This window comes from Manihot esculenta, chromosome 13, assembly GCF_001659605.2.
Source record: "Manihot esculenta cultivar AM560-2 chromosome 13, M.esculenta_v8, whole genome shotgun sequence".
Taxonomy (NCBI): domain Eukaryota; kingdom Viridiplantae; phylum Streptophyta; class Magnoliopsida; order Malpighiales; family Euphorbiaceae; genus Manihot; species Manihot esculenta.
The window spans coordinates 3,748,550-3,809,174 of NC_035173.2; the positions used below are offsets into that span (position 1 = coordinate 3,748,550).

At 38.0% G+C, this 60,625-nt stretch overlaps 5 protein-coding genes and 1 long non-coding RNA gene across 11 annotated transcripts; 5 read left to right on the plus strand and 1 right to left on the minus strand.

Moving 5' to 3' along the window:
• Nucleotides 1-2,073: 2,073 nt before the first annotated feature.
• Nucleotides 2,074-8,657, plus strand: LOC110629326 (BOI-related E3 ubiquitin-protein ligase 1). 2 transcript variants are annotated; one of them, XM_021776235.2, is made up of 5 exons: nucleotides 2,074-2,318; nucleotides 2,411-2,466; nucleotides 5,169-5,335; nucleotides 7,173-7,534; nucleotides 7,977-8,657. In XM_021776235.2, exons 3-5 carry the CDS (start codon nucleotides 5,230-5,232, stop codon nucleotides 8,526-8,528), a joined length of 1,020 nt encoding a protein of 339 aa, XP_021631927.1. In that variant the 5' UTR covers nucleotides 2,074-2,318; nucleotides 2,411-2,466; nucleotides 5,169-5,229; the 3' UTR covers nucleotides 8,529-8,657. The 2 variants fall into 2 exon arrangements, with proteins under 2 accessions (XP_021631927.1, XP_021631925.1); XM_021776233.2 differs by having other exon boundaries at nucleotides 2,411-2,441.
• A 3,024-nt stretch (nucleotides 8,658-11,681) lies between these two features.
• LOC110630403 (pyrrolidone-carboxylate peptidase) lies at nucleotides 11,682-14,157 on the plus strand. 2 transcript variants are annotated; one of them, XM_021777888.2, is made up of 6 exons: nucleotides 11,740-11,821; nucleotides 11,939-12,014; nucleotides 12,378-12,694; nucleotides 13,291-13,395; nucleotides 13,574-13,621; nucleotides 13,707-14,157. In XM_021777888.2, exons 3-6 carry the CDS (start codon nucleotides 12,434-12,436, stop codon nucleotides 13,947-13,949), a joined length of 657 nt encoding a protein of 218 aa, XP_021633580.1. In that variant the 5' UTR covers nucleotides 11,740-11,821; nucleotides 11,939-12,014; nucleotides 12,378-12,433; the 3' UTR covers nucleotides 13,950-14,157. The 2 variants fall into 2 exon arrangements, with proteins under 2 accessions (XP_021633579.1, XP_021633580.1); XM_021777887.2 differs by lacking the exon at nucleotides 11,939-12,014 and having other exon boundaries at nucleotides 11,682-11,821.
• Nucleotides 14,158-14,297: 140 nt separating this feature from the next.
• Nucleotides 14,298-19,809, plus strand: LOC110630402 (probable polygalacturonase At1g80170). 2 transcript variants are annotated; one of them, XM_043949880.1, is made up of 11 exons: nucleotides 14,298-14,509; nucleotides 14,654-16,486; nucleotides 16,918-17,114; nucleotides 17,406-17,534; nucleotides 17,694-17,864; nucleotides 17,954-17,974; nucleotides 18,087-18,294; nucleotides 18,584-18,665; nucleotides 18,817-18,925; nucleotides 19,036-19,152; nucleotides 19,263-19,809. In XM_043949880.1, exons 3-11 carry the CDS (start codon nucleotides 16,941-16,943, stop codon nucleotides 19,608-19,610), a joined length of 1,359 nt encoding a protein of 452 aa, XP_043805815.1. In that variant the 5' UTR covers nucleotides 14,298-14,509; nucleotides 14,654-16,486; nucleotides 16,918-16,940; the 3' UTR covers nucleotides 19,611-19,809. The 2 variants fall into 2 exon arrangements, with proteins under 2 accessions (XP_043805815.1, XP_021633578.1); XM_021777886.2 differs by lacking the exon at nucleotides 14,654-16,486.
• Nucleotides 19,810-23,106: 3,297 nt separating this feature from the next.
• On the plus strand, nucleotides 23,107-27,563 carry LOC110629701 (polygalacturonase At1g48100). The gene is made up of 7 exons (XM_021776791.2): nucleotides 23,107-23,748; nucleotides 24,621-24,752; nucleotides 24,961-25,188; nucleotides 25,272-25,316; nucleotides 25,406-25,613; nucleotides 26,445-26,635; nucleotides 27,154-27,563. Exons 1-7 carry the CDS (start codon nucleotides 23,398-23,400, stop codon nucleotides 27,544-27,546), a joined length of 1,548 nt encoding a protein of 515 aa, XP_021632483.1. The 5' UTR covers nucleotides 23,107-23,397; the 3' UTR covers nucleotides 27,547-27,563.
• Nucleotides 25,428-27,460, minus strand: LOC122721466. Of its 2 annotated transcripts, XR_006348192.1 has the most exons (4): nucleotides 27,322-27,460; nucleotides 26,188-26,283; nucleotides 25,730-25,957; nucleotides 25,428-25,564 (listed from the first exon to the last, which is right to left on the minus strand). It is a non-coding gene; the product is annotated as an uncharacterized LOC122721466 (long non-coding RNA). The 2 variants fall into 2 exon arrangements; XR_006348191.1 differs by having other exon boundaries at nucleotides 25,730-26,283.
• Nucleotides 27,564-29,132: 1,569 nt separating the features above from the next.
• On the plus strand, nucleotides 29,133-32,248 carry LOC110629336 (1,4-dihydroxy-2-naphthoyl-CoA synthase, peroxisomal). 2 transcript variants are annotated; one of them, XM_021776253.2, is made up of 9 exons: nucleotides 29,133-29,604; nucleotides 29,716-29,838; nucleotides 29,946-30,047; nucleotides 30,524-30,562; nucleotides 30,808-30,906; nucleotides 31,195-31,242; nucleotides 31,447-31,542; nucleotides 31,718-31,840; nucleotides 31,937-32,248. In XM_021776253.2, exons 1-9 carry the CDS (start codon nucleotides 29,350-29,352, stop codon nucleotides 31,982-31,984), a joined length of 933 nt encoding a protein of 310 aa, XP_021631945.1. In that variant the 5' UTR covers nucleotides 29,133-29,349; the 3' UTR covers nucleotides 31,985-32,248. The 2 variants fall into 2 exon arrangements, with proteins under 2 accessions (XP_021631945.1, XP_021631944.1); XM_021776252.2 differs by having other exon boundaries at nucleotides 29,142-29,604; nucleotides 32,000-32,248.
• Nucleotides 32,249-60,625: the final 28,377 nt, after the last annotated feature.

Below are 60,625 nucleotides of genomic sequence, written 5' to 3' on the forward strand. Positions count from 1 at the left end.
ACGCTCGTATAATCAATCTATCCAAACTCTTCAATTAGCCAACTGAGGTCCTAATGCCTATACTATTGTCTTGCCTGCCCTTCCTTTTATTTGTCGAGTACAACTAGCTCGGATTTCATTCTGTCAATCTGTCAAGTATAATTAGTCTTGACAATTAGTCGGAGTCTTCTCTTTGATTTACTGAGGATGACCAGCTTGGACCTCATTCAACCGACCTATTAAGCAGTAATCAATCGAAATCTTTCCTTTGATTTGCAAAAGATGAAGCATAATCCGTCGGAGTTTTCCTTTTGATTCGCCGAGGATCACTCGCTCAGACTTCCTCTGATTTGCTGAGGATGACCAGTCTCGACTTCATTCTGCCGACCTATCCTTTGATTCGCCGAGGATGACCAGCTCGAACTTCCTCTGATTTCTGAGGGAGACCAGCTCAAACTTTTTTCCACCGACATTTCTCTTTTAGGAATACCTCGTGCTTGTCTTAGCATTGCATTCCGACATCCTTTTACCGACCAACCTGTTGTTATCATGTTCAAATGGCTCTACGTCCAATTATGGTTGTAGTGTTTGGCTGGAGTGTCCATTTCTTCATTTTGACCTACCCCATCTGACTCTCCAAGAAACTCATCTTCCAAGCTTAAGACTCCAGGGAGCTCATCTTTTGAGTTTAAAGCTTTGCCAAAGGAGGGGGGGGTTAGAATGTCCAAGACAACAATCTTTAATTTTGCTGACTTGCTGCAATTCAAATTCCATGCCCGAGGTCGTCTTTCCCATATCAAACCTGATTGGCAGTCTTGCTCGTGTCTAAGATATTATTTTCTCTTATTGCCCGTTTAATTTGGAATTTAACAAACATACTTGATTTTCCATATACATATACAATTGGCGGACATCACGATTCAATAAATATATATTTTTTTATTATTACTATTATATTTAATTTTTATTATTTTTTAACTAAAGGGCTAAAATTTTATATATACAGATAAATATTTCGATTTAAAATTTTACTTTACTGGATTCGAATATTAGTAAAATATTCTTGAGCAAAATAATTTTTTTTTAATTGGGTTATTGTAAATCTTCGGTTTTTTTTTAAACTTTCAGGTTTTTATATGGATTTCAAATGGATGAATTTGGAAATTCTATTCCCAGTAAAAAATCTTTCAACGTTAGAAATTAGATTTATGAATTAGAATAATAATAATAAATAAAAAATATAAAAAATAAAAAATAAAAAAGTAGAAAAAAAAATGCTCCCGTATAAAAAGTCCCGTTTCCTTTTATCTTCCTCTTTCTTTTTCACAAGGACAGAGAGAATATATTTTAACATATTTTTAAATGAATTTACTTTTTAATTAAAATAAATTTATAATTTTTTTATGTCATCAAAGTGGAGTTCTTTATTTTTTTTTTAAATCTTATATTATCATTCTTTAATATCAATTTTAAAAATAATATTTAATATTTCCACTCAATTAAAATAATATTATTTAATAATTAAAATAATATACTATAAAAAATTATTTTTATAACCTTTTACTAACTATTATTAAAATAATTAACCGATAATTTAACAATTACTAAAATTAATGTTTGGAAAGGTAGTTTTATCCTATTTGAATATTTTTAAAATATTCAATTTATCAATTTATTATTTTTCATTCATTTTAATTAATTTAGATACTGATTAAAGATTAAAAATAATCAACCACTTTTAAAAAATAATCAATAAAACTTAAAAGTAAAATTCGAAAGAAAAACAATAATTTATTCAACAAATCTTAAGATATATTATTAACAATAACAAGGTAAAAATATAAAACATATCTTGTAGTTTCGCAATTAAATGATAAAATTTAAATTAAAAAATTAATAAAATTATAAAAATTTTATTTTTTGTGTTTTCCGCTCGTAACAAATTAGAAAATTGTTTCACATTGTAAAGAGAAAAAAAAAATTATTTGTTTAATTATTAAAATTTTACTGATTCCTAGAAATAATTTTTATTTTTATTTTTTTATTAGTTTGCGTAGCCACGAGAAGATGAGCAGAACAGCCAGCCAGCCAGCCAGCAGTACCATCAAACACTGCACTTGCGTTTCATTTTTCTTTTTCTTTCATTTATTATTCCTTTCAATTATTTCTTCTTCTTCTCTCTCTATAACCCTTCATTGTTATTAGCTTCTCTCTCTGCTGCCGTTTCCATCTATTCTCCCATATCGTTTCTAGAGGCCTCTTGCTTTTCAGATCCCTCATGATCGCTTCTTATATCTCTGACTCTATCTCCTCTCCTAAAAAAATTTCTGATTTTTCAGGTTTTTTTTTTTGGCTTCTTGATCTTTTTATCTTGCATTGCTTGTTTTATTGTCTTCAAATTTGATTTTTTAAGTTTTTGTTTGTTTTGTAGGATCTGCAGGCTCTTTTGTGTTCTTCAGGAGGTATCTACCAGTTTTGCTTATTAAGGTTATATTGATTCATTCAGAATACTTGTTTTATCAGAGATTTTTATTTTTGTGTTTGGGATTGTTTTAGAGATTCATGTGAATCGTGATTGAGATCTAAATATGCGCTTGCATTTCCTATCTGGTGATCATCATTAGGGGTGAGCATTCGGTCGGTTCGGTTCAAAACCGAACCGAACCGAAATAACCGAAAACCGAATTTTAGAATTTTACACAAACCGAACCGAACCGAATAAGAGGAATAACCGAATCGAACCGAACCGATTTAGTTCGGTTCGGTTCGGTCGGTTCGATCGGTTCGATTCGATTTTTAAACTTTTTTTTTCACATTCATTCTAAAATCCAATTAAAATATTTTAATTTTAATTTCCAAAACCATCAAATACATCAAACGAATACAAAAATTACACGGAAATTTCAGCGCAATATAAAAAATGACAATCCCAAAGCAAAATCAGCTAGCTAAAACCCAATTTGACCAAAAATGATCAAAAAAATATTGGATTTTATCTCAACAAACCAAATCCAACCCATGAAAGTTAAGCACCAAGAACAATCGAAAGAAGAGCTGATTACTCAAATTTAAGACACAGCTAATCAAACAATAAAAATTGCAAAACCCACTCGACAAAGAGCATCAACAAAGTATGAAGAGGACAGAATCATAAGAATGACAAGAAATAGAGCAAAGGATCTGAATTAGAAAGCCTACCTGTCTTTACAAATAAAAAATCAATACTGAAGACTGGGGACGGGGACGGGGACGGGGACGGAGGAGGACGGAGGAGGAGCGAGGAGCCAGAAGCGAGGAGGGAGGAGGGAGGAGGGAGGAGCGAGGAGGACCGAGGAGGACCGAGGAAGACCGAGGAAGATCGAGGGCAACCAAGTTGTTGACGGTGCGGAGAGCCGATAGACTGGAGAGCGATGGCCGACGATTCCGTGCAGAGTGATGACCGACGCCGACGATTCCGTGCAGAGTGACGACCGACGCCGACGATTCCGTGGAGAGTGACGACCGACGCCGACGATTCCGTGGAGAGTGACGACCGACGCCGACAGTGAGGTGAGGAGTCGTCAACGTTGCTAATTCGCGCATCCGCAACGTAGTGAAGATCGATGACCCAAGTTAGCCGCGACAGTTAATCGGTCGATGTCGGGAGGAGAGTGGAGGTCGGACGGTGGACTGTGGAACTGCTGGAAGTGGTGGAGCTCAATGCTCAGAGAAAGGCACAGGCATGTTTGATCTGTGATGTGAGGCGGCGTGGAATGGAGATGGGTAGCGTGACTCAGGCTTTTAGATTTAGGGCAAATATAAGGGTACATTTCAAAACGACGTAGTTTAGTGATTTCGGTTCGGTTCGGTCTAATCGAAATTTTTGAATCTAAAACCGAACCGAACCGAAATCACCGATTTTTCAGAAAATTAAAACCGAACCGAACCGAATTAAAAATAAAACCGAACCAAATTTTTAGTTCGGTTCGGTTCGGTCGGTTATTTCGGTTTAAACCGAAATCTGCTCAGCCCTAATCATCATCGGAAATTGCACAAATAACCTTGAAATATTACCTGTCCTGGAATTTCTGTTAGGATTAATTGCCAAGTGATATTCTTTCTTTTTTCTTTCAATCGCATGCCATATATCTAATCTCTTTGTTTTCCCATATTGCATATGTTGAGAAGAGTTTTTTTTTTTTTTTTCTTTTTTATTTGAGAGCACAAAATAGTTTTCATTCATATTTGGCAATCCGGCATCTATAATATATTTCTTTAAATATAAAATAGCAAAATAAAAATATTTTCCTATGCCCACTAGTAACTGCTACTTGGCGTAGTTTACCTTGCTGTTTTTTGGTATGACATTGTGATATTATGCAGTCCTGTGCCTGTAAATTGACCACAAACTTTGTATGGTTTTACACTGCATTTTCTCTTATCTCTTATTCATGAAACTGTACTTATTAATAGACGATTCTGCTTCATATCCACGGTCTTACCGTATTTTTTATCTCTGCAATCTTATTCTTAATTTTTTTACAAAAAAGAGAGCTTGTTCTTTTTATCTGGTAGCTTATGTGTCACATAGCTAGGACTGGTATCTGGTTGACTTTAAACTGGTATGCCTTGGAGATTTCACTTGTGTGTGTGTGTGTGTGTGTGTGCGCGTGTAAGAGAGAGAGAGAGAGAGAGAGAGAGCCAGTGCCCATATGTTCTGTTTAGTTTTTCTATTTAATTTTTTAAAAAAGTATTTCACTTGGTAAAGTTCCTATTTTTTAGAATTTTTGCTGAAATGCTACATAGGACATTCATATGTTGTAATAGAACTTGTTTTGCTTCCTACTTTCCTTATTAGAAAAGTTTCCTATTTCTCATTTACTTCATGCCAGTATAAATGCATCCATTTGTGCTTTGTAATTTAGTGATAGTGATGAGTGAAAATACATATACTCCTTACAAATCTGATCCATGATTCATAATATTCAGCTCTTTTTTCTCCCCTATTATATTTCCTTCTTTAGTCTTCTGCTTTTACATTGTGCTTGCTTTAACAAGTCTTACAATTTTAAAATTTGATAACAATTCAATTTATTTATGATGTAGCAACATAAGAATCTGGCTTTTCAATCTCGTTGCTGATAAATAATTTTACCTCAGCTTTTTCAGGCGAACTATCACTGTATTGTAATATTATTTGGCTTTTGCAGGTGAACTATCACTGTGTTGTAACATTCTTGGGACGCTATATATTTTATGTTAAATTAGAAAATGTTGGGAGGCAACAGTGGTAATCCCCTACTTCCTGTTTTTGTGGATGAGAATCGTATACCCTATCAGTCTAATGCTTCAAATCCACTGCAGTTATTCAGTAATTGTAAGTTCTCAACTAAAAATATCTTTTGCCTATTCTTACTACGTGAATCGTCAGTCAATTTGGTGTATAAATGCCTATGCTGTTTGTTAAACAGCTCTTCACTGTTTGATGGTTTTGTTAGTTGGTTATCTTCTGGAAAGTTAGTAGTGGACTGTCTATTAAGTGCTAGCCAGGAGCAATTTTTTCTTTCTTGTCATGCCTTACAGGATAAAACTTCTTGTAAGTGGATAAAACACCTTTTATAAAAGGGTATGCAACAAAACTGTGAGAATTAGAAGTTGAATTTTATAATATTTTTAGCTTTCTGAATTATTCTTTTTCCCAATTCTGATAGCATTATGATTGCATTTTACCTTTCTATTCTCCCGAAGGAAAATAGTTTTCCAACACTCGTTGTTGATTCCTATTAATTTTGTCTTCACAATGAGTGTTCCTGTCGTTATTTGTATAAGTTTGGTCATGAATGATTGAGAATTGGGTTAATTTTATGATTAGCAACTAAAGAATCAATTTGAGGATTTCAATTATAACCCATCTTATTAATTTTTTCATCTATACAAACAACTTGTCATATTGGTGTGTCAAGTATGGTGAACTTTGAAAGGGCATAATGCTAAAAATTCTCAATTTTCTGAAGTATTATATGCATTTTTCTAGTAAATCTGTATGAACATCTAATATGCTATATTTAAGGCTTTGTTTGTTTGTATAAAATGACTTGTATTTGTGGAAAATATTTTTCAACATGATAAAGTAAAATATATTAATAAATTTATATATAGAGATCTTAATAATATCCTCAAAGTGTGGAAAATGACCTCCCCTTTTGAAAAAACAAAGTCATTTTCCTTAAAATGGCTTAGTTTTTCCTTTGACTAGGGAAATATTTTCTGTTGGCTGAATAAAATGTGGAAAATATTTTCTGTGAAAACAAACGGAGCCTAAGTGTAAGGCCAGCAGAAATTAGCATTATTATTTACATTTCTTTTAAAGTTGTATTCTATTGATATCTCTCCCTTTAAGTGTGCTCCATGAAATTTTTATCCATATGTGCCATTTGCAAGTTTTCGCAAATGCTTTTTCAAGTTGTTTTAAGTTTTGATAATTGATAAAAGGATCAGCTATAATTGCAAATTCTATAATTGGCTCACACTTTTTTTATCAGTGCTTATTTGATTGTATATTTTACTTTTTTTTTTCCAATTTTTCTAGATATGTGATACTTGAATAAAAATAAAACTGGAGTGAGTCATTAAATTTTTGCATGAAACAGCGGAACCTAAGAAAAGTTTTCATTCCAATCATCCAATGCATGGGAAGTTTTTTTATATTACATTCATCTCTAGTAGTTGAAGCACCCTTGGTATATTTTAACTCGCATGTTTTTGGTCATTTGTTATTTGTTTCTATATTTTACTTTTTTGACCAATTTTGCTGGATATGTGGTACCTGAATAAAAATAAAACATGAGCTGCGGCATATTTTTGCACAAAAAAGATAATCTGGCCAAAGTTTTCGTTCCAATCATTCAATGCATGACATGTTTTCTTCCAAAAAATTCATCTCTAGTAGTTGAAGTACAATTGGTATCCTTGGACAAAAAGAAGTCAACAGGTTAAACATGAGTCAAGATTGGAAGACTATTAATCACCTCAGATGTCAGAACTACAGATATCTCTTTTGTTTTAGTTTAAATTATATATATTACCCCTCACCTCTTTTGCTCTCTCTTTCTCTCTCTCTCTCTCTCTCTCTATATATATATATATATATATATATATAGAAAGAGATATGCATAGTGTAGTTTGATTGTAATCTAATATAATTTTCTTTTCAGTCCCAGCTGGATGTACTGTTGATCCGGTGAATTACTTTGGGAATGAGCATGTGACACCTATGCTTCGGCCCAATAAGAGAGTGAGGGAAACAGAAGAGTTCAGCAGACAGCAAAAATTACAGATTGCCTTAAATTATAATGTACGTCAGGATGATGCTGACTTTTCAGCTGGCATTCCAAATCCTAACCCCGTATCAACTGGGTTACGATTATCATATGATGATGATGAACGGAACTCATCCGTAACTTCTCCAAGTGGAAGTATGACAGCAGCACCATCAATCATCCTGTCCCTTGGTGACAATTTTAGGACTGAGCTTGATCAGCAGAAAGAAGAACTTGATCAGTATATTAAGATTCAGGTACCACTAATCTCAAGTAATATAACATATAGATAGTTTTGTGGTGATTGCTTTTGCATCATTATTGTTTCTGCATTAACAGTTGGTGAATTCTTGTGTACACTGCTCACTTTTGTTCTGCCACATTCTTTAATCTTTCTTTTCCTGAATGATCCTTGAATTTCAATCTCTTTTTTCTCACTATTTCAGATGACTTTCAATTGGAATTACTTCTCTTCTACAAAATTCTCCGGTACTGGGAACTAGTTGTGATTTTCTCAATTTTCATCATGATGATATTTTTCAGTGTGTTTCATGGATGCTTGTATAGACATTGGGCACTAGGTGCTATTGTTAGACATAGAGTCCCCTGTTTATACACATCATTCTGTAATACCTAAATTATCATTTACATAATGTGATATTTTTAAACACTCTTTAATTAGTTGCTGTCATTGAACAGGAACAACATCTGGCCAAGGGGTTGAGGGACATGAAGCAAAGACATGTTTCTTCTTTCCTTGCTGCCATTGAGAAGGGTGTAAGCAAGAAGCTGCAGGAGAAAGACCTAGAGATAGACAACATGAATCGTAAAAACAAGGAGTTGATTGAGAGGATAAAGCAGGTGGCCATGGAAGCCCAGAATTGGCACTACAGAGCAAAATACAATGAGTCAGTCGTGAATGTTCTGAAGAGCAACCTCCAGCAGGCAATTTCACAGGGCCCTGACCAAGGGAAGGAAGGATTTGGAGACAGTGAGGTTGATGATGCTGCCTCTTACATTGACCCTAACAACTACCTGAAGGTTCCAGGTGGGCACGCAAGGCCTGTCGCCAGGAATTACCAGGGCTTGAAGGAACATGTAACCTGCAGGGCATGCAAATCAAAGGAGGTGTGTATGTTGTTAATGCCTTGCAGGCATTTATGTTTATGTAAAGACTGTGATATGCTAATCAATGTTTGTCCTGTTTGCCAGTTGATCAAAACATCTAGTGTTCAAGTGTATCTGTCGTAAATTATGAAGCAAATCACTCAAAATTACTATAATCTGTGTGCTATGACATATATGTTAACAGTTTCCTTCCCTGACATACATGTTGTATGTGGAGTAATTATATTTCATAAAATGAAGTTTGGGTGATTATCTTTTGGTGCTGCCACTACCTCCATCCTCTGTCTATGCATGTCTGGCTGATGATTTGATTTTTTACAAGTAGTGTTTAGCAGTGATTTTTAACACTTGTTGTTAGATGTGCAAATGCAAATCCAAAAATGAGGAAAAGATAAATAGGACTTGTTTGACACCTTGTGCAAGAGGTGTTTTCTTCAATGCAGGCTCAGCTTGTAGGTGCTAAGTTCTTGATTGAATCTTAAAGATGTATGAATAAACTATCAAGAGGACATAATGGAGATTAATCACGTTGTTGAGCTTTTCCCTGACCAGCCTAACAGTCTGATTCATAGAGTGGGAAGGATAATATTCAGGGCAAATTACATTTTTAGTCGTTGAATTTTAGCATTAATGGACCGAATTGTCTATTTTTTAAATAGTTTGGATTTCAGCTATTTTTTCTCATATTAAAATGTTTTGATCTTTTATTTTTCATATAAAAAAAAACACTTAATTTCTAGTAATTTTTGTGCAAATTATTATATTCTATTATTTTTTAAATACTTTTATTCTTCAATTTCCATTCATTAAATGTATCAAACAACTTTAAAACTTTCGGAAGATGGCTTTTTAGTTAGATTTACTGCTTCAACTATTTTTAAATAATATCTAGTGATTTTATTTAAATAATATCTAGTAATTTTAAATAGATTATAGACATTTATAAAGAGTATTTTAAAAAAAAATTATATATATTTATAAATTTAATCACTCATTAACTTGAAGCTAATGTGTATAATGTTGAAAAGACTATTTTTTAGATAAATTAAATGTATAAGAATTTAAGAATTGAGTTTCGATCTCTATTTTCTTAATTCTCGATTTCTATTTTAAAAAAATATATAAATTATGATAAAATTTAAAAAATAAAATATAATTTATCTAACATAAAATATTTTTCGTAATGATATTGTATATATTTAAAATATTTAAAATTATGAATGAAATAAATTAAAAAAATTTATTATAAAGAGTTTTAAGTATTTAATTTTAAAAATACATGATTAAACTATTAATTATTTTTTAAAGTGTAATTTATTTTATTAATAATTAAAATTTGAAAATATTTAAATAAAATTAATATTTAAAAAAGATAGTTTAATTTTTTATATAAAAAAGTTTGCAATATATTAAGACTTAACTTTAATAATATTTTGATAAAATTAAAATTAATACTCACTATTATAAGTTAATTTTTCATATAAAAACTAAAAGAATGCACTAAGAGACTTTTTAAAAAACTCTTATTGAGTTGGATAAGAACTCATGGTGAAACTACTAAATTTTTAATATATATTTATCTGTTTTGAATCAATAATTTTTTTAAAAATTTAATTTAATTATTTTTTTATAATAATTTTATTTAAAAAAATTAATTTATTTTTAATTTAAAAATTTTTCGCATATATAATTTTAAACATTTTTTTCTCTTATAAAATTATTCATATCAAATCAAAGAATAGATATTTATTTACATACAAAGAGATTAGTTTCATCTTTGTCGTGAAGCAAGTAATTACAACGTTTTAATGTCTAAAACGATTACTTTAAAAAAAAATTAAAATTTTATAAAATTTATGATAAAAGTTTTTAATATTATAAATTCAATTATTATTACTATTTTATTATTATTATTATTATTATTATTATTATTATTATTTAATATAAGACTTTATCAAAAAATTATATATTATTAATTCTTCATTAATTTAATATATTTTTTTAAAATAATGTACCAAAATAAATGCAAAAACTTTGCAGTCTATCTCCTAAAAATAAAAAAGAAAGAAATATTAATAATTTTAAAACAAATAAAATTAATCAATTAACCAAATTATTCCCAGAGAATGGTTTTTTCAAGTGCTTATCCTACTAAGCCCTATATGGATTTTTAAACAAAAACATTCATTTCCTTTAATTTGTAAATAGACATATTGAGATAATTATTCATAAATTATTACTAAATAATTTTTAAACTTATTTTTATATGATTATGTGTATTTCTTAATTGTCTCTATGTAAAAAAAAAACCCTAAATTATCTTAAATTACATATCAATTCTCATAAATTATTTAATTAAGAATTAAATAATTTATATTATTAAATTATTTTAAATTCATAAATATTATATTGCATTTGAAATAACTCATTTGGTAAAAAAAATAAATGAGTTTTATTAGGTTATTTTTTTTAGAACTGTAATTTTTTAAATTAAGAAAAATATGAAATTTCTTATTAGAAATTAAAAAAAATAATTCAATTAATTTTTTATAAAATTCTTAATTTAACTAAGAAAACTGAGTGCTTGTTTAAAAAAATCACACCACGTTTTAGTCATGCTCCAATTGGCAAAACAGCAGGCTGCATAGGCGACCATCCATAGATTTTCAAAAAAAATGTCAGGCAATGAAGATCAGCCACGTTGACACACTAAACAACCAACGCAAATGAATAAAATATTTGAGCAAAAGTAGCCCACCGTTGGCCTGTCACGACCACGCACCACCTATTACCCTACAATCGGATCCACCGAAAGTTGTTTTCTTAAGATAGATTTGTTTTAACAGTCATATATAATATAATTGATACTTCACGGTAAATAGCTTATAACTGATCATCAGTGATAATTGATAATTGATTTTAATTAATATATATTTAATATTTAATTATTATTATTAATTTATAAAATAATTAATAAAAATATATATTAATTTATCATATTAAGAGAAGGATTTATTTATTTTCTTTTTAAAATTTCTCCAAAATTTTAATAGATATTCAGTTTGGTTCTCGAAGTTCATTTTGGATTTAATTGAACATCTAACCTTGAATTTTGGACTAATTTAACTCAAATACTAAGAATGTTTAGGGCCAAACTGACTATTCAGTAAAACTTTAGGGGCTTCTTTGAATATTTGGCCATTTTATAATTACCACAGTTAAAACGTGCAGTGGCAGTGGTACTGTCTTGTAATAATTGAGAAATCAATGGTCTTTAATTATTCTCTCTTTCAATTAGACAATAAGAGGCCAACGAGACGATAGGCTGGAAAATTAAACTCGTCTTCTTCTTCTTCTTGAGTTTTTTCCTTGTTGATTCTGAAGCACGACGACGGCAAGCGGTCGTGTATTCCGAGGTCACTTTCCTCTTTCTCAAGTTCCCTGTGTGCAGCTTTTGTGTTTCTCTTTTCTTTGTTGGTTTCTGATATTGCTGTTTTTTTTTTCCTTTCTATTTCACTTGTTTTTTAATGAAGCAAGTGGAAATCAGTCTAACTCTGAACTGATTCTTTGAGTTGTGAAGTTCACAATCGGAGTTGGTTTAGATTACTGGTATATTCTGTTTTAACTCTGCAACTACAAATTCAACTCTTTCTGATGGTCTTAGGTGGTTTGTTCTTGAAAATTCGTGTTTCCCACTTGAACATGTGTTGTGATTTTGATTTTAAAGATTTCAGCTTGGAATCTATGAAATAATTTAGTTGAAATGTTGTGGATTTATTTGTTATTAGTGTATCTTTTTTATTGGGAAGTAGTTTTGCTGGTATTCTTTGCCAATTCATAACACCTTTAGCTGGAAAGACTGTGGTAAATGATGTTGTCACTGGTTGAAAAAGGAAAAGGAAAAGGAAAAGTTATATATAATCATGGAGGTTTCCTGCTTTTTTTGAAAATTGGATTTGGTGAATTACGCAGGCTTCATCACCTGATTGAAGATAATTGGGAATTGCATTCGTGAAGGAAACGGGGAGATGGGATCTGAAGGGCCAAGAGATGTAGTCATTCATGTTACTGGATTTAAGAAGTTTCAAGGAGTAGCTAAAAATCCCACAGAGACAATAGTTAACAATTTGAAGGATTTTGTTGAAAAGAGAGGGTGGCCTGCTGGGGTTACTTTAGGTAGTTGCACCGTTCTTGAGACTGCTGGAGATGGTGCTCTTCCCTCGCTATACAAGATCTTGGAATCGGGCACTGCAGCTGCCAATAATGACAAGCGTGAACAAGTTGTTTGGGTCAGTTTCAACCACTCACAAGTTTTTGTGGTTTTTAGAAATGTAGCAACATATAATTTTGATCCTTCAGTTTGGTTGGTTTTCTCTGTGCTTACCTGTTCTTCATATTGCTTCCGCGTTGCAGTTTCTCAGCTGCTTTGGGTACTTCACTTTGCTGCATTAGGCTATATTTGGCGGTACTAGTTGTTCTAGTAGTTGTTAGCCTAGTGCTAGGAAGAGTAACATTTTATGATCCACTATTAATCGCTCTATGAAGTGTTTTGACCATATCTTAAAAGTTGTTGCTGAAGAGGACTTTAGTTTCCAGTGTTGTGCAGCATTTAGCGATTTAGCAATTATTAATTAATCATTCTTGAGCTTCACACACTTAACACAGGCCTTTCATGTTACACGAACATTTTTGTGATCATACTTGGAGTATACTAACCTCAGCGTAATTATTTAGTAAGTTGCTTTTGTGGCTGGCTTCAAAAGCTATATAAAATTTAAGTGATAAACATAATGCAGATGCATATATTGCTGATTATTTTATTATATTTGTTGCTGTCTGGAGTGAGTTTTTGTGATTTAACTCTTAACCTTATTTTCTTCTTCAGCTTCACTTAGGGGTGAATAGTGGGGCTTTAAGATTTGCCATTGAAAGACTAGCAGCTAATGAAGCCACTTTTCTTTGTCCGGATGAGCTAGGATGGCAACCACAGGTGATTCTGCTTGTTCCATTTGTTTTCAAATTGCAAGGCCGGATTTTTCCCCTTTCTCTTCTGTTCATTTTATTTACAAGCGGTTAAAATGAGTGATTTAATTTTTAGCATTCCTAGACAAACATTTTTAAAATTCCACTTATATTTGGGCACTGATTTGCGGTTTTGCTTTTTTCAGCAACACCCCATAGTCCCTGTGGATGGAGGGATTTCCTGCACAAGGGAGGTACTTTATGAATATCTATTTTTGTTGAATATATATGATACATGTATGCCTCCATGTTAACTTTTCATCATATTTGTTTGTGAAGACTTGTTGCTCTATTGAGACAATACTGAAGATTTTGAAGGAGAAGGGATATGAGGTGACAATATCAGATGATGCGGGTCGCTTTGTGTGCAACTATGTCTATTATCACTCTCTTCGATTTGCAGAACAACAGGGTCACAAATCTCTTTTTGTGCATGTTCCTCTCTTTTCAAGAATTGATGAAGAAACTCAAATGCAATTTATAGCCTCCCTCTTAGAGGCTATTGCCTTGACATGTCAATAAATTGATTTCAGTGTTTGTTTTTCTGTGTTCATGTCTGTTTACCATGTGCTGAAGTTCATCAACTACATCAATATCATGAATAACAATGATCATAAAAGTGAGGGAATCCAACTGTGGATATCTGTGTTCCCTTTCTGTTCAACCAAATTGTTGCCTTTGCCATTTTTGGTGAATCACCCATTATATATAGAGTTTATAATTTATGTTCTGATGAATAAGATTGATACTAGATTTGGGCAGCACATTTTTCTGGATGTTTGCTTTGCAACGTTGGGTACCCTTTTTTCTCTTTTCCCAATGATGATTTTGTGCTTGCAAGCATGGATAATATATCACATGGTGGAAATGCACTCTCAGAACTCAAAAAGGCCTCATGGTGGGTTCAACTGAGAGTTGTCTTGAAGCAAAAGCTGCTTCTTCATGAATGGTTCAAATTCAGCTGTCGAAATTTCTCTTCCTGATTGTCTTTAATGGTTTATATTAGAGACTTATTATGAGGATCAAGTCTCTGTTCCATTATTGGAGGAGGAACCCAAGATGTAGCAATCAAATCAGTTCCAGTAAGTCCTCTTTATTCCAAGCTGAGTACAAAAATTATCTAATTGCAGAGCAGCAATAAAGCAACTTCACTTAATATTGGTATTGATTTTCATATTTCAACTTTTCTTTTTTCCTGTTCTTCTCCTAATCCACTGCCCACTCAGGCTGATTAGCAATGCGGAACGTCAACCTGTACGCTACTGTTGAATTCATACTGTGAACCCAACACGACTGATGGCTTGATTAAATCTAGCACTTAGATCGTGCACACAATCTGTTCGATGAAATGCTTATACGTGATGTTACATATAACTTGCTGATTTTTGGGCATGGAAATATGGAATCATCGAACTGGGTCTCTGAAATTGTTTTATCAAGAAAACAATTTTTATTTATATCTGACTAATAAATTAATAACATGTTAATTAAAATTACCATAAGTCTTAACACTTGTTTTAAGTTATTAAATTTATTTTGAGTGGATATTTACATACCTTGATTTAGTTTAGAAATTGAGTCCCAAAAAATAAGAGAAAAAATCCCATCTAAACGCTATGTTTTTGAAAGATAAGTATATTCTTAACTCACTAATCTGAGAAAAAATAGAGATTTTGAAAATTTTGAAAAAAAATCTTATACTAATTATAATATGTTTGGTGGGAGGAAAATGAAGGGTACAGGTTGAATCAACACGCTCATTTGCGAGGTTCTTAAATCTATGTAGTACGAATGGCAATATTCGAGGATGTGGCTAAGGAAAGCATCAACTTTTCCGCCTATTGATTATGCATAACATGATTGAATTTAAGAAATATTTTCACTCATCACATTAAATCAATGGATGCATAATTATTGGAAAGTTAAGTTAGTACTGACATGAGCACGTGGTTTCTTTAGCTCTCCCAATATTCTATTTTGAAACCAGGGTCTTGAAGGTGGGGTTTGTCAATAGGAGTGTGCATGCGCAGTCTGAATTCACATGTGTATGAGAGTCTTCCAAAAACAGCAATGGATTTTTTTTGAACTTATTAATGACCTCTTTGTTGCACTGTCGTATTGTTGATGATGTGGTTGAGATGTTTGATGGTTGATGAACGAATTGGAATTGACGAAGTCTCATTTCCCCGGTGTTGAAAGCATTATCATAGTTGGTTTCAGCAAGCTTAGCCAGCTGCAGATTGGTGCACTGTTGTGCTATTATTTAGATTTTGAATCTCATGTTTCAGTTTCATGTTCCATGGATGAAGCAAGGTCATGTTCAACTATGTTTTTCAACAACTTCCTTCTGGAAATGCTTTCTGTTTCACATCAATCACCAACGGATTTGCTCGGAATGGACTGGGATGAGAGTGTCTTGAGATGCTTGAAGGCTGAAGACATGATCCGAAAGGGTTTAAGGCCTGATAAAGTGACTTTCTTGTGTGTTAAGAGGTGCAGCCATCCTGGGTGGTGGCAGAAGGATGACAGGTAGACACAGGGCATTTCATTTATTTTATATCTATTGGGAGCACCAGGCACCAGACACCAGGAAGTAGTGGTTGTGATGTAGGGCTCATTGTTGCAAAGTTGTAGGGCTCATATGAATGATATGGTGGGGAAAAGAGAGGCAAAAGCACTATTGGAACTTGATCCAGAAGATTTTGCAGTTCATTTGCAAGTATCAAACATTTATTCTGAAATTGAGGAATTTAAAGCCCTATGCACATTAGAGAAGTTGTTATGGAAAAGAATATAACAAAGGAGATTGGTCACATTTTAATTGATTTGAATAGTTGCTATTAAAATTTGGAAGTCTATACCAATAGCAAATAAGCCATCAGTCCTGGAGTCCCAAATAAGCATCTAGTATTGTCAAACTTGTTTTCATGAGGTAAACCTTTTCTTGTGAAATCTACATCTTCTTCATGGATCAGTTGTGGAAAGGTTTCTTTTGCTTGAAGCATATAATGTGTGCATGTAGTGGACTATCAGGATCTGGTTTTTTGCCGCCCAGTTAGGTCAGTAAAGTAATTGACCTTCTTGCATTCACGTGATATTTAATTCTTTCTATTGACAGAAGTGAGATTGCCTGCAAAGCATTTTTCATTTGCAGAAAATATTTTATCCCTATGTCTTGGTGTGATAACGCAAATCTCCTCTTTAAATGGTCAACTTCCGTTTACTGGTTGAAGAGTAAAGCAAACAACTTAAAAAAAAAACATCTCCCTTGTACTTTAAGTGTGGGCATGTAGAAAATAGTGTTCCTTCATACACTTTTAAGCCAAGCCATATAGCCCACAAAACCTTGCATTTCCAAATCTACACTGGACATATAAATTGTGACGCATTGGTTGTATAGGTTCATACAAATCAATCAATATTGGAACAGCTAGAACACACAAAATCATGGATAAATTATTCATCATTTTGTTTCTTGGTTTGCTGACAGTGGTTCATGCAGGAGCAGAAACCATGGTATATAACGACATTGGCATGCTTCATGAACTTGAAAGCTTTGAAATAGATGAAGAAAATGATGTCGAACTTTTCGATACCCCCTCGTGGACAAGTGAACGTGGAGGCAAGGTTCTTGTGAACGTTGACAGCTTTGGTGCAGTTGGAGATGGAGTTTCTGATGACACTCAGGTGAATATTCGAATCCTTGAAGTGATTCAAAAGGTTTCTAGCATTTGATTCATTTCAGTGATTTAGCTTTGTATTAAGTCCTTAAATTGTAATAGTTTAGTAGCATGCCAACAATTTACCATTAGCATCATAGACTAGTGTACTTTTTTCCTTATATATTTTATCAGCAGTTCATACTTGGAATTGATGCTTCTGTGGCAAGTTTATCTTGACCAAATTGAACTTCTCATGAAATTATCATTTGCCTTTTTCTTTCTGCTTTGAGGTTAAGTTCTTATTTTTTTATTACAGGCCTTTGTCAAAGCTTGGGAAACAGCCTGCGGAACACCAAAATCAGTTTTTTTTGTTCCTCCAGGACACCGCTACTTAGTTAATGCAACAAAATTTAAGGGGCCTTGTGAGAATAAGTTGGTCATCCAGGTAATGTGACATGTGAATGCTGTTTGAACTTAAAGAAACTTAGACTTATGGTCCATAAATTGTTCACTTCTATTATTTATATAATTGCTACATTGGGCTCATTATCAATCGCAGGATTATCTTCAACAGTAACGTTTCATTTTCATTATGATCATGCAGATAGATGGAACAATAGTAGCACCTGATGAGCCTAATGACTGGGATCCAGACCTTCCACGAGTCTGGCTTGAGTTCTCTAAACTGAATGGAGTTCTTTTCCAAGGGAATGGAGTTATTGATGGCTCTGGCAGAAACTGGTGGGAGTCATCTTGTAAAAAGAACAAGTCAAATGTAATTTATCTAAATTTTTCTTTGTTTTAAGGACTTCAGATCAACTAATAAACTGTAACTCACCTTTTGCTTTCTTAACCTCTTTACAGCCTTGCAGAGGAGCTCCAACAGTAAGGATTTTTTCCCTTAATTTTGTGACGCTCTCTGAAAACATATAAAGCTTCTAGGACTAGAGCTACTAAATCTGTATCATGTAAAACTTAACACATGAGATTTTTCCAGGCATTAACTATTGATTCAAGCTCATCTGTGAGAGTGAGAGGCTTGACTATCCAAAACAGCCAACAGATGCATTTTGTGATTTCCAAGTCTGCCTCTGTGCGAGTATCTGAAGTATTAGTCTCAGCTCCAGAAGACAGTCCTAACACTGATGGAATTCACATTACTGGATCAACTAATGTCGTACTTCAAGACTGCAAAATTGGAACAGGTTCTGGAACCTCATCCTGTTCTTCCATTTTCATTTTCTCTTGTACAAGAGACAGATACTAAAATGGAGATACAACTAACATTTTCTTTTACACATGTATAAGCATTTTAATTCAAAAATACTAAATGGGCCTTAAGAGAAACATGGCAAGATATTAATCATGTAAAATACATTGAGAAACACTGCATCTGTGAAGTTTTTATGGGAAAAAAACAATTATACTATTAGCATGTTTGTTGATAGATACTGATAGATAGTCTGTTGTGGTCACGTTATGTATGATATTCAGGTGATGATTGCATCTCAATTGTCAATGCTAGCTCTGGCATCAAGATGAAGAGAATTTATTGTGGACCTGGACATGGAGTCAGGTAACATAAATTACCCCCACGCCATAACTCATTGAAGAGAGACACTCTATGCTCAATTTCATCATTCTTCTGTCCCATGAAAAAGGGAAGAGCTAGAACTGAAATTCTTACTTCCACTATTTACTTTTTCTGGTGCAAATTCTGTACTCAGTATTGGAAGTCTTGGAAAGGACAACTCCATTGGCATAGTAACAAAAGTGGTCCTGGATACAGCTCTCCTCAAAGAGACGACCAATGGCCTCAGGATTAAGACTTGGCAGGTAATATAAAACAATGTTATGTGAAGGGAAGTCATTTTCTGTTCAAAAACTAATGGTTAAGTGTGCATCGTGAAGTTTTCACTATAAATTCATTCGGTTTTCTACTGCAGGGAGGCAATGGTTATGTTCGTGGAATACGTTTTGAAAATGTTAGGATGGAAGATGTTGCAAATCCCATCATCATTGATCAATTCTACTGTGATTCCCCAAAAGTCTGCTCAAACCAGGTAGTTTTTTTTTCCAAGTTCCCTTTCATGACTCCAGCTATTTGTACCAATTCATATTATGTTGTCCAAAATCTCAATAGTTTGTACTCTTAATACTCTTGCCTTGTTAGACATCCGCTGTAAAAATAAGTGACATCATGTACCGGAATGTTACCGGCACCACAAAGAGTGCAAACGCCATGAAATTTGCCTGCAGTGACACAGTCCCTTGTAGTAATATAGTCCTGAGCAACATCAACTTAGAGAAGAAAGATGGCACAGTGGAGACTTACTGCAATGCTGCCCAAGGCTTTGGATATGGCATTGTTCATCCTTCAGCTGAATGCCTAACTTCCCAAGACAGAGACTATTGCCGTGTTGGTCTGACTGATATTGCTCAAGACTATGTTACTGATCAGACCAAAATCACACAGCTTGCAGAATCCAGCAGTGAGGCTATTGTTCACACTGAGCTCTGACATGGCTTCCTTCAGAAATTAAAATAACCATATTTTAGATTTTAATATAGCAATATACTAAACTGGGGAGTTGGGATGTAGTTCACTAGTAGAGATTTCTTGGAAGGGGGCTCTTGTTGATCTTTTATGGGATTTTTATGTCAGATATTTGGCTACACATACAAATTGCTCTGAAATTTATGCTTAATTGCTGCTTGAATACGATGCTACCACTTTTTATATAAGAAATTTTCTGATTATAAATTTTTTAATACGTGTCAAAAGATAAAAACAAAAGGAAGCATGGAAATTTCATGCCTCTAGAAGTGAAGAACATATAGTCTCAAAATTAATAATTAATGGAGGAAAAAGAAGAAACCCTAAATCATCTGAAGTTCACGAGCAAATATAAACAAAAAGGCGGCTAACGAAATCCTACGGCCATAATAATTATACACATAGTTAAATGATTCTATTTTTTTATTGGACTTATTTAATATACGTTTTGTCTCATATTATAAAAAATTGTATAATTACCAAATTAAATCTTTATATTAAAACATTTAATTTTTTGTTTTATTAACATATCATCTCAAAATTTTAAAGTATTTATTTCTTTATTTATTTTATAAGTTACCCTGATGAATTAATTAATGTGCCAAGGTAAGTGATTTCTGTTCTATACTTTAATTTTAATAATCTTAATTAATATAAATGGAAAATAAATCTATTATATGCGTGTAAGTTTAGTCTCAATAATTTAGATTTTCTTTTTTTATGTTTTTTTATTTTTTAATGACGTATAATTACCACTTTATTACAGTTATTCGCGTTGCTGTTCTGAAAAGTCGTACGTATGAATGTACTGTCCATTTCTTCATCATTAGGTGGCTTTTTTTTTTATGCTCATATTAACATGGTACTGGATCAGATGAATTTGATTATTTTTTATTGAACTTCAATTTTATTTTATTTGGCCTATCCAAATATCCTGAATTGTGTGCTAAAAAATAGATTTTACGTATTAATTTTTTATGGATTACAATCCGACTTTTTTATGTGAATTCAATTATGATTCATATTGCAGAAACCAACTATCATCATTTATTATTTAATACTTACTGAATGAGCTAAAAATATATATGAAAATCTTATGATGATCAAAATTCAATTTTTCTGAGAAAAAATACAACTTTTAAAATACAACTTTTTTTTAACTTTTTCTTCCAACTGCAAGGCTATTAGTTGGCAGGCAGGATTCATCTGAAAAACTTTTTATAAATATATATTTTGAGCGCATAATTTTTTTATAATTAGTTAATAGGAGCATGTACTGTCAGAGACCAAATCCAAATAATAATAATAAATAAAATGAATAAAATTATAAATTAAATAATATTTATGTACTAAACAAGAATTAATTATGTTAAGTGAAGAATTGGCATATTATAAAGAGAGGCATCTTCCAAGCTTAAATGGTACAATTTCAAATAAATAAATGCCACCATCCATGCACTTCCTGAGTTCCTGGTGGATTCTTGAATGCCAGTCAATCTTACATATGTCGTCTATATTATTTTCGTTTCTGTCTAAATTACCGCTCAAAGTTTAAATTTTTTTAATATTTGATTTTTTAAAGCTAAATTAGTGTTAGGAAGATTTATAATTTAGTTTACCTTTTTTTCTCTTCTTCCTCTTTTATTTCTTTTTCTCCTTTTTTCTTATTCTTCTTTTTCTTTTTTGATTTTTCGGTGATTCTTTTTCTTCTTTATTATCATCGTCTTCTTCTTTTTTTTTTTTTTTTTTTCTTTTAGAGAAGGAGGAACTATTTCGTTAACGGAAATAAACGATAAGAACGTTTTAATAGATCTAAGAAAATATAAAGATATTTTAATAGATCTGAAAAAAAAATAAAAATATTTTAATAGATTTTTAAAAATATAGAGACTAAATAAAGAATTTTATTTGAGAGCAAAATTAGGTTTTAAAAATTTTCTCTTTTATCTCTCACCTATTTTTAACGGAAAAGAGGACGGAAAAACTATTTTATTGATAGAGAGAAAAAATAAAAATGTTTTAATAAATTTCTGTAAATATAGAGACTGACTTATTAATAATAATAATACTTAAAGACTAAATAATAAATTTTCCATACTTTTATATCATTAAATTATGTATATATATAATTTTATAATATTTGTTATTTGAATCGGACTCTATTAAATTAAAAATTTCTAAAATTATTATATATTAAATATATTATAATTTCTAAGATAATTAACAGAGAATTAGATGAATGGATGGTCTTTTATTTTCATGAAATCAGAATTATAAGGTTTTTTTTGGCTAAGTTATAGGTGGACGATGAATTGAGTATGGAACCTGAAATCTTCATGCTTCGAGCAAAACAGGCCAGAGGAAAGGGTAAAAAACATGAGAAGATAAAACTTCGTAGGGTGCTTTTGTAAATTTTCATTGTGTCTTCAGCCTGCAGGTATAAAAGACAGTTACGTGGAACCAACTGAAATTAACAGAAACTCTGGGCAAACCTGCAGAAACTAACAGAAGTAACCATTTCATGTGAATTTTTTAAATAAAAAAAAAACAAAAGAAAAAGAAATCAAAGATACAGATTAAACATGTGACTTAAAACTATAATATCAATATATTTCCAGCTGTTTTATCTGATAATTTGTGGTTGGTCGGAAACCTGGAGGGCCCACTTAGCTTCTATTATTTCAAGAACAGCATTAATGTTGTCTAACCACAGGAGCAAAACCAGGGGCGCATGGAGATTTCCATTTTTTAGCCACTGTTCTCTATGCAAATTTGGAGTTGTGTGCATTCAATCATTTGTGCTTTTTTTTTGCTTCATTCTCTTCTTCTTTTTGAAAAATTACACTAGAACTCAAGCAAAATGCTCAGATATGATGTGCAATTCAGACCTTTGATGCCCATTTTCGACATTTTTCTACTACATTGCTGAAGACTTTATTTCGAACAAAATTTAATTTTAGTATAACAGAAAAAAACATGTGGTAATAAAAAAAGGAAGAAGAGGAGGAAATTAATGAAGAAGCTTGAAGCCATGGTTTAAGGGTCAAGAATGAAAGCAGGACAAAGAACAAAAAAGAAGTCCGTGAACGTTGCATGTGACCATGAAAGATCTGTAATAACCAGTGATCCTTGATACCTTGTAGACCCACTCACGTGTGCCGTTTTTGGCCTTTAAGATCTAAAGATATTGCAATATCCATAACAGAGAAAACAGGTAAAATCAAAGACATAAATGAGGTAAGTTTGCTGTCATTGTAAATCTGTTTCATTCTCCATTACAGTTAAGCAAACATAAAATATTCAAAGATGAGCTTGCGTTGAGCATGCTCTGGTGAGTTATCCTATGAGAGTTGCTCTCCTCTTTCTTTTTCTTGAGAAATGCTAGATTATTTGAAAAAGTGACTGTCGCTAGCATTTCTCTTTTTCTTTTCATAATGGTGCACACAAATTGGGTGAGTCACATATAACAATGCAACGACACGTGGCACACAGAGATTTAAATTAGCTCTCAACCAGAATTCACAGAAAGGAAAAGCAGATAATTAAAAGAGAGGGGAGAATGAACATTAATTACTCAGCAATAGCATTTATCAAATGATTCTGTAATAATCTCTTTTTTTATTTAGATTACGTCTGCAATAGTCTCATAAGCTTTGGACTGTGCCCTCTATATAAACTCAACCCTCCCATTCTCTTTTTAGCAGTCTCAACAAGCTCCCTTGTTTCTCTCTCAATCATATCTACACTAAAAATGGGTGCTTTTAGTTTCAAAAACATTTCATTTGTGCTCTTCATTGCTTTTCTAGTTTGGTCTGCAAGTTTTGATACTTGCATTGCTAGAAGAAGTAGGCATTGGAGGCAAAACAGAGCTGCCTCTGCTTCTCTGTTTCAGAAAGGAAAGAGTCGTGACAACAACCACAACCGCCATAATGGAGGATCAAAACCAAAACCTGAACCTCCGTCCCATCAATCTCCATTGCCTCCTGCTTCAAAGCCACCAAAAGATGACGACCCGTCATCAAGCTCGCCAGTCAAAGGCTCTGCAATATTTAATGTGCTTGATTTTGGTGCTAAGGGAGATGGAAAGAGTGATGACACGAAGGTTTATACTCCAATTCCCATTTATACTTTTAAGCTCAAATTTTTTGAACTGCTTTTGGTAATAAGAAATTTGAATGAAACGTTCAATGTGCATAAAAAATAACTAGGACAACTATGACAAATTTCATGCAAAGTATTTTATGTTTGGTGCATCATTTAGTCTCTTTAACACAATCCCTTCCTAGTGGCTAGTGTTTAAGACACCAAATTAGAATATGGCATTTCAGCCATCAGATTGCCCTTTTAGAGGGGCATGGCCCAGTCTAGTGGCCTCAGAGACCCAATGAAGATTTCATTGGAAGAGGCCATTTTCCCTGTCATGACATGCATGTCCCCTTAACCTGTCCTTATTTCACATGGAAACATAACATTTCTTCATAACTGAAATCCTTGTAACTCACAGGCAATGCGGTTTATGTAGCATCAGAAGCACATTTTCCATCCAGAGATACATAGCTCTCATATTTCACATTATAATAATTCAACAAGCAAAGATCATTGAGGCAAAAAAACCACCAAATTTAGGTCTCGTGAGCTTGGAAGAAGCTAGAATGCATATATGGACCTTACCAATAATTATTATTATAAAACAACTTGGTTTCTGCCAGATTCAGAAAGTTTACACGTGAAAACAAGAACAGAAACCTAACAGTAAACAGGCAAGACAAAAAGACAACAGAAGCACAAAACTAAACTCAGGGTGGGGTCCTCTCAACTAAAAAAGGAAGAAAAAAAAATCTAGTTGCAGCAGCTTTCATGGTCCCAACAATAATTGCATACAGTTAGACACAAACCAACACCAAAACCAACTGTAATTCTCTGCATATAGTTATTGTTACCTAGTAAAGTTTGGTGTGCTATGGTGCATCGCAGGCATTCCAATCTGCATGGGCAGCTGCTTGTAAGGTGGAGGCATCAACGATGCTCGTTCCAGCAGAATTTGTATTCCTTGTGGGACCTGTTTCTTTCTCAGGTCCATACTGTCAAGAAAACATTGTATTTCAGGTAAAAGTGACAAAACCGTCAAATAAGATGCTGCATTCTAATCTGTGTTCCTCGAAATGGGATACAACCGTTTGGACACATTCATGTCTGTTTTAAATGTTCAATATGCATCCCATATGCTATCATAGTTGTAAGACCATTCAGAAGAAAACTACAGCAATACACCAAATATTGAGGAACTGATTAGTTGAATTCCTTTTTTTCCCAGCTGGATGGCACAATCATTGCTCCAACGAACTCCAACGTTTGGGGGAAAGGTCTGCTGTGGTGGATTGAATTCACAAAGCTTAAAGGTATTACAATTCAGGGAACAGGCACCATCGATGGAAGTGGCTCAGTATGGTGGCAAGATTACCCATTTGATGATCCTATAGATGATGAGACCAAACTCATTATCCCACTAAACCACACAGTAGAAGAACACCCACCAATACCGGTAATTACCTTAAGTTTGTACTTTAGTTGTATCTGTCTGTATTATATGCATCTGATAATGCTTCTTGCAAAATTGTGTGGCAGATAAGAAATGAATTCAGTAAGAAAATGCCAAGCATCAAGCCTACAGTAAGGACCATTAAATGTCTGAATATTTTTCTATTATAGCTCCTGACTATTCAGTCCCATAACATAATTGGCTTCGCTTGTTTTCGCAGGCGCTAAGATTTTATGGAAGTTTCAATGCATTGGTCACAGGCATTACAATTCAAAACAGTCCCCAATGCCACCTCAAGTTCGACAACTGCATCGGAGTGGTGGTACATGATATAAACATCTCATCACCTGGTGACAGTCCAAACACTGACGGAATCCACCTGCAAAATTCCAAAGATGTGCTAATTCACAGCAGTAATCTTGCTTGTGGTAAATATATTACTTGCAGATAAAGAATCAAAATATCATGATAGTCAATGTGGGCATAGGGTGAGCTTAAATATTGACAAGCTAGAGTAAGAAGTGCAAAGTCAAAAGAAGGTTACAGGCCCAATAACCACTAGTTATTTGGCACATAGTGATAGTGGCCAACAATCTCTGACATGTTGAATAATATAGCCAATGGTCATTTGACATGTGTCCTTCTCTAAATCATCATTGGGATCCAGTATGTGATTAGGTTGGACCTTAAAGAGAACAAGAACACATATTTTCTTGCATCTCATATGCTCTCCTTTGTCCTCATCAGTATGTACTCCGACTCTGCTTGTCTACTGTCACATAACCAGATTCTCCATCACAGAATAATAGAAATTAGAGAAGAAATAGAGAAAAGAAGGGAGGAGTAGAAGAAAACGGAATTAAGAGAAAGAAAATCTTTGATTACTAATGATCTTGGATATCTTTATTTTACAAGTAAGTTTTTATTTATACTACTTTGATGCCACAACTACATTCTACAATTACAACTGAGAGACTAATCCAATACTTCTTTATTCCTTACTCATGACATCCACTTCTCTAAGTGAAGGCTTGACAAGTTGTAGCATAGCATAGCAACAAATGCTAAACAGGCTCACATGTCACCTGTCGAGTCCTGCTGAAACAAGCCTCACAAACTAGAAATGAATGCATCATATGAGAAGATTAGGTTGCAAATCTTAGATAAACATTAATATTTATCTTGGCAATTGGTCTGCAATAGATATTGAACATAGAAGTATGTGCATGTCAGATTGGTAATGATCATGATTTATGCAGGAGATGATTGCGTTTCAATACAGACTGGATGCACAAATGTATACATACGCGATGTGAATTGTGGGCCAGGACATGGAATCAGCATTGGAAGTCTGGGAAAGGATAATACCAAAGCCTGTGTCTCCAACATCACAGTTCGAGACGTCGTTATGCACAACACTATGACTGGTGTCAGAATTAAGACATGGCAGGTATTCATACCATCTGTTCTCTAATTTCATTCAAAATTTGACGAGTTAAATTGGCTTTTACAAACCAAAAACTTTCAATCCCAAACATGAGACTGCCCAAAAATGACATATCATATTAATTGAAAAGTTGACAGGATCTCCACTTCAATAAAGTTTTCAAAATATACATTTCATTTCCAAGCAATTTCAAACATTTTCAATACCCTATTTTATTCACAAGTTTTGGAATCTGATAAAATTTCAAAGAAGATAAAATTTTGAGATGACTTCACTCTATTGAATATGGGAGAAATGTTCTAAATGGAACTTCGGACATAAACCAAGCTTCAATAGCTAAATATGATGGTTTATCTTGTTTATGTGTAACATCCTCAAGTTCACACTTCAACTAATGCCAGAAAACCAAAAGTTTTATCAATCTGAAATGTTTTTGCTTAGTAAATGAGTCATAGACTTTCCAGCTCCACCAAGTTGCTAGTAGTGCTCCTCACGTATTATGTCAAATGTTGCATTTTCAGGGTGGATCAGGCTCAGTACAGGGGATACTCTTTTCAAACATTCAAGTTTCTGAGGTTCAACTTCCAATTGTGATTGACCAATTCTATTGCGACAAAAGCACATGCAGAAACCAAACTTCAGCTGTGTCTCTATCAGGAATAAATTATGAAAAAATTAGAGGCACATACACAGTAAAACCTGTACACTTCGCCTGCAGTGACGCCCTCCCATGTATAGATGTAAGCCTAACTACCATAGAACTAAAACCACTGCAAGAACAATATCACATGTATGATCCTTTCTGTTGGCAAACTTTTGGAGAGTTGAATACTCCTACTACACCTCCAATTGATTGTCTACAAATTGGTAAGCCGTCAAGCAACCGGCCTCAGTCAGATCATGATGCCTGCTGAGCTTTTGCCCACTTAAACTATGGTGTCTTGACTTGTGTGGTTGGCTTGATTTCCTGACCCCTATCACACCATTAGCTTATTAGGTAAAGGTTTTAAATTTACGCAGTCTTATTTAAAGGGAATTCTTCTTCAGCAGGATTACATTGAAAAATGTTGTGTGAGAGAGTATACAAGCAGCATTAAAAATTAGATTCTTATAATATAGTATAAGGCAGTCTCGTTTCCTATAATGGATTGTTTAGTTGTGAGAGTATGCTAAGATACGGACTGCTGGATGTGCAATAAATAAATTATCATCAATGGAAATTTGAAATTTTAATTCATTGTCACAATTACCAAAGAGTAATATCAAGGGAAACCATAGCCATCTGCCATTGAAAAAGCAAATTTGATCAACAATAACTATAGGGGCGGGTCGGGGCAAGGCGGGGTTGGTATCTGCACAACAAAAAAAGTAATCAACGTTCACAATTCTGACAACTTCTCTGCTAAAACTCATCCATGTCACTCAATTCAGACATCCTATATTCCCTGTGTTAGATTCAACTGATTTTACTAGTCATCAACCATTCAACCAGCACTACACTCTTCTTTATCCAGGCCCAAGGCCAAGATCAGTTATCTCACTAATTAAAAGAATGAATAGTAACAAAACAGATTCAAATATACACTTGGAAATGTACTTAAAATGCACAAATGACTTGGCATTCAAATCTATGCGCATCCCAAAGAAAGAAAAATAGATAGAACTGCTCCCTATCTGCTCTACAAAATGCTTCTGTAAGGACAAAATTACATATATTCAACTTTAATAAAGGCTTTGTCCACCTGAAACCTGTTTGTTCACTAAGCATTTCCACTGCTGCTGATCTAGTAGCCTAGATCCATCTCATGTGAACTATCAATAGTTTAAACTGAAAATTTAAACCAACGATTCAAAACATCACAAACCCACGAAACTCAACAATTTTTTACCCATCAGAGCTGCGGGTTTCTTCCTTTCTTTCCCAGCTGTGGTCCTCAAGGCAAGAATAAGTGCCGCTTTTTCCTAGGGATGAAAACGGTCGGATATTTTCAAGTACCCATTGGATCGAACCTTATTAGCACGTGTTTGAACAATTACAATTAGATTTAGTATAAATTCAGATTTGAAAAATAATATTACTCCCATATCAGATTTAGATTTTATTTAAAGTATTTATTAACGAAATATATTTATATAAATAATTAATTTTATATAAAAAAATATATTTTTATAATAATATTTATAATTTTTTAATATATTTTTATTTAAAAATTAAATTTTAAATATTTCTTAAAAATATAAATTTTTTAAATGAAAATTATAAATAAATTTTTTTTTATATAAATTATTAATTAAAATATATAAAATTAAATATATTTAAATTTTATTTGAATAATAATAATTGAATTTAGGTAATTTAAATTAATTTTAATTAAAATTTAAAATAAATTCTGATATTATTAATATAAATCCAATTTGAATTCATTTGTATAGTTTACCTCCCTGCTTTTTCCTCTTGGCGGCATTTTGTGCAGTGAGCCACAGAAACGGAGCCGCTTCGTGCCGTTTTGGCTACCCTTTCCTTTTCTCCGTACGGCGTCTTTCTAAGCTTATCTTATCTGATAATCGTTATCTTGACAACGTGCAAACCGCCATTTTCAACGTCTTCAATACCCCATAAAGAATGTTCGTTTTGGACTTGAAACTTAGATCGTTATTGAAAATCTATAGAGCCATACTCAACACTAGCACATATCCTAGTAGCTCTTTCGATTCCAATGGCGAAAGTCTCCGATGCCGCGCTGGACATTGTGAGAAGGAGGGTGGCCTCTGTTTCTAACCATCTCATCCCAGTTCCTTTCTCCAGTTATGCGTCAATTGGATTATCCAACACTTCCATGGACGATAGCTATCACAGAATCCATGGGGATGTCTCGACAGAGCAAGTCGTTTGGAGAAATGCGCATGATGGGTTCAAGGAGGAGTTCAGTGACATTATATATGAGAAAGCTGTTGGCGAAGGGATTGCAAAGGTTTGTTTTTGTTAATGCTTGATGAGAATTTTGCTTAGTTCTGCAGCGAGAAAAAGCCATAGTATGTAAAGCTGCATTTTCTGATGTGGGTTTCTGTTTTTTTTTTTGTAGATTACAATTAATAGGCCAGAAAGAAGGAATGCATTTCGGCCACTGACGATTAAGGAGCTAATCCGTGCATTTGACGATGCTAGGGATGATACTTCTGTTGGAGTTATTATTCTAACTGGGAAGGTATTGAGGCTCAATTAATAATTACTGAAACTCTCATTTAGTATGGGAAGAGAAGTCTATAATTTCTCTTGCATTTGTTTGTTCTTATGAACAAAATTTTTCTGTAGGGAACTAAGGCGTTTTGCAGTGGCGGTGACCAGTCACTAAGAACCGCAGATGGCTATGCTGATCCTAATGATATTGGTCGTCTCAATGTTTTGGACTTGCAGGTACTAGTGTGTCACCCCATGGTTTGAACTATACTTGCTCTGCATTGCTTTCTGTGTTGTATCATTAGGAAATGCTGATTCACTATTATATTTCAGCCTCTCCGGCAACTTTTAGGTCTTTTTTTGTGAGAAAATATATTATTTTGGCCTTAAATTTTTTGTAATAACACCAAGTTGACTATGGCTTAATAGAATAGAATATAATTTCAAGGAAATTCTTAGGTAGACACAGTAGAAATTGAAGTGGGTTCATCTGTTTTTTTTTCATGGGATCCACTTATCTATCTTGATCTATGATGGACCAAGTTCAGAAAAGTATTTCCTTATAACTTCATATAGAGGGCTTCATTGGGAAAGCTTCAAATTGCCAGGAGCTCTTAGTGGGGTTTTAACCCATTTAAGGCATGACCTGAGTTGTGTTCTTTTTCACCTTTCAGTCACTGTGTCATAACTTCTTTGGTTTAATCATCATGCAGGTACAGATTCGGCGTCTTCCAAAACCAGTAATAGCAATGGTATACACTTCTTAACCTGCACAAACTTTGCCTCACATATGTAGTAAATAGCTGTGGCCTGTGAATACTTGGATTTTGCTGAAAACATGATTATGAAATTGTATTGTCCAAACGCCATATCTTTTGTTCATAATGTTTTAAGATTCACACCTCCTTTAACAGAATTGCAGTGTAGGTCCTGAAATAATCATAGCTTATATTCATTATATTTTCGAGTGCATCACAGAATTAAGTGTTGTACTCAGGTTGCAGGTTATGCAGTAGGAGGGGGACACGTGTTGCACATGGTTTGTGATCTCACAATTGCAGCAGATAATGCTATATTTGGCCAAACTGGTCCAAAGGTAACTGTCTCATCCACCATTTTTTATCATGTTATCTCTTTTTTTTTACGCTAAAGCAAAACAAGCATTGTGAAGTTCACAGAAGATATATATGTCAATCCACCTAGTTACCATCTTCTCCCAATGAGATGAGGATGGGAGCAAGAGTAAAAATACATATTAACTGCTATATGTTGCTTCACTTTCTTCAAACTACTGAGATTTCCTCAGTGTCTGCATTATCTTGCTCTTTACAGATAATGCTGTTCACATTGATATTACAGTGCTGCTGTTTCTGTGATGTTCCAGGTTGGAAGCTTTGATGCTGGTTATGGAAGTTCCATCATGTCCCGTTTGGTAAGCACCTAAAGCATCCAGCTTTTTGTTTGACTGGACACCTGCATCAGATTATATCTAGTTATAATCCACTCTCACGGTTTTTTTTTGGGGGGGAATTATTTCTTCTCTACTTCTACTATTTGCCTTGTAATGTAGTTTGAGCAGAGTCCTTATAGTATTTGCAATGCTTTGTATTCTGCAACATGAATTTTGTTTAAACAGGTTGGACCCAAAAAGGCACGTGAGATGTGGTTTCTAGCAAGGTTCTATACAGCTTCTGAAGCAGAGAAAATGGGCCTTGTTAACACTGTTGTGCCTGTGAGTTCACTTGTTTCTTTTTTGTTGTTCAGTGACTACAAAACTTTTGGCTCCCAACAAGAATGTTAATCAACCCATCCCTGTTCCGATTGAAAATGATTGGTGTACAAGTCACTCAATATTTTGCTGGTGTATGTGTCTGATTTCTAGTGATGCTTGACATCTAATTTTCCAGTTAGAAAATTTAGAGCAAGAAACAGTGAAATGGTGTCGACAGATACTAAGGAATAGCCCAACTGCAGTTCGTGTACTCAAGTCAGCTCTTAATGCAGTTGATGATGGCCATTCCGGACTCCAGGTACCCGAAAACTTTGCTGGTCTGAGATCTCCAAGCTATTTAAATCCAGCATCTGTATTCTCCTGCCCACATAGTGCCATTTTTATTGTTCATCAGAATAAGCTCTACAATGTGGTGCTCTTCCTCTTTCATATGCACTCGTAAACAATTATTTCTCAGGAACTTGGTGGGAATGCTACACTTTTATTCTATGGCACTGAGGAAGGCAATGAAGGGAAGACAGCATATATGCAACATAGACGACCAGATTTCTCAAGATTTCCTCGACGACCTTAATGTCTACCATTATTGTTATCATGTAGATTATTTCCCACATTGGTGGAGATGAATTGTTTACTGAAGAGCACTGATGATAGCTTTCTTCCCTATCAATAATTTTATGATAATTTTAGAATAATTTTTAAAGTACATTTTATGATTTGGTGTTTTACATAAAACCGGTATAAGGGCAGACTCAAAACTCATTTAGCAAACTAATACAAATTTATAGAAAAGAAGCTCAAAGCTAAACTAGGTAAGTCATACCACTTCTCTAAGTCTTGGTTGCATGGCAAGCCTTTCTAGGTAAAAAGCTCGAAAATTTTCGCCTTGGGACTTCAGTTAGTATGGAGCTAAAGGGGCTGCTACATGGTAGAAGTCACCATTTCCTAAAATATTAATTTTTCAAAGTATCCTTATATAAGACTTCATTAGTTTGTGTCTTTATGGGGTATAATGTATTCCCTTGAAAAACTTACTTCCTCTCATTAAACACGCTTAAGCTAAATTGACACTTTTCCTTTCCTTTTTCATAAATTAATTATTGCATTCTTTGGCAAAAAAGGAAAATATTGCACATGTGTAGAGGAAAATTTAAGCATTTTATTTGTTGTTGATTTGAGAGAGTGTTTAAGAGGTTGATACACTGTTAGAAAGAATATATATGTGAAATTACTTTATAATTGGAATTTAGCAGTTTTCTGTTAAAAATAAAAAATTACTGATTTAAACATAATTATTTATTTAGTTTGACTTAATTATTGATTTTTAGTTTTTGGCTCAATTTGATTAAGTAAATGAAATTGATGAATCGAGATCTGACGGGGTCACCAGATGCGGACATCTAAATTGTGATTTGATTTAATTGGTAAATTAATGAATTGTGATAAGTTTGATGAGAGATGAACGCTTTTGAGATTTCATTTGGATCCTCCATGTTCAATCTTTAAGGAAATGGCCTGCAAAATATGGAAAAAAGTTAGGAATTCACTGTGGGTGCCCCGGTAAAACCTTTCGATGCTCAAGTCAAATCTGAGACCCTTTAATGGTATTGAGAGAAATAAAACAAAAAGGAGAAAAGAAGAGAAAGCTCTCAAGAAAAGGAGGATGGGTTCTAAGGTTTCTCCCTATGTGTGTATGCGAGAGAGTGAGAGCATCCGTGCTTTTGGTTAGTGTACTGATATATATACCTCTGATCGCTCTGATGCCCCTGGTGCCATGTCTTCATCGGACGGGGTAGGGATATTTTTGTACAAGTGTGTCAGGCGGTACATTAATGATGAGATATATAATAATAAATGCGGAGCTGACTAGTTCGTACCTACTGTACGTGCATTTATGATCTCGGTGTTGTACCAAGGAGACGACTAGTGTGTAGGAGGTCGACATCTTTACCCTAACTTCATCAGGTCGTGAACGGTTCATCGAGCCTATATAGAGGTGAGTTCCTTTCGGTCGTTAAGGTCACGTCTGCATTCAAAGTCTTGTTATAGTATGAGCTTTGAAGAGGTCTGTCCGTCCTCTTCGGACTTTGAAGAGGTCGATCAAGGTTTGAAGAGGTTAGCCTGCCTGTTCCGGGTTTTGGTAAAATTGGGGGTGTTGGTGGTTTGATTCTTCATACTCAATGGGTCAGGCTTCCTACTGCCTGATTCGACCAGATAGAAAGGTTTGCACAACCCTTTTGAATCTCGTGTACACGCATCACGATCTTGTCGGATCCTATTTTTTATATGTTATCAGTTGCCCTCTCACTTCTTCGAGAGTTATTTATGACTGTTAGAAAAGGAAATTCGGTTTGCTAATATGACGTCATCTATTCATTTGGCAGACACTTATGAATTTCGTAAGGAAGTGCAATCAGTTGGATTAGTTGACTTAATATAGATTGAACCAAGGGAGTAAATTTTATATCCTTTGAGAGATCTGATCTTGGTGGTCTTTTTTATGGGAGATCTAACCTTGGTGGTCGTTTCAGACTTGTCCTTTTAATCTTACCTTATTAGTTTGCTCTTTTAGGTCTTTTTCCAAGCATTTTACTCTAAGGTGTCTTCTGGACTTTAAGCCCTGAGTCTTTTTAATGAGCGTTTCAATTTATTGGTTTTATGAGCAGTTTAGCTCTTTACTGAACTCTTTAGCCTTGACTATTTTTACGAGCATTTTAGCCCTGAACGTTGTTCCAAACTCTTTGGCTCTTTATATCATTATGGGCTTTTTAGTCCTGATTCTTCCCCCGAGCACCTTGCGCTTAAGAGAATTTCAAGCTATTTGCCCTGGACCTTAGTCTGAGTAATTTGCTCTTGAATGTGTTTCAGTCTTTTTGCCCTTAAACGTCTTCCGCGCTTAGAGTCTTGATTCTACTTACGAGCATTTTTGCTCTTGTACACCTTGCAAGCTATTTGCCCTTAAACGTCTTCTGAAAATTTTTGTCCTTAAATATTTTCCGGACTTATCAGCTCTGATTCTTTACCCGAGCTCTTTGGCTCTTTTTATTTTTTGGGTATTTTTGCCCTTAAGCACTTTCCAAGTTATTTGCCTTTAAACATTTTCTGGGCTATTTGCCCTAAAGCCTTATTCCAGGCTCATCAACTCTAATTTTTCATTTGAACCCTTTGGCTCTTTTTATCTTCCGGATATTTTTTTCCTTTAAGCGCTTTCTGGGCATTTTTGCCCTTAAGCGTTTTTCAGGCTATTTAGCCCTAATTATTCATCTGAACTTTTTGGCTCTTTCGATCTTTCGGGCGATTTGCCCTTAAGCGCTTTTCAAACTATTTATTCTTAAGCACTTTCCAGGCTATTTGCCTTTAAGCATCTTTTGGGCTCGAAACTCTGATTCTACTTCTAAGCATTTTCGCTCTTATGCGCTTTTTGGGCTATTTGCTCTTACTCTACTTCTGAGCATTTTTGCTCTTGGGCGCTTTTTAGGCTTTTTGCCCTTATGCGCTTTTTGGGCTATTTACTCCGATTCTACTTTCGAACATTTTTGCTCTTGGAGGCTTTCTAGCCTTTCGCCCTTAAGCGTCTACTGAGCTCTTTTGTCCTTATTCTTCCTCCGAGCTCTTTAGCTCTTTGTATCTTTCGGACATTTTTGCCCTTAAGCGCTTTCCGAGCTATTTGCCCTTAAGCGTTATTCCAGACTTTTTAGCCTTGGTTATTCATCCGAGCTCTTTAGCTCTTTGGTGTTTTCTGGGTTCTTTGCCCTTAAACGTCTCCCAAGTTATTTGTCTTCATTCTTCATCCAAGCTCTTTGACTTTTTGGATCTTCCAGGTTAAGCGCTTTCCGGGCTATTTGCCCTTAAGCGTCTTCCGTAGTGGTTGAATTTTTTCTTCATTCCATTCCTCAACTCGGCTTACCTAGTACTAGGGGTCAATTTCTGAGGCTAACACCTGTCGTGGTTGGGTCCTCTTCATTTGATTCCTCAACTAGACTTTGTAGTGCTAGGGGTCTATTTCTGAGGCCGACACCTACCGTGGTTGGACTTCTTCATTTGATCCCTCAACTTGGCTTAGTGGTGCCAAGGATCTATTTCCAAGGCTGTCATCTGCCATGGTTGAGCTTCTTCATTTGATCTCTCAACTTGGCTTAGTAGTGACAGGGGTCTATTGTAATACCCGGCTAGAGTCCGGCATCGGAATTCTACCTTCCGGTGGCATCCAGGATGTCGAAATCCTCTAGAAGGGTAAGATTTATGTTTTTTTTAAAAGTATGTTAGAATGGTTTATAGTGTTAAAGTGCAAAGGAAATGATTTAGAGAAAAGCACCAAGGAAGAAAAGCCAGGTTCGGCCGCCGAAGGTGAAGTTCGGCCGCCGAACATGCATGGCTTTTGGTTTCACGTTAGGCCGCCAAAGGTGGTCTGGCCAGCCACCTATAAAAGGCCCTCAGTCGGTTAAAGGATAAGATTTGCTTTTCCTTTCACAAACAGAGGTGAGACCATGCTTTCCTTAGGTATGCTTCATGTTTTCATCAAATCTTGCAAAGTTTTGATTGATTTTAATGTTATTTTTAAGGTTTTGAGCTAAAAACACAAGTTTTGAAGTTTGGAGAGTTTGAAGGAGAGTTGCTCCATATCTCCACGTTGGGATCGTTCATCTTCTTGTTTTCAAGAGGTAAGTGAAGATCCTGAGCTTCTTTTCATGATTTATGAAGGTTTTATGGAGTTTATGGGTAGAGTTGCATGATTAGGTTAAATAGGGTGTATTTGGTGTTTTTTTGGATAAAAGCATGGTTCGGCGGCCGAAAGTCCCTTCGGCTGCCGAACCTGAGTTCTCCCAAAGTGGCAGAACTCAGCCATTCTATGCACATTTTGCCTCCCAAACCATTCAAACATGCATTTAGCTATTCTACAACATGCATACTCAAGCAAATAAGCATTTAGGGGTCTCAAACTAACCTAAACCCCAACACAAACACATCAAGCAGCTCAAACAACATACATTACTCATAAACTCAACATTAACCCTAACATGCAATCAACTAACTTAAACATGCATTTCTACCCCATAAACTTCATAAAACTTGTTTAAAACATGAAACGAGCTAAGGAGCTGCTCTTACCTCTTGAAGATCGAGAAGGGAGGCGATCTAAACTTGGAGATGGAAGAAATCTAGCTCCTTGGGTCTCCAAGCTCCAAAACTTGATCTTAGCTCACAAATCTTCAAAAACCAAGTAAACGCTTGTTAACACTTGAAAGATTTGAGGAAAAATCATCAAAATCAACCACGGGAGGGCATGGACTCACCATTGGTCGAAAATAGGGGAGAAAGCTCGCCCATTTTTGACCATGGGTCCTTTTATAGGTGGTTAGCCAGGCCACCTTCGGAAGCCGAAGGCGACTCCAAAACGCATGCATGTTCAGCGGCCGAACATGAGGTTCGGCGACCGAACATGAGCCACATTCGGAAGCCTAACGTGCCCCCCTAAACTATCCCACGTTCGGCGGCCGAACCTGGAAATTCCTCCATGGTCTTTTTCATTCAAAACTCAATTTCTTTCTTACTTAAAACCATAAAATACATTAAAACATTTTATGAAAACATGATTTTACCCTTCTAGAGGTTTCCGACATCCGAGATTCCACCGGACGGTAGGAATTCCGATACCGGAGTCTAGCCGGGTATTACACCCCATCCACATACAACCTCCAGCTGAACTCTGGTAAGGGCTGCCTCCCTTTCTTGTTCTCCAATGCTTCCGAAGATGACTCACCCAGTTCTGCCTGTTCTTCATTGAAAGAGCACTCTGCTATGAAGTCAGCAAGGACTTGGGATTTTATGGTGGTTCGGAGTCGGTATTCTAGACAGTAGGGGCTAATTTCAATGGACCAAGCAAGCATCCGACCTGAAGTTTCTGGTCTGTGGAGAATCTTCTTTAGTGGCTGGTCTGTCATCACTACTCCTTGATGGATTTCTAGGTAAACTTTGAATTTTCTGACCGCCAATAACAAAGCGTACGCTATTTTTTCAATGTTCAGGTATCTCACCTCAGCATCTTTGAGCAATTTGCTGACATAGAAAACTGGCTTTTGTTCTCCTCCTTCCACTCTCACCAGTACGACGCTAACAGCTTGTTCTGAGGCTAATAAGTAAATCAAGAGCTCTTCCCCTTCCAGCGGACTACTGAGCATATGTGGCGAGCTGAGATAGCATTTGAGTTCTTCGAAGGCGTTTCGACAGTCCTCGGTCCATTCAAAGTTTGAAACTTTTCTCAACTTCTTAAAGAACGGCAAGCATCTTTTAGCCGACCTCGACATGAAGCGATTGAGTGCTACTACCCTTCCAGTAAGTCTTTGGACATTCCTCACGCAGGTCGGCTTAGGCATTTTCAAGATAGCTTCCACCTTCTCTGGATTGGGCTCAATGCCTTTTCCACTCACCATGTATCCCAAGAACTTCCCTTCCCTGATGAAGAAAGCATATTTAGCCGGGTTCAGCTTCATTCTACATTGCTCCAATACTTCAAACACCTCCCTCAAGTCTGTTAAGTGTTGTTGAAAAGTCGAACTCTTCACCACCATATCATCCACATATACTTCGACATTCCTGCCGATCTAATCTTTGAAGATTTTATTCATCAGTCTTTGATATGTCGCCCCGGCATTCTTCAGCCCGAAAGGCATGGCCTTATAGCAGTAGGTGCCATCTTCTGTTACGAATTATGTCTTTTCTTCATCCGACCTGTCCATTGGAATTTGGTGGTAACCGGACATTGCATCTAAAGACGACATGTAATCAAAACCGGCCGTGGAGTCGACCATTTTATTAATATCAGGGAGGGGATAACAATCTTTGGGACATGCCTGATTCAGATCAGTAATGTAACGACCCGGAAACCGGACCGCTACCGGCGCTAGGATCCAGATCGGCTTAAGGCCGCCGGGACCCGTAGCAAGCCAAACATTCATCCTGTATACCTGTTTAATCCCATACATGATCAACAATTACATAAAAATTTAAAACTTTCTCATTTATTCATTCATTCATTCATTCATACTTTCATTCATACTTTCACTCATACTTTCATTCATACTTTCACTCATACTTTCATTCATACTTTCACTCATACTTTCACTCATACTTTCTGTGCATGCACAAATCATAACATAAAACCTCTCACTGGAGTCCTCATCAATTACTCCAATGGGGTAACATAACATATATTAAGCTTGGTTCACAATAATCATCATTAAACGTTTACGATCATGTACAAAAAAGGGATTAACAACATACTATGGTCAAGCACAACTCTAGACTTCCTTCTGCAAAGGTCTCAGACCAGCAGTCGTATCATTTTCCTGTTCAGTGCCATTTGTTTGATATTCCCCTACAGATAAATCAGCCGTATTTATATCAGGCACAGGCTCCTCAACAAATGAATGCTTATTACGAGGTGGTTCAGACTGTTGACCAGCGTGGCTAGATTTTTGACGAGGCTTTTTTCTTCGTTGCTCTTCCCCTTGCTCTTTATCTCCAACTGCATGAGGATTGTCAGTTCGAATAATGCTCGATGGCTCCACTTCTGTTGCAGTATTTCTCCTGTTATCTTTCGATGAAACAGAGGCAACACTGTCATCAGCAGCATCAACATCGTAATCACTGTCACTACTAACGGCAGGTCGCTCTCGCTTCCTTTCACCATGCCCACCTTGAGGCATTTCAGTTATGCCAGAAGTGCCATTATCACTGCTAAGCTGTTGAATGAGGGATTCCTCTCGACTCAAGACACGTACATGTGTGTTGTGTTATGTTTGTGTTGGGGTTTTAGGTAGGTTTTGACCCCTTTGTGCATCTACTTGAGTATATGCTCATACCTGTTAAGCCTGGTTTCTCACATGCTCAGAAATATAAACAGATCAAGTACATAAAAGATGTACAGTACAAATAAGTCAAGCACACTTCTAACTCTATATACAACTATTACACCTCTTTAATGTTACATGTCCACACTATACTATTATAGAACTCTTTTCTCTTCCTGTTCTCTGCCGAACTTCCTCTGTACACTGATCCTGCAAGACTGGGGTAAAGGGAGTGGGATGAGCTACTATAGCCCAGTGAGTAGAACAATAACATAGGTTATTAAACAAGCTCTTATGGAATGCATCACAACACAAGTAAATCACATCATCTCGGGTGATCATATCCCCAATAGTCCCGACATCCTATCCTCATGTCAGGGCGTAGAATGGGCACCTGGTCTTCCTGTACACAACATCTGATACTTACCATATACCGTGCCAGGGCGTAGACTGGGCACCTGGTCTTTCTACCATGCTAGGGCGTAGAATGGGCACCTGGTCTTTCTCAAAGACTATTGGATCATCCACTTTAACCCATCTAGAGCAAGCTCTAGTCAGGGGTTCTGTAGTACAGAGATCGTGCATGCACAGGTTGAGCCTTGGTTCAGAGAAAAGTTTTTATTTTCACAGAAAATGTATGATCATATATGAGATTTTACAGGTACACAGGGAGTACAGCAGGCTTGCTACGGGTTTCGGCGACCTTAAGTCGACCTGAATCCTAGCACCGGTGGCGGTCCGATTTTCGGGTTGTTACATCTATTTTCGAGGCTGGCACCTGTCGTGGTTGGGTCTTCTTCATTTGATCCCTCAACTTGGCTTATCTGGTGCCAGGGGTCTATTTCTGAAGGTGGCACCTATCGTGGTTGGGCTACTTCATTTGATCTCTCAACTCGGCTTAGTGGTGCCGAGAATCTTTTTTCGAGGCTGGCACCTGCCGTGGTCAGGCTTCTTTCTTCGTTATTCTAAACTCGGTTTAGTGGTGCTAAGGGTCTATTTCTAAGGCCGGCACCTGCCGTGATTGGGCTTCTTCATTTGAGTCTTCAACTCGGCTTAGTAGTGCTAAGGGTCTATTTCCAAGGCGGGTACCTGTCGTGGTTAGGTTTCTTCTTTGTTTTGTTACTATGGCTTTCAGACTCATTAGCCTTGCTCGATATTCAGGCTCATAGGCCTCACTTTCGCTTTTAAAATCTATCTATAAAATAAAAGATCGTACAACATATATACAACGAAGATACCCGTTGTAAATTCAAGAATTTTTGTCAATGAATAATGCGTCGCGCATGGCATTGAGTTTTATATTTCGAAAGAATGTAATTATTGGTTTTGACCAACTTCATCATCTCATACGATTCATGTTAATGGTAATCACAGATGAGAGCTTTTTAAGTTACTTTATTATACTATTATATCCAGGTTCACATACACAAGGCTTTCGTTTAAGATTTTAAATTTTGTGACTAATTCATGATAGCAAAAAAACTTTGAGCTAAAGAAAATAATTATACAGCTTGGGTAACTCGTACACGTTACCTCTCTTCCATGATTGATGAATCGCCCTTGTGTTGCTCTTTCTTCTCATATCAATATTTTCCTTTATCTAATTTTCACCATATGGCTTTTAAATGCAGTCGGTGACTCTCGGGTCTTTCACCATCTCTCTTCTCTTCGATCTTTCTTGTTATTTGATTGTTACTTTTCTTAATTTTCCACGTGCATCTCAATGTATTTTGTTTGGAAACTCCAGCGATAGGATAGTCTCCTTCATTTCCACAGACGGCGCCACTTGATGAACCAAGATCCAGCAGGATCACCAGATGCGAACACTTGGACTGTGGTTTGATTTAATGGGTAGGTCAATGAACTGTGATTAGTTTGATGAGATGAGAACGCCTTTGAGATTTTATTTGGGTCCCTCCATGCTCAATCTTTAAGGAAAGGGCCTACAAAATATGCGGAAAATGTCAGGGGTCCATCGAGGGTGCCCTGATTGTAATACTTGGCTAAACTCCAGCGTCAGAATTTTCACTTTCTGATAGAATCTCTATCGAAATTCATAATTTCAAAGCTGGAATCTTTAAAAGGGTAAAATAAGATTTTCATAAAATGAATTTGAAGCTTTTCTTAGTGTGTTTAAAAAAAAAAAAAAGAGTTAGAGGAGTTTTAAGGTTTGGTCGCCGAACCTTCAAGTTCGGCCGCCGAATGTGGCGCTTTCGGCCCGAAACTTGAGAGATCTTTCTCTATTTTCAGGCAGAGGTAAGTACATGTCCTTTCCCATATGTTTTTGTTGAAATTACTTCAAATCTCTTGGAGAATTCATGAGTTTTTACTTCGTTTTTAAATATTTGATTTTGGATTTCAAGCTTTAAACTTTGGAGACCTTCAAAAATCGATTTCCCTCTTCTCTAAGTTTTGGTTTCTATTTTTTTCATGTTCTTTAAGAGGTAAGTTCAATTCTTACTTTGTTTATATTTTCTGAAGGTTTTAAACCAGTATTACAATTCATTAGGGCATGCATGATTGATTATTCTAAAGTTTTAAAGTTTGAGTTAGTTGTGATGATGGATGATTTTCTTTTGGGATTTTGTTGATGCATGCTGAGTTTAGAACAAGTCTTTGAGGTCCCTTATGCATGTTAAGTGTGTATGGTAGTCTTTAGGTGCTACATATAAGTTTGAGTTTGTTTCTTAGCTGTAAGCATAGGGCAGAATTGGATTCTGCCTTACTGGAGAACCCAGGTTCTACCGTCGAAGCAAGATTCGACCGCGGAACCTGCCTCCAATGGTTTTGACCTTCAGATTTGTGAGGGACTTTAGACCACTGAACCTGCCGCTGAAAGTCCCCTGTTCAGTTTTTTCTGCTTGTTTCCTATGAGTGTTCTTGTGTGTTCTTAAGGGTTTCTTGGGGAGTTGTTTTAAGTGTTATAGAATTTATGTTTGGTCCCTCATTTAAGTCCATCTGTGTAGGATCGAACTAGGGAGACCGAAGAGGCTTGCAGTGAGATAACTAATTCAATATTACGCGTGCCTTAACTAAAGGTGTAACGACCCGAAAATCGGACCGCTACCGGCGCTAGGATTCGGGTCGACTTAAGGCCGCCGGGACCCGTAGCAAGCCAAACATACATCCTGTAAACCTGTATAATCCCATACATGATCAACAACATGCACAAAAATTAAAACTTTTCTTTCCATACTCATCAACCAAACTCAACCTGTGCATAAATATATACATAACTTTGATCCCTCTGCGGGATCTCATCTGTGCCCCCAATGGGAAACATAACATCTGTTGAGTTGGTTTACATTAACATCATATAAAGATCTCTAAGATCATGTATAAAAGGGATACAACAATCTATGGTCAAGCACACACTAACATCCATAAAACTCATTACATAACTATACTGTACTTTTACATTACAATTTGATCATGTCCCTTACTAGCTATTACATAAGCATGACTTCCTTACTCTATCCGGACTCCCGCACTATACTGTACCTGCAAGCCTGGGGGTAAAGGGAGAGGGGTGAGCTAAAAGCCCAGTGAGTAGAGCTATTAAAACACATTAACACTATGCTCTATGAAATGCATCATAACACAAACAATTCACATAAGGGTTGGGTGAACTCGTCACCAATTAGTCCAAGTTAACTCTGTGCCAGGCCTGTAGAATGGGGCCTGGTCTTCCTGTCATAACATACATTACTTACCATTTTCCCAGGGCCTCCTCTGGCTCCTGGTCTTCAAGTCCCATAACCGTGTTAGACCATAGGATGGAATCCCGGTCTTTCCTTACTCTGTGCCAGGCCTGTAGACTGGGGCCTGGTCTTTCTTACTCTGTGCCAGGCCGTAGCATGGGGTCCTGGTCTTCCTGTCTTGGACTAATTGGGTCATCCAACATTCACCCACATCAACAACAATTGATGCAATGCGGCAGATTCGTGAAACTAATGCAATCATCCTATTGCATAATCATGATGCATGAAACATGATAAAACATTTAATTTAAAAGATTAAGTTTAGTTCCACTCACCTCTGGCTGACGCTGACAATACCGAAGCAGCTAAACTCACTGCTGGGGTCCTCGGTTCCTCGGGTCCGAACCTACACAGGTGGACTCAAATGAGGGACCAAACATACTAGAACATAACTCTAAAAATATTCCCCAAAAACCCCCTAAAACATCCTGAAAATATCACATAGAGATATGCATGAAATGGCTGAACAGGGCACTTTCGGCGGCACCTTCGGCGGCCGAAAGTCCTGGACAGATCCGAAAGTCAGGCACTTTCGGCGGCACCTTCGGCGGCCGAAAGTCCCAGACAGAGACGAAAGTCTCTTTTCGGGGGCAACTTCGGCAGCCGAATGCTGCCTCCACAAAGGGGGTTCGGCGGCCGAAACTCCCTTCGGCGGCCGAACCTGGTTTCTGCCAGAAGGGCAGAAACTTGGTTCACATGAACCCCTTGCCTCCCAAAACCTCAAATCAAGCATATATCTCAACCAAATCATGCATACAAGTTCCTAGGGGTCTCAAAACATCAAATACCCCAACTACAACACTTCAAACATACTCAAGCAAGCCACATTGTTCAAAACATCAACATAACCCATAAACTCAACATATACCCTAACATGCATTTCTACCCATAGATCTTGCATAAAACTTATTTAAAACACATAAAGAGCTTAAGATCGGCCCTTACCTCTTGAAGATCGAGAGGGAGTCGACCAAAACTTGGAGATCCAAGGAAATGAGCTCCTGAGTTCCCAAAGCTCCAAAACTTGTTTCAAAAGCTTAAATCTTTCAAACCAAGTGAAAATCTTGAAAGATTTAGAGGAAGAACATCAAAAATGGGTGAGGGACGGCGGAGAGCTCACCTTGGCCGAAAATGGGGAAAAGCTCGCCCGTTTTCGGCTAAGGGACCCTTTTATAGTGGCTGGCCAGACCACGTTCGGGGGCCGAATGTGCCTCCGCATGCATGCCATGTTCGGCGGCCGAACCTGGAGTTCCCTCACTCATGCTTTCGGGGGCCTAACGTGCCTCCAAAACGCATGCATGTTCGGCGGCCGAACTTGACTTTCGGCGGCCGAACCTGGGTTTTCCTCCAAGGACTTTTCATGCAAAAACTCATTCAATTTCATACTCAAAACCATTAAAAACATGAAAACATTTCATAAAACATGATTCTACCCTTCTAGAGGTCTCCGACATCCGAGATTCCACCGGACGGTAGGAATTCCGATACCGGAGTCTAGCCGGGCATTACATTCTCCCCCCCTTAAGAACATTCGTCCCCGAATGTTCCTCAACTAGTACATGCATAGCATAAAACGTAACATACCTACTAAACACATAGAACACATAGATACTAACCTCTAAAAGAGATGGGGATACTGTTGGAGCATGGACTCCCGTGTCTCCCAGGTACACTCCTCAATATTGTGGTGGTTCCAAAGGACTTTCACCATCGGGATTTCCTTGTTCCTTAGCTTTCTGATCTGGGTGTCTAAGATCCGTACTGGCTGCTCAACATAGGTGAGATCCTCTTGGATCTCCACATCAGGCTCACTAAGAACCTTGCCCGGATCTGACACGAACTTTCTCAACATAGAAACATGGAAAACCGGATGGATTCTCTCCATTGAAGCAGGTAAATCCAGCTTGTACGATACATTCCCAATCTTTTGCAAGACTTCAAAGGGTCCGATGTACCGCGGAGCCAGCTTACCTTTCTTCCCGAACCGAACCACTCCTTTCATTGGAGACACCTTGAGCAATACCAGATCCCCCTCCTGAAACTCTACTAGCCTTCTGCGGATGTCTGCATAACTCTTCTGTCTGCTTGCAGCAGTCTTGATTCTCTCTCTGATTAAGGGTACCACCCTGCTGGTGATCTCTACTAGCTCAGGCCCTGCCAAGGCCTTTTCTCCAACTTCCTCCCAGCAAACAGGTGACCTGCACTTCCTTCCATATAAAGCTTCATATGGAGCCATCCCGATGCTAGCATGATGGCTGTTATTGTAGGCAAACTCCACCAAAGGTAGATGCTGTCTCCAAGAACCGCCAAAGTCCAGCACACACATTCTCAGCATATCTTCTATGGTCTGGATGGTCCTCTCTGACTGTCCGTCTGTCTACGGATGGAAGGCAGTGCTAAAATCCAATCTAGTACCCATGGCATTCTGCAGACTCCGCCAAAACCTGGAGGTGAACTAGGGCCCTCTATCTGACACGATGGAAACAGGAACCCCATGCAGTCTGACTATCTCATCTACGTACACCTGCGCCAACTTGTCCACAGAATAGCCACTCCTGACAGGGATGAAGTGAGCAGATTTGGTGAGTCTGTCCACAATCACCCATATGGAGTCCAATCTGTTGGACGTTACCGGTAACCCCACTACGAAGTCCATAGCTATATTCTCCCATTTCCACTCTGGAATAGGTAGCGGGTTAAGCATTCCAGCCGGCTTCTGATGTTCCAGCTTCACCCTCTGACACACTTCGCAGGCTGACACAAACTGTGCCACTTCTCTCTTCATAGCTGGCCACCAATAAACTTTCTTCAGATCTTGATACATCTTGGTGGCTCCGGGGTGAATGCTGTATCTTGCATTATGAGCCTCTCTCATAATGTCTCCTTTTAGCCCTATGTCATCTGGTACACACAATCGACTCCCATAGCGGAGGATCCCCTTATTGTCGAATCTGAACTCACTGTCCTTGCCTGACTGAACAGTCCTGGCAATCTTCACTAACTCTGGGTCCTCATGCTGTTTCTGAGCCACCTGCTCCAGAAACACGGGTGTCACTTTCATCTGAGCGACCAAGGCACCTGTACCAGATAACTCCAACTGTAGACCTTCCTCAATGAGCTTGTAAAACTCCTTCACCACTGGTCTCCTCTCTGCCATGATGTGGGATAGACTGCCTAGTGACTTCCAGCTTAGGGCGTCTGCCACAACATTCGCCTTACCCGGATGATACTGAATCTTGCAATCATAGTCACTCAGCAACTCTACCCATCTCCTCTGTCTCAAATTCAAATCTCTTTGACTCATGATGTACTGCAGGCTTTTATGATCGGTGAAGATCTCACATTTTACCCCATAGAGGTAATGCCTCCACATCTTGAGTGCAAAGATTACTGCTGCCATCTCAAGGTCATGTGTGGGGTAATTCAACTCATGCTTCTTTAGCTGCCTAGAAGCATAAGCAATCACCCTCTCATTCTGCATAAGCACACAACCCAGTCCCACACGGGACGCATCACAAAAGACTGTAAAGTCCTCACCATTAGATGGCAGAGCTAAAACTGGTGCCGAAGTCAACCTCTTCTTAAGCTCTTCAAAACTTTCCTCACACTGGTCGGTCCACAGAAACTTCTGATTCTTCCTGGTCAGTCTGGTTAGAGGAGCTGCTATCTTTGAGAAGTCCTGAACGAACCTCCTGTAGTAACCTGCCAAACCCAAGAAACTCCTGATCTCTGTCACTGAAGTGGGTCTAGGCCAGTTAGCCACAGTTTCTGTCTTCTTGCTACATGCCCCAAGAACGAAATGCTCCTCAGCCAGAACTCACATTTAGAGAACTTGGCATACAAGCCATGTTCCCTCAAGGTCTGTAGTACCAACCTCAGATGATGGGCATGCTCCTCTGCATTCCTGGAATACACCAAGATATCATCTATGAAGACAATAACGAAGTGATCCAGGTACTGGCTAAACACTCTATTCATGAGGTCCATGAATGCTGCAGGGGCGTTAGTTAACCCGAACGGCATCACAAGGAACTCAAAATGCCCATATCTGGTCCTGAAAGCTGTCTTTGGTACGTCCTCTTCCCTGATCCTCAACTGATGATACCCCGATCTCAGATCTATTTTGGAGAAACAACCCGCTCCTGCTAGCTGGTCGAATAGATCGTCGATCCTTGGCAATGGGTACTTGTTCTTGGTAGTGACTTTGTTCAACTGCCTGTAGTCGATACAAAGTCTAAGAGATCCATCCTTCTTTTTCACAAACAGCACTGGAGCACCCCAGGGTGAGGTACTCGGTCGGATGAAGCCCTTGTCTACCAGCTCCTGTAATTGTTCCCTCAACTCTTTCAATTTTGCTGGCGCCATCCTGTAGGGAGGGATAGAGATCGGTCGGGTTCCAGGCATCAGTTCTATCTCGAACTCTATCTCCCTAGCAGGTGGTAAACCTGGCAGTTCGTCTGGGAACACATCCAAGAACTCTCTAACCACTGGCACCGAGGCGGGCTCTCTAACCTGACTACTAAGCTCTCTCACATGAGCCAAATACCCCTGACATCCCCTCCTAAGCAACCTACGAGCCTGAAGAGCCGAGATCATACCTCTAGGTGTACCCCTCCTGTCTCCTCTGAAGACAACCTCTGATCCATCCTGACCTCTGAACCTGACTACCTTGTCCCTGCAGTCCAAGGTAGCACCATGGGTAGATAACCAGTCCATCCCTAGAATGACGTCAAAATCTGTCAAATCTAGAACCACTAGGTCGGCGGACATGCATCTCCCCTCAACAAAAACTGGACTACACTGACAGACTGACTCTGCCACTGATGGATCACACTTGGGTCCACTGACCCAGAGAGGACACTCTAACCCAGAGATCATCAATCCCAACCTCTCTACGGCCCTCGGAGCAATAAAAGAATGAGATGCACCAGGGTCCATCAATGCATATACATCCGAACATCCAATGACGAGATTACCTGCCACCACGGTGTTGGATGCGTCTGCCTCCTGCTGTGTCATTGTGAAGATCCGTGCTGGGGCTGATGGACCTTCACCTCTAAAACCCGCTGAAGAAGAGGCTGCTCCTCTCCCTCTGCCTCTGCCACTGGCCTGAGTCATGGCTGGAGCTGCTGGCTGCGCTACACTGCCTGAAACTGTCTGCTGGGACTGAGCCATCGGGGCCGCTCTTGGACAATCTCGAGCTATATGCCCCTCCTGACCACATCTGAAGCAGGCGTTCGTCCCAAACCGACATACTCCCTTATGTGGCCTACCACACCTTGCACAAACTGCATTATCTGCACCAGAGCTTGAGCCACTCCCAAATCCCAGACTAGACTTGACCTTGTTCCAGAACTTATTCTTCTTACCCTTGGGTTTACTCCATCTCTTACTGTCTGAAGTTGCTGCACTCAGGGTAGAGGGATCTAACCTTCCCCCACCCGGAGTTTTTGAACCAGAAGCTTGTGCCACTGTCTGCTTAACTGTCCCCTGAATGATGGCACTAGCCTCCATTCTCCTAGCCATGTCTACTATGGCGTGAAAACTCTCTCTATCTGCTGACTGTACCAAGGAGGAATACCTGGGATGGAGCTTCATGATATACCTCCTCGACTTCTTCTGGTCTGTGCTAAGGTCTTGCCCAGCAAATGGCAGCAATTCCATAAACCTGTCAGTATATTCGTCTACACTCATGTCATCAGTCTGCCTCAACTGCTCGAATTCTATCATCTTCAATTCCCTTGAACTATCAGGGAAAGCCCATCCTGCAAACTCGTTTGCAAACTCTTCCCAAGTCATGCTGTCCACTCTCGGGTTCACATAATTCTTGAACCACTCCCGTGCCTTCTTGCACTTAAGCGTGAACCCGGCCATCTGAATGGCTCTACTGTTATCAGCCCCTATCTCATCTGTAATTGCCTTGACCCGCTCCAAGTACACGAACGGATCATCACCGGTTTCAAACTGGGGAGCACCCAATTTCATATAATCGGTCATCTTAACCTTGCTCCCACTGGCTGAGCTAGGTCTAGGTGGTTGAGCAACTGGGGCTGCTGGTTCTGTAGGTGGTGGAGGTGGTGCAACATTTTCTGAGGTAGGGTTTGCTGGATTTGGATAGTAGGGTGGAGGTGGATACATTGGGTACTGAGAGTACGGTGGGTAGTATGGTGGGTATGGCATCTGTGTGGGATAAGGGGTGAAACTAGGGTAATCCGATGTACCTCCCATCGAATACCCGGGATGTTGTGAGAAATGTGGGTAGTGAGGTGGCTGTACAAATCCCGAGGCCTGAGTGCCTCCTTGGGACTCTCCCATTCCTTCTTCTGACATACTGACTCCCAAACTGCCATCCCTCCTCCGTTCTACGTCCATATCATCCCCCATATCCTCTGACGCTCCTCCCTGAACTGTCCCTCTGACTGATCTGCTCCTACCCAGATCCAGAGACCTTCTAGGGTCTCTTGCTACTCTGTCCCTGTTGGACCTGCTAGACATTGCCCTAGGCAATGCTGGAGGACGGGCGCTCATGCCCTCATCCTCAAGTGGTACTCCAGTCAATCTTGCTGATCGACGAGTTCCTCTCATCCTGTTTTCTGAAAAACAGTGCACATCACAAGCAACATTAGCATCATATGGTTCATGTGGGCACACATGAACCCGCATCACAAACATCACATATCATAGCATATCATTAATGCACATGCATAAAGTCATGGCATTTCACATCATCATGCAAGACAGGACTCCACATCCTATCCTAGTGGACATGATCTTTTCCTATTGTGCTTGACCTTCTATAACATCTATGAGCCCGACACTCTAGGTCCGACCATATGAACCTAGGGCTCTGATACCATTCTGTAACGACCTGAAAATCGGACCGCTACCGGCGCTAGGATCCGGGTCGACTTAAGGCCGCCGGGACCCGTAGCAAGCCAAACATACATCCTGTAAACCTGTATAATCCCATACATGATCAACAACATGCACAAAAATTAAAACTTTTCTTTCCATACTCATCAACCAAACTCAACCTGTGCATAAACATATACATAACTTTGATCCCTCTGCGGGATCTCATCTGTGCCCCCAATGGGAAACATAACATCTGTTGAGTTGGTTTACATTAACATCATATAAAGATCTCTAAGATCATGTATAAAAGGGATACAACAATCTATGGTCAAGCACACACTAACATCCATAAAACTCATTACATAACTATACTGTATTTTTACATTACAATTTGATCATGTCCCTTACTAGCTATTACATAAGCATGACTTCCTTACTCTATCCGGACTCCCGCACTATACTGTACCTGCAAGCCTGGGGGTAAAGGGAGAGGGGTGAGCTAAAAGCCCAGTGAGTAGAGCTATTAAAACACATTAACACTATGCTCTATGAAATGCATCATAACACAAACAATTCACATAAGGGTTGGGTGAACTCGTCACCAATTAGTCCAAGTTAACTCTGTGCCAGGCCTGTAGAATGGGGCCTGGTCTTCCTGTCATAACATACATTACTTACCATTTTCCCAGGGCCTCCTCTGGCTCCTGGTCTTCAAGTCCCATAACCGTGTTAGACCATAGGATGGAATCCCGGTCTTTCCTTACTCTGTGCCAGGCCTGTAGACTGGGGCCTGGTCTTTCTTACTCTGTGCCAGGCCGTAGCTGTAATACCCGGCTAGACCCCGGTATCGGAATTCCTACGTTCTGGCGGATTTTCCGTTGGAAGTCGGGATTCGAGGATGTCGGAGCTTGCCCTAAGGGTATAAGAAAGGTTTTTAAGATGTTTTTTAAGTGTTTTTATCATGTTTGCATGTTTTGAGTTAAGAAAATTGAGTTTTGAAATGAAAAGGCCAAGGGGACAAAAGCCAGGTTCGGCCGCCGAAGCAAGGTTCGGCCGCCGAACCCCTTGTGGAGGCAGTTTCGGCTGCCAAACCTTGCCCCCGAAAGCTAGGCTTTTGGGTGAGAAAGGGGCTTTCGGCCGCCGAAAGAGGGAGTTCGGCCGCCGAAAGTGCATGAGTTTCGTCTCTGGATGAGACTTTCGGCCGCCGAAGGTGCCGCCGAACATGCATGAGTTTCGTCTCTGGAGGCAGGTTTCGGCCGCCGAACCAGCCGCCGAAAGTGCCCAGTCCAGCCTTCTTTTGCCCATTTTTCCATGCATGCCTATGATGTTTTAGAGGGGTTTTGGGGAGATAGTAGGAGTTATGTTTAAGTAAGTTTGGTCCTCATTTGAGTCCACCTGTGTAGGTACGAACCCGAGAGACCAAGGAGGCCCACAGAGTTAGAGTTACAGAGACTGCTCAGCAGTTGACAGAGGTGAGTGGAACAGAACTTAGTTTAAAAGTTAAGAACTGTTTTAGCATGATTCATGCATCATTAATGCCATGTTTATGTAGGATGCTTTGCATTAGTTATGCACCAAGTTGATGCATTGCATTATTACTTGTATATGTGGATTGGACCGAGGCGATCTCAATAGCCCATAAGTCTGTCATTATTGTATGTCCTGTGTGAGCTCCTTTGGGGCCGGGCATTTACCTTGGATGAGTCCTGTGAGAGCCCTTATAGGGTCGGGCACCATGAGTAGTTAGTGAAAGACCTGTGTGAGCTCCTTTGGGGGCCAGGCACTGACAGAGGGAGTTTTGGGATCATGTCCAATCCGAGATGTGAAATGTTTGTGCAGTGATGCATCATATGATAGCATGTTTTAAATGTGATTTTTGATAGATTCCACTCACTGGGCTTTAGCAGCTCATCCCTCTCCCTAACCCCATTTTTCAGGGCCTCAGAGAAGCGAAAAAGAAAGAGATAGCAAGGGTAAAAGGCATATGTAATAGTATAGAATTGTGGACATGATAATGATGTACAGTACAGAGTTTATGTAATGTATAGAAATGATGTAATAGTAAGTTATATAGTGAGTTATAGAATTGTGCTTGGCCCTAGTGCTTGTTATCCCTTTGCACATGATCCTTTTATGTTATATATGATTGAGATAATGTTGTGATGATGATGAGCTAAGCTTGGTGCATGGTAGTCTTTCTATGTAATGTATAGAAATGATGTAATAGTAAGTTATATAGTGAGTTATAGAATTGTGCTTGGCCCTAATGCTTGTTATCCCTTTGCACATGATCCTTTTATGTTATATATGATTGAGATAATGTTGTGATGATGATGAGCTAAGCTTGGTGCATGGTAGTCTTTCTATCTCTGTAGTCACTGTATGGTACCATAGCAGGTATCACTCTTCGAGTGCATACAGACAGAGCATGCATAGTCCAGGCTTAGTGGAAGTTATACAGAAAGAAAAGATAGTCAAGCAGAAAAAAACAAAAAGAGTAAGTAACAGTTTTAAGCTTAAGTATGATCATGTATGGGATTTATCAGGTACACAGAGTTGACAGTAGGCTTACTACGGGTCCCGGCGGCCTTAAGCCGATCTGGATCCTAGTGCCGGTGATGGTCCGGTAAGCGGGCTGTTACAGTAGCATGGGGTCCTGGTCTTCCTGTCTTGGACTAATTGGGTCATCCAACATTCACCCACATCAACAACAATTGATGCAATGCGGCAGATTCGTGAAACTAATGCAATCATCCTATTGCATAATCATGATGCATGAAACATGATAAAACATTTAATTTAAAAGATTAAGTTTAGTTCCACTCACCTCTGGCTGACGCTGACAATACCGAAGCAGCTAAACTCACTGCTGGGGTCCTCGGTTCCTCGGGTCCGAACCTACACAGGTGGACTCAAATGAGGGACCAAACATACTAGAACATAACTCTAAAAATATTCCCCAAAAACCCCCTAAAACATCCTGAAAATATCACATAGAGATATGCATGAAATGGCTGAACAGGGCACTTTCGGCGGCACCTTCGGCGGCCGAAAGTCCTGGACAGATCCGAAAGTCAGGCACTTTCGGCGGCACCTTCGGCGGTCGAAAGTCCCAGACAGAGACGAAAGTCTCTTTTCGAGGGCAACTTCGGCAGCCGAATGCTGCCTCCACAAAGGGGGTTCGGCGGCCGAAACTCCCTTCGGCGGCCGAACCTGGTTTCTGCCAGAAGGGCAGAAACTTGGTTCACATGAACCCCTTGCCTCCCAAAACCTCAAATCAAGCATATATCTCAACCAAATCATGCATACAAGTTCCTAGGGGTCTCAAAACATCAAATACCCCAACTACAACACTTCAAACATACTCAAGCAAGCCACATTGTTCAAAACATCAACATAACCCATAAACTCAACATATACCCTAACATGCATTTCTACCCATAGATCTTGCATAAAACTTATTTAAAACACATAAGGAGCTTAAGATCGGCCCTTACCTCTTGAAGATCGAGAGGGAGTCGACCAAAACTTGGAGATCCAAGGAAATGAGCTCCTGAGTTCCCAAAGCTCCAAAACTTGTTTCAAAAGCTTAAATCTTTCAAACCAAGTGAAAACAAGTGAAAATCTTGAAAGATTTAGAGGAAGAACATCAAAAATGGGTGAGGGACGGCGGAGAGCTCACCTTGGCCGAAAATGGGGAAAAGCTCGCCCGTTTTCGGCTAAGGGACCCTTTTATAGTGGCTGGCCAGACCACGTTCGGGGGCCGAATGTGCCTCCGCATGCATGCCATGTTCGGCGGCCGAACATGAGGTTCGGCGGCCGAACCTGGAGTTCCCTCACTCATGCTTTCGGGGGCCTAACGTGCCTCCAAAACGCATGCATGTTCGGCGGCAGAACTTGACTTTCGGCGGCCGAACCTGGGTTTTCCTCCAAGGACTTTTCATGCAAAAACTCATTCAATTTCATACTCAAAACCATTAAAAACATGAAAACATTTCATAAAACATGATTCTACCCTTCTAGAGGTCTCCGACATCCGAGATTCCACCGGACGGTAGGAATTTCGATACCGGAGTCTAGCCGGGCATTACATTCTCCCCCCCTTAAGAACATTCGTCCCCGAATGTTCCTCAACTAGTACATGCATAGCATAAAACGTAACATACCTACTAAACACATAGTACATGCATAGCCGAAAGTCATGCAGGTTCGGCGGCACTTTCGGCGGCCGAACCTCCCAGACAGAGACGAAACTTGAGTTTCGGGGACAGGCTTCGGCAGCCGAAACTGCCTCCACAAGGGGGTTCGGCGGCCGAAAGTCACTTCGGCGGCCGAACCTGAGTTTCTGCCGAAGGGCAAAAACTTGGCTCCCTTGTGTCCACAGCCTCCAAAATGCCTCAAAACATGCATAAACTTGTTTCTACACATGCATACACATCATACATCACACCTAGGGGTCTCAAACTATAATATACCCCAACTACAACACTTCAAACAACACATTTCCAACATACATTGTTCAAATCACAACATAAGCCCATAAACCTAACAACAAGCCTAAACATGCATCCTACCCCATCAACTTGCATAAAACCTTCATAAAACATAAAAGAAGCATGGATCGAAGCTTACCTCTTGAAGATCGAGAGGAAGAACGACCCTAGCTCGGAAAATGGAGGGATTTAGCTCCAAGACTTCCAAGCTCCAAACTTGCTTAACAACACTCAAAAACTTTTGTGGAACCTTAAAACTCAAAGAAAATGGTGGGGATTGAAGGAAAAACACAAGATTTGGGAGAGGGAGGTCAGAAGCTCGCTGTGGCCTAAAATGGGAGAAAACTCTCCCATTTCGGCTAAGTGCCCCTTTTTATAGGTGGCTGGCCAGGCCACGTTCGGGGGCCGAAGGTGCCTCCGCATGCATGCAAGGTTCGGCGGCCGAACTTGGAGTTCGGCGGCCGAACCTGCATTTCCCTCACTCAAAATTTTCGGGCGCCTAAAGTCCCTCCGAAAGCATGCATGTTCGACGACCGAACCTCAAAGTTCGGCGGCCGAACCTGGGTTTTCCTCCAAAGATTTTTCATGCAAAAACTCATTTAATTCTTACTTAGAAACATGAAATACATGAAAACATTTCATAAAATCATAGTTTTTACCCTTCTAGAGGTTTCCGACAACCGAGATTCCACCGGACGGTAGGAATCCCGATACCGAAGTCTAGCCGGGTATTACAGCATAAATTATTATTGTTGTGAATAAACGTTGAATGACCCACTAGCCCTTGAGTATATTATAATATGTTATGACGGATATGAAAAGATCAGCGCTGCCCATTCTATCCCCCTAGCACTATGGACATGTTATGTTATGTTTAAGAGGAAGTCCTGAAGAGAACCCGTCGTGAGTCAGACACTATTGGAATCTGTAGAGGGTTACTTGTAACGACCCGAAATCGGACCGCTACCGGCGCTAGGATCCAGATCGACTTAAGGTCGCCGGAACCCGTAGCAAGCCTAGCATACAACCTGTCATACCTGATAAATCACATACATGATCAAACATTTACATAAAAACTTTAAACTTTTATATCTACCAAGCTCGACCTGTGCATGCACTAAATTGAATACATAAAACTCCCATACTAGAGCCCTCATCAAATGTTCTAGTTGGGTCAACATTACATACATCAAGCTTGATTTACATCACATTAATAAAATATTATATAAAGATCATGTATCAAAAGGGATTAACCATAAACTCTAGGGTCAAGCACAATGCTAATTCTCAATACAAAACTGTATAATACTTTACATTACATTACATTATCTTTCATGTCCACAACTAACTATTACATACATCAATTTTTACTCTTGCTGACTTCCTGATCTATCTCGAACCTGCAAACTTGGGGGTTAAGGGAAAGGGGTGAGCTACTAGAGCCCAGTGAGCAGAATAGTAAAACAATATATTAGAACACATGCTTTCATGGAATGCATCACATCACAAACAATTCACATCAAGGATAGACTTGTCACCAATAGCCCTCTACACATTCCAATGGTGCCAGGGGTGTAGAATGTGCCTCACTGGTCTTTCTCTTACACTGTGCCAGGGGTGTAGAATGGGCCTCACTGGACTTTCGTACTGTATCATCGTCATCATATCATATGGAGGGCTAATGGGTCATCCAACATCCATCCACATTAACATCATAATATGCAATGCAACATATTCGTGAATTCTAATGCAACAACCTAGTATATATCATGGCATTTATGATGCATGAACATGCTCAAAATTTATTTGCTTTGAAACATAAAGATCCATTCTACTCACCTCAGGCTGACTCTGAACAGACTCTGAAGCAGCTATCTCACTGCTGGGGTCCTCGGTTCCTCGGGTCTAAACCTACACAGGTGGACTCAAATGAGGGACCAAACATACACTAATATGACTCTAAACATCTCCCCAAAAACCCCCTAAAATATCATAAAACATTCATAGAAAACATGCAAAGGAAAGCTGAACATGGCACTTTCGGCGGCAGGTTCGGCAGCCGAAAGTCCCTCCAGAGCCAAAAGCCATGCACCTTCGGCGGCACCTTCGGTGGCCGAAAGTGCTTCCAGAGCCGAAAGTCATGCCCCTTCGGCGGCAGGTTCGGCGGCCAAAACTCCCCTCTAGAGCCGAAAGTCCAAACTTTCGGGGCAGGGTTTGGCAGCCAGAACTGCCTCCCCAGGCAGGTTCGGCGGCCGAACGTAGCTTCTGCAGCCGAACCTGAGTTCTTCCAGAATGGGAGAACTCAAGCCTCTCATGCACATTTGCCTCCCAAACCCTCCAAACTCAAACTAAGTCATGCAAAAACATGCATAAACACATTCTTAAGCATATAGGGGTCTCAACTAGCCTATACCCCAACAAACATCACATTTAACATACATTAAACACACATTTCATCATTAAGCTCACATAAACCCTAACATTTACAACTACTCTAATCATGCATCCAATACCCTTCAAACCCCTCAAAACTTACTAAAAATATAAAGAAGGGTACGATCTACTCTTACCTCTTGAAAACTCGAGAGGGGAGACGATCCAAACTCGGAGATGGGGGAAATCGAGCTCCGGAGTCTCCAAGCTTCAAAACTTCGATTTTGAGCTTAAAAACTTCAAAACAAGATGAAAGCTTGTTAAAAGCTTGAAAGATTTGAAGGAAAACATCAAAACTAACCATGGAAGGGCATGGACTCACCTTTGCCCGAAAATGGAGGAGAAAACTCGCCCATTTTCGGACATGGGGCCTTTTATAGGTGGCTGGCCAGACCACCTTCGGGGGCCAGAGGTGCTCCCTAAACTGCACCATGTTCGGCGGCCGAACCTGACTTTCCTTCCTTGGTGCTTTTCTTTCAAAACTCAATTTCTTTCTTTATTCAAAATATAAAACATGCAAAAACATTTTATAAAAACATGATTTTACCCTTCTAGAGGTTTCCGACATCCGAGATTCCACCGAAAAATAGGAATTCTGATGCCGAGGTCTAGCCGGGTATTACATTACTGGTGACAAGTCCATCTTGATGTGAATTGTTTGTGTTGTGACGCATTCATACGATCATATGTTTTATTGAACTATTTTTTTATATTCTGCTCACTAGACTCTTTTAGCTTATCCCTTTCTCTTAACCCCAGGGTTGCAGAATCAAAGTTAGTTCGAGAAGTCGGCTGAGTTACTGGTATAGCCTGTTGTAATAATATAGCTGTGGACATGTATTAATTTGGAGATTAAAATTGTGCTTTGCCCGTGTTCTTCCTTGTAATCCTTGTTTCATGATCCTTTTATGTAAAAGTTTTTAAGTATAAGTTATGTTCGAACCGAGCTTAAGACATGTTATGTTGACCATACTGGAGCATTTAATGAGGGCTCTGGTATGAATTTTATGTTTTCAGTTATGATACATGCACAGGTTGAGTATTGGATCATGTAATGATCATGTTTTTGTTATTTGTGTGGTCATGTATGGGATTATATCAGGTGTAACAGCATGTATAATAGGCTTGTTACGGGCTTCAACGACTTTAAGTCGATCTGAACTCCAGCGCCAATAGTGGTCTGGTTCCCGGGTCGTTACACTGGTGAAGACCCTATGATGCTCAAATTAGATCCCGAACCCTTTAATGGTGTTGAGAGAAATAAAATAGAAAGGATAAGAGAAGAGAAAGCTCTAGAGAGAGAGATGATGGGTTCTAGGGTTTCTCCCTCTGTGTGTATGTGAGAGAGTGAGAACGTCCATCCTTTTAGTTAGTGCACTCATATATATACCCCTGATCGCTTTGACACCCCTAGTGCCATGATCCCATCAAAATGGCAGGGATGCTTTTGTGCAAGTCTGTCAGGCGGTACATTAATAATTGGCTATAGGACAATAAATGCGGAACTGGCTAGTTCGTATCTACCGCACGCACATTTATAATCCTAGTGTTGTACCAAGGAGATGACCAATGCGTAGGAGGTCGCCATCTTTACCTTGACTTCATCAGGTCATGCTCGGTTCATCCAACCTATATAGAGGTGAGTTCCTTACGGTTATTGAGGTTGGTCACGTTTGTATTCAAAATCTCATTGTAGTATAAGTTTTAAAGAGGTTTGCTCATCCTCTTCGAGATTTGAGACGGTCAGTCAAGGTTTGAAAAGGTTGGCCTATTTATTTCGGGTTTTGGTAAAATCAGAAGTGTTAGTGGTCTGATTTTTTGTATTCAATGGGTCGAACTTCCTACTACTTAGTCCGATTAGATGAAAAGGTTTGTATGATTTTTCTAAATTTTGTGTATACGCGTCACAATCTTATCAAATTTTATTTTTTATATGTTATCAGAAATTAATGAGAAAAACTAAATTAAAAAAAAAAACTTGGTTTAATATGAAGTAATTATATCTCATATGCTAGGAAGGAGAAATACCCAACCTGTGATCTACCTTGGTGTGAATAGATAGCCTAAGTGCTAATCAAATAATAAGAAAATTACTATCAGATTTTTAAATTTAAATTTTAAGAAATTTATTAATTTATTTTTATTTTAAAATTATAATTAAATAATTATAATTTAAATATTTATATTATTTAATTATTTTAATGATATCAAAATAAATTTACTAATAATTTTTCTGGCAAAAATATTAAATTGTTTGATTTTAAGATATTTAGAAATATTTTAATCGACTATTTTATAATATTTACTTCTATTTTTTATAACCAAACAATTTTCATTAATGAAGAGAGATCGAATTATGACAAAATAATCGTTGAAGATACTTTTTCCATCCACGCACACGATTCATTGCAGCTTATACCTATCTTTGCTAAAAGATGAACAACAATATTATTAGATCAATGCACAAAAAACCAAGAATATTGTTCCAAAACAGAAGTAAAGAGAACACAATTCTAAAGATAGTAACCAAGTTTAATTCGAGGAAAACAATGAGATCGGAGAAAGTTAATAACTTGTAAGCAATCTGATTCAACTTTCAATCTTTGAAAATCAAGGTCCTGTGCCAATTTGAATCAGAACAGTAATACTTTAGTCTCACACAACGCTAGTAACTAGTATCTATCCCCGTTCTCTCTTGGCAGCATATGTCATCACATTTCCTCGTGAATCATGAGAAATAACATCAAATCCCACAAAACTATCAATAATGGTGCTGGCATCAACGTTCATCTTAATGTTTCCCAACGCTGGAGAACGCCGGAGCACACCAAGCACCATTAGGAGCCACCCGTAGACCTACTGCTGGTGGAATAGGCAGTAGCCAAAGAAAATATTCATGCATATCCTTAGTGCGAGTATGAATCGATCTTGCAGAAAACAATTTCCTTTCAAAATGTAATTTGTTAAGTGCATGCCAATTATGGTAGCATATACATGCAACACATGAAATTGATTCTTTCCCACCAACCGCTAGAAGCCCCATTCACCATTACTTGAAACCGATCCCATCGATTCCACATATCCACAGAAGACCAGCCCTCTTTCATACCTCCCAACTTGCCACACAGTCTCGGCAAAGATGAATCTAGTTTTTAACATACCACATAGTAGACATATCACATCTATATTAGACAACCTAGTACCAAAAAGAGAGCGAGAAGGTAGAATATTCAACGCAGCTCTCCATATAAAATTCACAACTTTAGCGGGATAGAGATGGACCAAATAGCTTTCCACAGACATTTCTCACCGTTATTTGAGGAAGAAGACAAGACTTCCTGGTTTGTATACTTTAGCGAGAGAGCTACACAATAACCACTTTTGACAATATACCTACTATGAGAATCATAATGCCAAATCAAGGAATTTGAGTGAGAGAAAGTATCCAATGGAATTATAGAAATATGCTCCACATCAACAGGATGTAAGACCGTTCCACCACAGATCAATTCCACAAATATCTATTTGTATCAATCAGGGTGGATACATTTACATCAGTTGGCAACAAACGATATGGGATGATAACTCAGAAAGTAGATGATTGTGATATCTAAAGATCGATCCTAAGACTAATTGACTTACCATCGCCAATCTGGCATCGTAAGCTATGGGTTAAAACCTCTCTTCTATA

What these genes read in the sequence shown, in the direction of transcription:
- LOC110629326 (XM_021776235.2), top strand. Translation starts at nt 5,230, where the DNA reads ATGTTGGGAGGCAACAGTGGTAATCCCCTACTTCCTGTTTTTGTGGAT. An exon ending in ACTGCAGTTATTCAGTAATT is followed by an intron (nt 5,336 to 7,172) that starts GTAAGTTCTCAA and finishes TTTTCTTTTCAG; the next exon opens with TCCCAGCTGGATGTACTGTT. An exon ending in ATCAGTATATTAAGATTCAG is followed by an intron (nt 7,535 to 7,976) that starts GTACCACTAATC and finishes GTCATTGAACAG; the next exon opens with GAACAACATCTGGCCAAGGG.
- LOC110630403 (XM_021777887.2), top strand. Translation starts at nt 12,434, where the DNA reads ATGGGATCTGAAGGGCCAAGAGATGTAGTCATTCATGTTACTGGATTT. An exon ending in AGCTAGGATGGCAACCACAG is followed by an intron (nt 13,396 to 13,573) that starts GTGATTCTGCTT and finishes TGCTTTTTTCAG; the next exon opens with CAACACCCCATAGTCCCTGT. An exon ending in GGATTTCCTGCACAAGGGAG is followed by an intron (nt 13,622 to 13,706) that starts GTACTTTATGAA and finishes TTGTTTGTGAAG; the next exon opens with ACTTGTTGCTCTATTGAGAC.
- LOC110630402 (XM_021777886.2), top strand. Translation starts at nt 14,443, where the DNA reads ATGAGGATCAAGTCTCTGTTCCATTATTGGAGGAGGAACCCAAGATGT. An exon ending in CTTGCAGAGGAGCTCCAACA is followed by an intron (nt 17,975 to 18,086) that starts GTAAGGATTTTT and finishes AGATTTTTCCAG; the next exon opens with GCATTAACTATTGATTCAAG. An exon ending in GGACCTGGACATGGAGTCAG is followed by an intron (nt 18,666 to 18,816) that starts GTAACATAAATT and finishes TTCTGTACTCAG; the next exon opens with TATTGGAAGTCTTGGAAAGG.
- LOC110629701 (XM_021776791.2), top strand. Translation starts at nt 23,398, where the DNA reads ATGGGTGCTTTTAGTTTCAAAAACATTTCATTTGTGCTCTTCATTGCT. An exon ending in GAAAGAGTGATGACACGAAG is followed by an intron (nt 23,749 to 24,620) that starts GTTTATACTCCA and finishes GGTGCATCGCAG; the next exon opens with GCATTCCAATCTGCATGGGC. An exon ending in TCAGAATTAAGACATGGCAG is followed by an intron (nt 26,636 to 27,153) that starts GTATTCATACCA and finishes TTGCATTTTCAG; the next exon opens with GGTGGATCAGGCTCAGTACA.
- LOC110629336 (XM_021776252.2), top strand. Translation starts at nt 29,350, where the DNA reads ATGGCGAAAGTCTCCGATGCCGCGCTGGACATTGTGAGAAGGAGGGTG. An exon ending in TTGGCGAAGGGATTGCAAAG is followed by an intron (nt 29,605 to 29,715) that starts GTTTGTTTTTGT and finishes TTTTTTTTGTAG; the next exon opens with ATTACAATTAATAGGCCAGA. An exon ending in TTATTATTCTAACTGGGAAG is followed by an intron (nt 29,839 to 29,945) that starts GTATTGAGGCTC and finishes ATTTTTCTGTAG; the next exon opens with GGAACTAAGGCGTTTTGCAG.